At 44.4% G+C, this 72,089-nt stretch overlaps 1 protein-coding gene across 5 annotated transcripts; it reads right to left on the minus strand.

The window, feature by feature from the left end:
• Window positions 1–20,393: 20,393 nt before the first annotated feature.
• Window positions 20,394–40,351, minus strand: LOC129860517 (voltage-dependent L-type calcium channel subunit beta-4-like). 5 transcript variants are annotated; one of them, XM_055930962.1, is made up of 14 exons: window positions 39,569–40,351; window positions 34,328–34,447; window positions 33,427–33,549; window positions 33,054–33,175; window positions 32,645–32,694; window positions 32,300–32,319; window positions 31,512–31,592; window positions 27,272–27,330; window positions 27,011–27,111; window positions 26,587–26,738; window positions 26,232–26,327; window positions 24,381–24,551; window positions 24,099–24,160; window positions 20,394–23,839 (listed from the first exon to the last, which is right to left on the minus strand). In XM_055930962.1, exons 1-13 carry the CDS (start codon window positions 39,641–39,643, stop codon window positions 24,131–24,133), a joined length of 1,200 nt encoding a protein of 399 aa, XP_055786937.1. In that variant the 5' UTR covers window positions 39,644–40,351; the 3' UTR covers window positions 20,394–23,839; window positions 24,099–24,130. The 5 variants fall into 5 exon arrangements, with proteins under 5 accessions (XP_055786937.1, XP_055786936.1, XP_055786934.1 ...); XM_055930961.1 differs by having other exon boundaries at window positions 20,394–23,845; window positions 39,569–40,348; XM_055930959.1 differs by having other exon boundaries at window positions 20,394–23,842; window positions 39,569–40,347.
• Between the last annotated feature and the right edge of the window lie 31,738 nt (window positions 40,352–72,089).

A 72,089-nucleotide genomic window follows, 5' to 3' on the forward strand; every position in this document is an offset into this window, starting at 1 on the left:
TGGCTCTTTTATTCTACAACTAATTTTCAGGGATAGTTGAGAGCTACATTCATTTGTCGGTGTACTTTGTCTAGCATACTGGTGTGATGTTGTGTTTCTAGCCATTCCTACAGTGTCATGTGTCAAGGGTGTATGACTTAGCCACCTGAGGGAAAATAGGAAGAAATCCTGAGCCTTGTCTTTGTTATCTGTATCGAGTTTGATGATACTAGCCTGCCGTTGTGTCCCCCCTCAACCCCCCCTTACACCCAAACCCTGCACCCCCATCCCTTGCACCACCCCAACCCCCAACCCTGCCCCAAATCGCCTCAAAACCTGGCATCCCCAGCCCCCACCCTGAGCCCCACCCCTGGCACCTGAAGCACTACCCTGATCCCATACCTCACCCACACCGCTCCTCCACTGAGCCACACAGTCAGACATGATGAGCAATTGTTTAATGTTCCCTGTGGTTCCCTGTGACCCTGTGACCCTGTGAGAGCATCAAGTCATTCTTCTGGTTGGTTTTTACAGACTCAACAGAAATCACCTTGTTTCTAGGACACATCGCAACGTATTAAAGAGGACAGGGCCAACAACATGTCTGGGACGCAGTCAAGCAAGTTAGGAACATGCACGCCCATGCACGCACTCTCACATGCATGCACACACCTGGCTGAGTAATCATTGGTTTAGTTTAATACATTTTTTGTGCACATGAGGATGTATATTTACCTGTATGGTCCATTTCGATGAAAAAGCAATTTCACAAAAGTAATCTCTGGTGAATGACAATTCCAGACAAATAATTCACTGCAATCTGTTTACTAAAAATACCCCCCCCCCCCACACACACACGTACACACGCACACACACACACACACACACACACACACACACACACACACACACACACACACACACAGAGAGTATACATGCACACACTCCCCGCCTCTATTTGTGATCACCAGGCAACAGAACACAAAGGCCGAGGCATCTGATGTACATAATGTGAAAGAGTCTGAGAGAACAGGAGAGATCGCTGGGCTGCTTTGAACACACACACACACACACACACACACACACACACACACACACACACACAGACTCTTGCCCCGTGGATTTGGCTCCCATCCATGTCCTGTGTCTTCACAAGCCAAACAACAAGGAAGCCTCCAGCACAGACCCCTCAGCCTTTAGTGTGTGTGTCTGTGTGTGTGTGTTACACTCCTGCCAAGCCTCCTCTGAACTGCACTAATGGAGAGACTAGCAACTAGAAGAGCCGCTGCTCTCGCTGTCCCTCCTGCTCCTTGGTGCTGCTGTGCTGATTAATATGCTAAATTAGGTCAGCTGATTACATTGTGTAGTGCTGATTATTAGTCTGTATTGTGTGTGTTGTATTGTGTCTCTCTCCTGTCTTTGTCTCCCCGCCCTCCCACCCCTTATTATGTTAATTGGCACGTACAGACAGACTGTTATGATTGCTACTCCGCTAAAGCATTATCAAAATCAAATGTCACTACTTGAAAAGCCTAGATGAGGAATATATCTCCACCATGTCTATCAACAGGGATTCAGAACACAGTTAGCTTCATTATTTTAATAGCCTCTCGTCGAGGCACAATAAGCACAGACAACGTTCCAAATGTGATCTGGAGAGATCACACGTCACCGTTGGTGATCAATCTAATGTATGTGTATGTCTGTGTGTATACGGCCCCAGGGGCGGTGCAGAGAGGGGAGAGGAGAGTAGAAAGGGTAGTGAGGATGGGAGCAAAAGAGAGTGGGAGGGAGACAAAGGGGGAAGCAGGACACTGCAGACACCACTCTCTGCCTGTCTTTGTTCCTGTCACTTGATTGACTCCCCTATAGGAAACCATGGCTACAGGCCGGAGCATGTGCCTTAATGGGATGGGGGAGCGTGAGATGTGGGTTTAGCTTCCTGCCTCTTGAAGTGGAATGCATCTGTAAACTGCAAAGTGAGCAGTGATCAGGAGGAGGTATCTACCATGAGGGGGGGATCATGGTTGAAAGAGAAAAACTGTGTAGGCCTAAAATAGATACTGGTGGATCATGGTTGTCCTGCTATTGAGGAGTGACAAGGGACCTGTTCAGAGTAGCACTTAGAATACATCCACAGTCTGGAAGGAGTGGATGTTCTTAGAAAACATCAACAGTCTGGAAGGAGTGGATGTTCTTAGAAAACATCAACAGTCTGGAAGGAGTGGATGTTCTTAGAAAACATCCACAGTCTGGAAGAAGTGGATGTTCTTAGAAAACATCAACAGTCTGGAAGAAGTGGATGTTCTTAGAAAACATCAACAGTCTGGAAGAAGTGGATGTTCTTAGAAAACATCAACAGTCTGGAAGGAGTGGATGTTCTTAGAAAACAGGAAGAAAGGAAGGAAGCTAAAGAAAAACAAGGTAAGCAAATTGTGGCTTTAGACTTCTAGATAAATTATATTTGACTCAAAATGGTATTTAATCTTTCTTACTTTTGAAGTTAATTCACATTAAGTACAGACGGACTGTCCCCAATACAAGAAGCAGCCAGTGAATGTTGAGCGTGTTGTCATGACAACATCAGGTATGTATCTAAAGCGTGTATTTCCTTGCGGTTTTACATCATAGGGAGACATACCCACTTCAACTGCCCTACCAGATACTTTATCCAAGACTATACAAGCTTAGACATGACATTCACAGTCATAGTGGTAATGGCCTGTAGCCTAATGCCAATGAGGAGTGACAACACAGACCATGCCAACCCATGCCAACACCAAACCCTCCATGTATAGCAACTGGAGACACACTAGGTGACATTTACTTGCCCCTTGCTGGCTTCGTCGGCACAAGTTGAATAGGTCATGGCATTTGAGAAAGGTACTGTACAGTATGTGATGTACAGATGTAGGTTCTTAATTTGATCACTATTTTGTTGTTGAGAATTTGTAGGGTATTTGAGTTTTAAAAAGGCTTATAAAGTTTGTAATTTCCACTTTTAAATTGCAGACTTGATTTTCCCTAAAGAAAAATGTCAACCCCTCCAAAAATGTCCATTAATTATAATCCACATAATAATCCAAATGTCCTGTTGCAGCATGATTGTTTTCCTGCTGAAGCAAACTGGCTCAAATTAAGATCCTACATCTCTAGCTACAATCCTTCCACTGACGTCCCTCAACGTGTTTGGCCCAATTCTTGACTTACAGTGTTGCTCAGAGTTCAGTGGTGAAAGCATCCAGATGAAATGCTTAGGGTGTTGTGGATATTTGAGAGAGATTGGTGTGTGCTGGCAACAGTTCATATGACTGTAATCCTGTTTGATGTTGTTATTCCTATCTCACAGGAAAGGAATTCTTCACCAGTTTCTCCACACACAGTTCTCTCTCTTTCTCTTCTCACCCTCCTCCTCCTTCCTCGCTCATTAGGCTAAATACCTCTCAGACGTCTAATGGCAGTCATAAATAAAAGAGGGTTGTGGAGATGTGCAGTGCGTGTGTATGTGCGCGCATGTGTGTGTTTGTGTGCGTGCGCATGCGCACGTGTGTGCATCACCACACAACAAAAGGAATGGGATTAGAAGATAAAACAGACATTTTTTAATCAATGCCTGGCTGGGCCCAGGTAAGATACAGAAATACAGCCCTGTTACTATGCAACACTGTCTGCTGCACTAGCTGAAGAAATTCCTATGTAAGATTACTTCAGAGCTTCCTTCTCTCTGTCTTTCCTCACTTTCATTGCTCTCTCTCTTCATAAGTCTGGACTTTGATTGTTTGGAGGAAGCCAGTTGGTAAATCTGCATTTATTTTCCTGATTCTGTGCTTTTTGTTTTGATATGGAACAGTGGTGTGAACAGGAGAGCATTTCTGCCTGAACTCATCTAACAGTTGTGTTCATTGTATGCCAATGTCTTCCATTCCTAATTATTTTTATGTTTGTTCACAAGAGTGTTCAAAGAGGCAACGATAAAAATGCCAGTGATCAGCTAGAAAACGCCCATGGATGACTGAACAATGGAGCTTTCTCTGCCTGTCCAGAAAAAAAAAATGCACAGGTAAAATTCCAGGCCCATGACTTTCCATGGTGCCCAGTCAAATAACGTACTGTAAGACACCATTTTGTAAGGCTACGAGTCAGGATTAACTGAGTGTCAGTCACGTGTGCTAGTCCTCCTTTTGTCCTCGGATTTCCAAACAATGCAGTGTTGATCTTTACAAAGAGGCATCAGTGGATGAAAATCACCATCTTGCCAAACCCATTGACATGGAAAAACATCACAACTGAGTTCCAGACGTCATACGTGTCATAGAAAACCTGAGGCCAGGTTTGACTGAATGGAGAGAGGGAATAGGACACACAGGACAACACATGCTGCCTTTAACTAGGGTTTTGGGTTGGCTCAAGTGCCTTCGGATACAGCTCCCCCAGCACAACAAATCTTATCTCTCTATTGAGCTTTTCTTTTATTACAGTGCATTCGGAAAGTATACAGACCCCTTCCCTTTTTCCACATGTTGTTACATTACAGCCTTATTCTAAAATGGATTAAATTAATGTGTTTCCTCATCAATCTACACACAATACCCCACAATGACAAAGCGAAAACAGGTTTTTATACATTTTTGCAAATGTAGAGAGAGAGAGAGAGCCCTTTCCCACCTGGACAAAAGGAACACCTATGTGAGAATGCTGTTCATTGACTACAGCTCAGCTTTCAACACCATAGTGCCCACAAAGCTCATCACTAAGCTAAGGACCCTGGTACTAAACACTTCCCTCTGCAACTGGGTCCTGGACTTCCTGACGAGCCGCCCCCAGGTGGTAAGGGTAGGCAACAACACATCTGCCATGCTGATCCTCAACACTGGGCCCCTCAGGGGTGCGTGCTTAGTCCCCTCCTGTTCTCTTTGTTCACCCACGACTGCATGGCCAAACACGACTCCAACACCATCATTAAGTTTGCTGACGACACAACAGTGGCAGCCTGATTACCGACAATGATGAGTCAACCGATAGGGAGCAAGTCGGAGACCTGGCAGTGTGGTGCCAGGACAACAACCTCTGATTTGGCATGGGACCCCAGAGCCTCAAAAAGTTCTACAGCTGCACCATCGAGAGCATACTGATCGGTTGCATCACTGCCTGGTATGGCAATTCTTCGGCATCCTACCTTAAGGCGCTACAGAGAGTAGAGCATACAGCCCAGTACATCACTGGGGCAAAGCTTCCTGCCATCCAGGACCTATATACTAGCCGGTGTCAGAGGAAAGCCCAAAAAATGCACGGCATGCAGTACCGGAGCACCAAGTCAAGGACCAAAAGACTCCTTAACAGCTTCTACCCCCAAGCCATAAGACGGCTGAATAACTAATCAAATGGCCACTCACTGTTTATTATCTATGCATTGTTACTTTACCCCTACCTACATGTACAAATTACCTCAACTAACCTGTACCCCTGCACATTGACTCGGTACTGGTACACCCTGTATATGGCCTAGTTGTGTTACTTTTTTAAAAAGTAACACAAAAGTAATTTAGTGTTAAAGTAGTTTAACACTAAAAAGTAATTTAGTGTTAAAGTAGTTTAAAAGTAATTTTTTACTTTAGCTTATTTGGTAAATATTTCTTAATTCTTTCTTGAACTGCATTGTTGGTTAAGGGCTTGTAAGTAAGCATTTCACGGTAACGTCTACACTTGTTGTATTCGAATCATGTGACAAATAAAGTTTGATTTGATTTGACATCTCTGGAGAGACCTGAAAATAGCTGTGCAGCTACGTTCCCCATCCAACATGACAGAGCTTGAAAGGATCTGCAGAGAAGAATAGGAGAAACTCCCCAAATACAGGCGTGCCAAGCTTGTAGCGTAATACCCAAGAAGACTCAAGGCTGTAATCGCTGCCAAAGGTGCTTCAACAAAGTAGTGAGTAAAGGGTCTGAATACTTATGTAAATGTGATATTTCTGTTTAAAAAAAAAATTCTTAGATTTTTTTTAAACAAAAAACTGTTTTTGCTTTGTCATTATGGGGCATTATGTGTAGCTTGATGAGGAGGAAAAACAAGTTCATCCATTTTCGAATAAGGCTGTAACGTAAGAAAATGTGGAAAAAGCCAAGGGGTCTGAATACTTTCCAAATGCACTGTAAGTTCATATTTATTTGCCATATGTAATAAATACATTTGATTACCCACCAGAGATCTTGCATTAAAAACAGTAAGAAATAATTGTTTTACCCATCTGTAAATAGCCCATCCAACTACCTCATCCCCATACTGTATTTATTTATTTATTTATTTATCTTGCTCCTTTGCACCCCAGTATCTCTACTTGCACATTCATATATATATATATATATATATATATATATACACTGTACATCTACCATTCCAGTGTTTAATTGCTATATTGTAACTACTTCGCCACCATGGCCTATTTATTGCCTTACCTCCCTTATCCTACCTCATTTGCACATACTGTATATACACTTTTTCTACTGTATTATTGACTGTATGTTTGTTAATTCCATGTGTAACTCTGTGCTGTTGTTTGTGTCGAACTGCTTTGCTTTATCTTGTCCAGTTCGCAGTTGCAAATGAGAACTTGTTCTCAACTAGCCTACCCACCTGGTTAAATAAAGATGAAATAAAATAAAATACTTTGCATGAGAGACTATTCTATGAAAACTGTGTCTGAGGAGTTAAAAACCGTGAAGAGTTCCTGTGCCTTATGACATTTGTAATCATGTGTTGCATTTTTGATAGATAGAAAACCATATTTAGTTTCCATGACAGCAGCAGTGAAAAATTAAATGTCATGAGAATCGTGAAGCTTTACAGAGAAGAGGGACGGACAGACAGACAGACAGTCCGACAAAGCGCTTTTCACTCTGCGTGTATTGAGAGAGAGGAAGACAATCTATCGGGGCGGACATTGAGAACACTCACGACATGGATGAATGGGTAAACCCACAACATGGTACTTTAAAAATCTCCTTTAACTACAGCAATATCCCTGAATAGTTTCTAAAGCATATGATATTCAGAAACATTATTGTAGGTCTAAACTGCACAGTCTCTCGCTCGTTCGCTCTTTCCCCATCTATTTCCTTCCGTCCCTCTCTCTCCCTTTCTCTCACACAGACACACACACATTTGTTTTACTATCCTTGTGGGAACAAACATTTGATTCCCATTCAAAATCCTATTTTCCCTCACCCCAAACACTTAACCCTAACTCCTAACCCTAACCCTAGTTCTAATCATAAACCTAACCCCTAAGAGAGAGAGAGAAACAGAGAGCGAGAAACAGAGAGAGAGAGAGAAACAGAGCGAGAGAGAGGAAAGACTGATGTAGTGCTGCTATTCTCCCAATGTGGAGACGCTAGCTGTTGTTGTAAAGGAAGAACAGCTTGAGGAGAGCTTCCAATCTGTCTTGTGGAGGTCTAAGCCAAGACCCAATGCTTGTTGCCAGCAGCACATTAGCTCTGCTCTGCTCTGTGTGTGTGTGCCCTGTTGGTGAAGTAAGTCGGTAAATCTGTCAGCAGCATTACTAAGAAAAGAAGAGGGTCTGTTCTGCTAAATCAAGCAGACAAAAAGCCATGTAGCGTCGGCTATGAATCACAGAACAGAATGTGAGAAACAGCTTGGACAGATTCAAATCCAATCAAATTGTATTGGCCACATACACATGGTTAGCAGATGTTATTGCGAGTGTAGCGAAATGCTTGCGCTTCTAGTTCTGACAGTGCAGCAAGATCTAACATGTAATCTAACAATTCCACAACAACTACCTAATACACACAAATCTAAGAAAAGGGATGGAATAAGAATATTTACATATAAATATATGGCTGAGCAATGACAGAGGGGCATAGGCAAGATGCAATAGAAGGTATAAAATCCAGTATATACATACGAGATGAGTAATGCAAGATATTTTTAAAGTGTCATTATTAAAGTGACCAGTGATCCATTTATTAAAGTGGCCAATGATTTCAAGTCTGTATGTAGGCAGCAGGCTCTCTGTGTTAGTGATGGAAAACACAAACATACACACACTTAAGGCTGGTGTGCATGCACAGGTATGAACACATACAGTTGAAGTCAGAAGTTTACATACACTTAGGTTGGAGTCATTTAAACTCGTTTTTCAACCACCACACATTTCTTGTTAACAAACCATATTTTTGGCACGTCGGTTAGGACATCTACTTTGTGCATGACACAATACATTTTTCTAACAATTGTTTACAGACAGATTAATTCACTTATAATTCACAGTATCACAATTCCAGTGGGTCAGAAGTTTACATACACTAAGTTGCCATTAAACAACTTGGAAAATTCCAGAAAATTATGTCATGGTTTTAGGAGCTTCTGATAGGATAATTGACATAATTTGAGTCAATTGGAGGTGTATCTGGGGATGTATTTCAAGGCCTACCATCAAACTCAGTGCCTCTTTGCTTGACATCATGGCAAAATCAAAAGAAATCAGCCAAGACCTCATAAAAAAAAATGTTGACCTCCACAAGTCTGGTTCATCCTTGGGAGCAATTTCCAAACACCTGAAAGTACCACGTTCATCTGTACAAACAATAACGCACAAGTATAAACACCATGGGACCATGCAGCCGTCATAACGCTCAGGAAGGAGACGCATTCTGTCTCCTAGAGATGAATGTACTTTGGTGCGAAAAGTGCAAATCAATCCCAGAACAACAGCAAAGGACCTTGTGAAGATGCTGGAGGAAACAGGTACAAAGTATCTATATCCACAGTAAAACGAGTCTTATATCGACATAACCTGAAAGGCCGCTCAGCAAAGAAGAAGCCATTGCTCCAAAACCGCCATAAAAAAGCCAGACTACGGTTTGCAACTGCACATGGGGACAAAGATCGTACTTTTTGGAGAAATGTCCACTGGTCTGATGAAACAAAAATAGAACTGTTTGGCCATAATGACCATCATTATGTTTGGAGGAAAAAGTGGGAGGCTTTTTTCACCATGCCAACCGTGAAGCACGAGGGTGGCAGCATCATGTTGTGGGGGTGCTTTGCTGCAGTAGGGACTGGTGCACTTCACAAAATAGATGGCATCATTAGGAAAGAAAATTATGTGGATATATTGAAGCAACATCTCAAGACATCAGTCAGGAAGTTAAAGCTTGATCGCAAATGGGTCTTCCAAATGGACAATGACCCCCAAGCATACTTCCAAAGTTGTGGCAAAATGGCTTAAGGACAACGAAGTCAAGGTATTGGAATGGCCATCACAAAGCCCTAACCTCAATCCCATGGAAATTTGTGGGCAGAACTGAAAAAGCGTGTGTGAGCAAGGAGGCCTACAAACCTGACACAGTTACACCAGCTCTGTCAGGAGGAATGGACCAAAATTCACCCAACAGTTTAAAGGCAATGCTACCAAATACTATTTGAGTGTATGTAAACTTCTGACCCACTGGGAATGTCATGAAAGAAATGAACGCTGAAATAAATCATTCTCTCTACTATTATTCTGACATTTCATATTCTTAAAATAAAGTGGTGATTCTAACTGACCTAAGACAGGGAATTTTTACTAGGATTAAAATGTCAGGAATTGTATATAAACTTCCTGACTTCAAACTGTACATCGACAAAGACACGCACACCTTCATGTTCTGCTCTTAAGTAAGCAGACAGGGCCCAGTGAATAAAATAGTAAATCAGCGATGTCGGCTCACATTCTGTCACAGAGTGAAGAGAGGTAACAGAGGACTGACGGGGAGTACTGGGCACTGAGCTGCAATAGCCGAACATGCAAAGGACCCATTACAGTAAGTGGACATTTTGTTTGAGACCATTTACCTTAGCAGGCTAATCTGATCTCATGTAGATCAAACTCAAATACACACAATTTCACAGACACTTTTAACCAAAGCGACTTATAGTCATGAATGCATGCATTTCACGTATGGGTGGTCCCGGTTCCCACTATGCGGGCATCGCAAGTGCCATGCTCTACCAACTGAGCCACAGAGGACCATATTATGCATGACTCCAGAGGACACAGCGAGACAGTGGAAGGACAGGTGGCTGTGAATAATCAGGAGGCTTAAAGTGACACCTCCCAATATGGCCGACACAAAGGGAGATGAACTGTGACTGTTGGGAGGGCAGAGAGATGACACCTTGTAACCCCAGAGACTCTGAACAGTGTTGCTACAGTATTTGCAACCTAAACTCAGAAGCCTTCAAAATGTACCTTAAAACCTTTTAACATTTGAACCATTTAACCTTTTACTGCAAGGGGCTAAATCAGGGTCACACGGCGTGATTCTGGGTAGTCTTAAACACATTTGCTTTGAAACAAAAGTATACACCTCACATACATGGTTATGGGCTTAAAAAAATACACCTGACACCTGTACCCTGTCAGATATAGAGTTGAAATGTATAACATTTTGAGTTTGCGTCCCAATATTACACTTTGTATACATCACAGAAGACTAAAATATGGCAAAACTGTTTGACATAGAAACAATGGATTTTCATCAACAACAAAAAAGAATGATGAATTATGGAATGATGAAAAATATGAATAACATTCCAGCCATCAGGCCAAAGAGGGCGATTTTTGTCATTGACGGCAGGAAAGGGTTACACACCCTCAGAAGGTTTTGATTGGGACCCACATGAAAAGTTGTCATGATAAATCTAGCTGTATGATAGATTTAGAGTCCTCCTGCAGATATGAAATTCATTCCATTCAAGAAATTCACAGTGATTGATGTTTTCGACACAAACATGCAACTGAGTGACCCATCTTCAGTATTCATAAAGAAGCCTATGCATGAGGAAATCTAAGTCTATTCAGGAAGAGTATTGACGTTTTCTTCTTCTATTCTTCTAAGTGGTTTGTCTGTCTGTCCCAGTGAGTGATGAGTGAGTGAGGGGTGTACTGATGTTGAATAACTCTGTCAGAGAGAGATGGTGCCATGATGCCCAAAGAAGGAAAACGACGACAGATGGTAGAAATAGAGAAAGTCGAAATAAGCTTCCGATAGGAAATGGAGCATAAAGCAATGTGTTATAGAGGGCAGATTATGGAGACAGTGATGTTAATTTGGGATAGATAGCATGTAGCTCTACTAATCAACAACAGTGTGGGCTGATAAGGGAGGGAGGAAGAACTCCACCAGTGTCTCTTTTACTCATTTCAGACAGAAGATGTGGTATATTACATGTAATAAAACATATAAGGAAATATTTATATGACCCCCTTTCAAATATCCCCTTTTTTTACTACTTATGTGCAGGTAGACATACCCCTTTTATACAGATCAGTGGTTAACTGGCAAATTGGAAGGGGGCTGTTGTTAAAACATGGGGTCTGTTTGCATTTAAAATTAGGGAGGTGTTAAACAATGGAAGTGTTAATGAATTGACCTGCAAAAAAGCAGAGAATCATTCACACAGACTCAATAGCTGTACTTTGGTTACATGGTCTGTGAAAATGCAGGAATCATGAGTAGTTCTTTAGGTGGTTTTTAATTTGCCATGTTTCTCACCCACTACCCCTTTCAGATATAAAAAAAGGCTGGTATAAAAAAGCAGGCATGGTAAATTAGTACTGTATGTTCCAGTACCAAATTGCAACCTATTCCCTATATAGTGCACTACATTTGACATGGTAGTGCAATATGTAGAGAATAGAGTACCATTTGGGACGCAATGTAATGTATCCCAGTCCCACTGCCGGCAGGTCACATAACCACTGGCAGTGACAACCCTCACTAAGCCAAAGACACTGAATTAACGTACACTTCTAAATCTCTCTGACGTCACAGAGCCCTGTTATTGACGGCCAGCTGGACCTCCCTGACTTTTATATTTGTGATTCTTGAAAGTAGCCACCCTTTGCCTTAATGACAGCTTTGCACACTCTTGGCACACTCGTGGCATTCTCTCAACCAGCTTCATGAGGTAGTCACCTGGAATGCATTTCAATTAACAGCTGTACCTTGTTAAAAGGAGGAGGAGGAGGTGTGATGGTGTGGGGGAACTTTGCTGGTGACACTGTCAGTGATTTATTTAGAATTGAAGGCACACTTAACCAGCATGGTGTCACAACTTCCGCCGAGGTCGGTCCCTCTCCTTGTTCGGGCGGCGTTCGGCGGTCGACGTCACCGGTCTTCTAGCCATCGCCGATCCACCTTTCATTTTCCATTTGTTTTGTCTTCTTTTCCCGTACACCTGGTTTGCATTCCCTCATTGCTCATCTTGCATATAACCCTCTGTTTCCCCTGCATGTCTGTGTGTGGAATTGTTATGTGTAAATGTATGTGTACTCCAGGCTGGTTTGCGCCGGGTTATTGTAACCCGTGTGTGTTTAGTTTTCTGAGTGCCGTGTGTTGTTCGCCTCAATAAAGGGCTCCGTTTGCTACGCATTTCTGCTCTCCTGCGCCTGACTTCCCTGCAGCCATTTACGCACTCCTTTACACAAGTCTACCAAAGCATTCTGCAGTGATACGCCATCGCATCTGCTTTGACCTTAATTAATGGGACTATCTAATGCCGATTTTAGCATGTAAATCTTGGTGAAAAAAAAAAAAAAAAAAAAAGTGCCAGCAAACACACTACACAACACAACACTAAACAATGCATTAATTGCACTCTAACGATGAGCACCGATACATTTTATCTATAATTTCTCTTCGTTATTTCTCTTCATATGATTTTCCAATAGATTGTCAACTTGATTCATGATGATGACTGTCAGCTAAGATTTTGAAAGTATGATGTTGATATGATTAGTCCAATCAAAGCTGCTGTACATATAACGTGATTGGACTTAATTTTATCTGTGACCAATGTCCTTGAGTCTTCTTGGATGGACACTTCTAATGTAACTCTATGGCAGCACATAAGGGGCTAGAATTTCCAATGTCTACCCTTATACTTGGCGGTGACGTAGTGTCCCCATGAGAGAGAGAACACTGAGCCAATCACGGCGCAACACTCCGTATTTTCTGCTGGCTTGCCCCACCACTAGAGAAAGCGCTGAGCTAGGCTGAAACACCTGCATTTTGGAGCTGTCTTACTCAAGAAAACAAAAAGGAGACCATGTTTGCATGTGGGTTTATTAACTCAATGATATATATTTTTTTTACATTGCAAACCGACATGTGACACGGACTATTAATGCCAAAAATAACATGCAAAACAGGCAAGAAAAAAATGTGAGGCTCAAAACGCCCTGAGTGACGGGTCGCCACTGGGACTATCATTTGTTTTTCAACAGAAATCGACACTATTCTGTATACATCTGGCCCTTCTTTGGGCACTGTGCTAACAAACCTCCAAATGAGCATCAGCGGCATACAACACTCCTTCCGAGGCCTCCAACTGCTTTTAAATGCAAGTAAAACTAAGTGCATGCTCTTCAACCAATTGCTGCCCGCACCCTCCTGCCCGACTAGCATCACTACTCTGGACGGTTCTGACTTAGAATATGTGGACAACTACAAATACCTAGGTGTCTGGTTAGACTGTAAACTTTCCTTCCAGACTCACATTAAGCATCTCCAATCCAAAATTAAATCTAGAATCGGCTTCCTATTTCGCAACAAAGTCTCCTTCACTCATGCTACCAAACATACCCTCGTAAAACTGACTTTACTTCCAATCCTCGACTTCGGCGATGTCATTTACAAAATAGCCTCCAACACTCTACTCAGCAAACTGGATGTAGTCTATCACAGTGCCATCCGTTTTGTCACCAAAGCCCCATACACTACCCACCACTGCGCCCTGTATGCTCTTGTTGGCTGGCCCTCACTACATATTCGTCGCCAAACCCACTGGCTCCAGGTCATCTATAAGTCTTTGCTAGGTAATGCCCCACCTTATCTCAGCTCACTGGTCACCATAGCAACACCCACCCGTAGCACGCGCTCCAGCAGGTAAACTTCACTGGTCATCCCCAAAGCCAACACTTACTTTGGCCGCCTTTCCTTCCAGTTCTCTGCTGCCAATGACTGGAACGAATTGCAAAAATCACTGAAGCTGGAGTCTTATATCTCCCTCTCTAACTTTAAGCATCAGCTGCCAGAGCAGCTTACCGATCACTGTACCTGTACTCAGCCAATCTGTAAATAGCACACCCAACTACCTCATGCCCATATTATTACTTACCTTCTTGCTCTTTTGCACCCCAGTATCTTTACTTGCACATCTATCACTCCAGTGTTAATGCTAAATTGTAACTATTTTGCCTCTATGGCCTATTTATTGCCTTATCTCCCTACTCTTCTAGATTTGCACACACTGTACATAGACTTTTCTATTGTTATTGACTGTACGTTTGTTAATGTGTAACTCTGTGTTGCTTTTTTTGTTGTACTGCTTTGCTTTATCTTGTCCAGGTCGCAGTTGTAAATGAGAACTTGTTATCAACTGGCCTTCCTGATTAAATAAAGGTGAAAAAAAAAGAAGAAGTACTGAACAGTAGTTGCAAACAAAAACAGTGTGCCACCAGCAGACGGCGGTGTTGACCTAGTAAGTATGACTAGTCTAATACATTTGGCTGGGATTGAATTCTGTAGCTGTAGCAGATATGTCTCTCTCTCTCTTTCTAGCTCTCACTCTCTCTTTCTCTCGGTCGCTCTCTCTCTTCCCCTCTCTCTGCCATCCTCTCTCTAGTTGTATACCTGATGGTACGGCAACTGCACCGTCCCCAACCGCAGGGCTCTCCAGAGGGTGGTGCAGTCTGCCCAACGCATCACCGGGGGCACACTGCCCGCCCTCCAGGACATCTACAGCACCCGGTGTCACAGGAAGGCCAAGAAGATCATCAAGGTCCTCAGCCACCCGAGCCAAGGCCTGTTCACCCCACCACCATCTAGAAGGCGGAGACAGTACAGCTGCATCAAAGCTGGGACCGAGAGACTGAAAAACAGCTTCTATCTCAAGGCCATCAGACCACTTCCAACCAGTACCCTGCCCTGAACTTAGTCACTGTCACTAGCCGGCTACCACCCTCAACCCTGCACCTTAGAGGCTGCTGCCCTATGTACGTAGACATGGAACATTGATTACTTTAATAATGGAACACTGGTCACATTAATAATGTTTACATACTGTTTTATCCATTTCATATGTATATACTGTATTATAGTCAAGGCCATGCTACTCAACTATTGCTGTACATATACTATTCTATCCACATATTCTTCAGATATACTATACAGTATATACGTTTGGACACACCTACTCATTCAAGGGCTTGTCTTTATTTTTACTAGTTTCTACATTGTATAATAAAAGTGGAGATATCAAATCTATGAAATTACACATATGGAATAATGTAGTAACCAGAAAAGTGTTAAACAAATCAAAATATATTTTAGATTTTTCAAATGAGCCACCCTTTGCCTTGATGACAGCTTTGCACACTTTTGGCATTCTCTCAACTAGCTTCATGACGAATGCTTTTCCAACAGTCCTGAAGGAATTCCCACTCCTGCTGATGACTTGTTGACTGCTTTTCCATCACTCTGCAGTCCAACTCATCCCAAACCATCTCCATTGGGTTAAGGTTGGGTGATTGTGGAGGCCAGGTCATCTGATGCAGCACTCCATCACTCTCTTTCTTGGTCAAATAGCCCTTACACAGCCTGGAGGTGTGTTCTGGGTCATTGTCCTGTTTTTACAATTTTATTTCACCTTTATTTAACCAGGAAGGCCAGTTGAGAACAAGTTCTCATTTACAACTGCGACCTGGACAAGATAAAGCAAAGCAGTGCGACAGTAGACAACAACACATGGGATACGTGGGATAAACAAAAGTACAGTCAATAACACAATAGAAAAATGTACATACAATATGTGCAAATGGAGTAAGGAGGTGAGGCAATAAATAGGCCATAGTAGCGAAATAATTACAATTTAGAAAATGAACACTGGAGTGATAGATGTGCAGATGATGATGTGTAAGTGTCACGCACACCTCTAAGAAGAGGGAACGCAACGCCCTGCTACAACTCAACTCCCCGTGGAGTGAAAGAGGTATGGGACTGTAGGTGTGAGAAAGGACGACAAAGGCAGAATTGACCGCTTACTAGGATTTATTTCCTTTACACGGTAATATGGGGAAAAGGGGCTGGAAGGAACCAAAGCAAAGAAAGTAAATATCAAAGCTTCCCCTCTCCTATCTAACCTGCCTACCCACTACTTACCTAACTTAGCACCACCTGGTGCACTAACCAAAATACAGGGGGTGGTCCGCCCAGGTCTTACCGAGTGTGCCTAGACAGTGAATATACTACGGGTATATGTATGCCCGCAGGCCTCTTGCCTAAGCACTCCCTAGGTCCCTTCCCCCATGGGAACAAATGAAACAGAATATCAAACAATACTCAAACAAACTAATAAACAAAGGACATCAAATAAGCTCTAGCTGAACGACAATCTCACACGGAACATACCAAATACTCCCAGCAACAACTAACACAGTACATACCAACGACCAACATGCTATAACCCTCAGTCATCAGCTATCCTCTCTCAGCAATGATCTATATCACATTCAATCTCTTCAGCAACGATCTATATCACATTCAATCTCTCCAGCAATGATCTCAGCCTGCAATGATCTCCCTTCTGAACAACAGAACACTGGCTTTTATAGCTTCAGAAGGCATTGGTAATTAGACAGCTGCGTCTTGACGAGGGGGCGGGGTCAGCTCTCCAATCATCAATTGGGGCCGACCAATTAGCTGCTTGGGGAGAATTTCAGGAAGCCATCTCCTGAAACACACACACTCAAATACAAACTTAAACACAGAAACTGGGGAACGTAACAGCAAGTAGAAATACTGGTGTCCAAAAGAGCAATAAAAGTAAATAAAAACAATATGGGGATGAGGTAGGTAGTTGGATGGGCTATTTACAGATGGGCTGTGTACAGCTGCAGCGATCGGTGAGCTGCTGAGATAGCTGATGCTTAAAGTTAGTGAGGGAGATATAAGTCTACAACTATAGCGATTTTTGCAATTCGTTCCAGTCATTGGCAGCAGAGAACTGGAAGGAAAAGCTGCCAAAGTAGGTGTTGGCTTTGAGGATGACCAGTGGGCTATATCTGCTGGAGCGCGTGCTACGGGTGGGTGTTGCTATGGTCAGAACCGTCCAGAGTAGTGATGCTAGTCGGGCGGGCAGGTGTGGGCAGCGATCGGTTGACGAGCATGCATTTAGTTTTACTAGCGTTTAAGAGCAGTTGGAGGCCACTGAAGGAGTGTTGTATGGCATTGAAGCTCGTTTGGAGGTTTGATAACACAGTGTCCAAAGAAGGGCCAGATGTATAAAGAATGGTGTCGTCTGCGTAGAGGTGGATCAAGGAATCACCTGCAGCAAGAGCGACATCATTGATATATACAGAGAAAAGACTCGGCCCGAGAATTGAACCCTGTGGTACCCCCATAGAGACTACCAGAGGTCCAGACAACAGGCCCTCCAATTTGACACACTGAACTCTATCTGAGAAGTAGTTGGTGAACCAGGCGAGGCAGTCATTTGAGAAACCAAGGCTGTTGAGTCTGCCGATAAGAATACGGTGATTGACAGAGTCGAAAGCCTTGGCCAGGTTGATGAATATGGCTGCACAGGACTGTCTTTTATCGATGGCGGTTATGATATCTTTTAGTACCTTGAGTGTGGCTGAGGTACACCCGTGACCAGCTCGGAAACCGGATTGCACAGCGGAGAAGGTACTGTGGGATTTGAAATGGTCAGTGATCTGTTTATTAACTTGGCTATTGAAGACTTTAGAAAGGCAGGGCAGGATGGATATAGATCTGTAACAGTTTGGGTCTAGAGTGTCACCGCGGCAGCTTTCTAATCTTTAGGAATCTCGGACGATACGAAAGAGAGGTTGAACAGACTGGTAATAGGGGTTGCAACAATGGCGGCTGATAATTTTAGAAAGAGAGGGTCCAGATTGTCTAGCCAAGTTGATTTGTACGGGTCCAGGTTTTGCAGCTCTTTCAGAACATCTGCAATCTGGATTTGGGTGAAGGAGAAGCTGGGGAGGCTTGGGCAAGTAGCTGCAGGGGATGCGGAGCTGTTGGCCAGGGTTGGGGTAGCCAGGAGGAAAGCATGGCCAGCCGTAGCGAAATGCTTATTGAAATTATCGTGGATTTAACGGTGGTGACAGTGTTTCCTAGCCTCAGTGCAGTGCGCAGCAGGGAGGAGGTGCTCTTATTCTCCATGGACTTTACAGTGTCCCAAAACTTTTTGGAGTTAGAGCTACAGGATGCAAATTTCTGTTTGAAAAAGCTAGCCTTTGCCTTCCTAACTGACTGTGTGTATTGGTTCCTGACTTCCCCGAAAAGTTGCATATCGCGGGGACTATTCGATGCTAGTGCAGTCCGCCACAGGATGTTTTTGTGCTGTCAGGTCTGGAGTGAACCAAGGGATATATCTGTTCTTAGTTCTACATTTTTTGAAAGGGGCATGCTTATTTAACATGGTGAGGAAATTACTTTTAAAGAACAACCAGGCATCCTCTACTGACAGGATGAGGTTCGTATCCTTCCAGGATACCCGGGCCAGGTCGATTAGAAATGCCTGCTCGCAGAAGTGTTTTAGGGAGCGTTTGACAGTGATGAGGGGTGGTTATTTGACCTCGGACCCATAAAGGATGCAGGCAATGAGGCAGTGATCGCTGAGATCCTGATTGAAAACAGCAGAGGTGTATTTGGAAGGCAAGTTGATCTATGAGGGTGTCAATGTTTACGGATTTAGGGTTGTACCTGGTGGGTTCCTTGATAATTTGTGTGAGATTGAGGGCATCAAGCTTAGATAGTAGGATGGCCAGGGTGTTAAGCATGCCCCAGTTTAGGTCACCTAACAGAACAAACTCAGAAGATAGACGGGGGGCAACCAATTCACATATGGTTTCCAGGGCACAGCTGGGAAATGAGGAGGGTCTATAACAGGCTGCAACAGTGAGAGACTTATTTATGGAGAGATTCATTTTTAAAATTAGAAGCTCGAACTGCTTGGGTATAGACCTGGAAAGTATGACAGAACTTTGCAGGCTATCTCTGCAGTAGATTGCAACTCCTCCCCCTTTGGCAGTTCTATCTTGACGGAAAATGTTGTAGTTGGAGATGGAAATCTCAGACTTTTTGGTGGCCCACCCATGTCAGGATTCAGACATGGCAAGGACATCAGGGTTGGCGGAGTGTGCTAAAGCAGTGAGTAAAACAAACTTAGGGAGGAGGCGTCTGACGTTAACATGCATGAAACCAAGGCTTTTATGGTTACAGAAGTCGACAAATGGGAGCGCCTGGGGACACACAGGGCCTGGGTTAACCTCTACATCCCCCAAGGAACAGAGGAGGAGTAGGATGAGGGTACGGCTAAAGGCTATCAAAACTGGTTGTCTAGTGCGTTGGGGACAGAGAATAAAAGGCGCAGATTTCTGGGCGTGGTAGGATAGATTCATGGCACAATGTACAGACAGGGGTATGGTAGGGTGCGGGTACAGTGGAGATAAACCTAGGCATTGAGTGACGCTGAGAGAGTTTGCATCTCTGGAGGCACTAGTTATGCTAAGTGAGGTTACCACATGTGTGGGAGGTGGGACAAAAGAGGTATCTGAGGCATGTTGAGTGGGACTAGGGGCTCCGCAGTAAAATAAAACAATGATAACTACCCTAACAACAGTATATAAGGCATATTGACATTAGAGAGAGACATAAAGTGAGGCATAAAGCAATCACAGGTGTTGATTGGGAGAGCTAGCTAAGACAACAACTGGTAAGCCAACAACAGGTAATCAGCTAAGACTAAAACAACAGGTAAAATGGCGATGAATGGGCAGAGAGGGTCAGTAAACTACACACAGGGCCTGAGTTCAAGGCTGGGGCCGACAGATAAACAAAATAAACAAAATGGAGTACCGTGATTAATGAACAGTCCAGCAGGCATCAGCTATGTAGCCAAGTGATCATAGGGTCCAGTGAACAGCAATAGATGAAACAGGGAAGCTGTTAGGTAGTCGTTATTACGCTAGCAAGCGGAGACACGGCGTTCATAAAGTTAGCAGGCCGGGGCTAGTGTCTTCATCGACGTCCGGCAAAGGCCGGTTGAGGGCACAACGGACGGAATTACGTTGGCAGACCAGTCGTGATGGATCGACGGGGCTCCGTGTCGTCCAGGGTCCAGGCCAATTGGCAAAATAGGTATTGTAGCTGGAGTAATTTAATTTGCTACCCGGGAGATGCGCCTGGCTCGAGGCTAACTGGTGCTAGCTTCGGGACAAGGGCGTTAGCCACTATAGTCACTCGGTAGCAGGTCAAAATGGTTCCAAATAACTACTGTGGTTACTTGTTGTTTTCAGAAATAAAATAACCACATCGTTTGTAAGCATCAATAAAACGTTCAGTTTATTTATTTTGTTTCTTATTTTTCATGTGTTATTTAAATCAGATGCATTCTGTACATAATTAGGTACAGTAGTAGGACATTTCATTTGTTGACTTTTCTGAAGTCATAGACATGGGTTATCACACCAGACATCATACTCAGTATTGTAGGTGGTGGGTACAGAAGAGTTACATTTAGTGCATTTATAGCATTATAAATATAAAGCAGACATAAAATGAAAATAGTGCAATTCTTACCCCGTCTTAAACAGAAGAGAAGTCTTGATAGTCTCAGCTACTGTCTTGTCAATGCTAGAAGACTTTGTATTGCGTACAGAATTTAGGTATGTCTGGAAAAACTAAAGCAAAACAATAGACATTGATAATTGGGAAAAACTTGTGCCTTGGATATCCATCAATTTTACTTATATTATTATTTATATAAATTACCTGCATGAAAAATGTAATATTTGCAACTGGGATTGATGCTGATTGTTGTGTTTCAGTGGTGGAACTGTGCTTGGTTGGTGTGTATGTTTTGTAGTTCTCAAGTCTCAAGGTTGCGTTACAGTAGGTCTACCGACTGACTGTCTGAGGTCGCCATCTAGTGGTCTACAGACATATCCTTAGACCAAGTAGAAGTATAAGCCAGCCTTTATACAGTTTTGAGAAATTGTAACATGTTAGGTTAGGGATCGCTCAATGGAGGCAATGCTCGAGATGGTTCCAAATAACCACTGTGGTTGCATCTGAAACAGCATCTTATTCCCTATATATTGTACTATATAGGGAAAATGGCAAAAGGGAAAAGGGTGCCATTTTGGACAGATTCTGCATTTCATACTAAAAAGGGAGAAAATACACAATTTATGTATAAATGCATGCTTATGAGGCTTTGAAGACATGATCAAGTAGACCTACAGTACATTTTCCAGATGATTTTCTGTCAACAGTTTATAGATTTTGTGCACCTTGTTATCACTGAGAATGAATATTAATTATACAATACAAGTAAGTGACCTTAGAGTGCATACATCATGTAATTAATTGGCTATGCAAGTCATCAGTTCATTTTCTCTTTAGAATGAGATGTGAAAAGCTCCAGTGACTGACTATGATCCTGAAAAGCCCTTCTACTTGTAAAATAAATATGTCTTTCTACTAAAATAAATATGATATATCATGCACATACATTTGATTAAATAACTGTGGTAGTAATTCATATACAGTTTTGTAATGATATAGCAATAATGATCAATTAATGGCATGTGAGTGTTTTTCTATAGTGAGATGCATCCTGCTCTGTGATTTATGGTCTTGTTTGCTTGGGAAAGCTTCAGGTATGTATTACTACAATGCGAAAACGTACATGTAGCTCCTGTAAGGGTTGGAAGCTCATAAAAATAGTTTTTGATCTACATATTTGCGACATATCATCATTCTCCTTGTCCTCAAGCAGAGCAGTATCACTAGTGAATATATCTCTTTTATTCAGATACATGAGTTGACATTTGGGCGATGGTATTACGTTGGATGACATTCAGTAACGTGTTACTTCAGGTGTCATAACACAAGCCCAACACTAGAGGTCCCTCGCTCCCAACGAAAGAAAAACAGGAAGTGAAACGGACAATCTTTGATAACAGTAGAATAGGCGGATAGGTAGATTTACATCATAATTCATGAGAACTGAATTATTGTGGAAGCATAGTCTTTATAGGCTACTCATCATTGAAGCGCTGGGACTTTAACTAAACTTTTTTTATCAGAACTTAAACCGAACTTGTTATCAGAAGTGCTAATTAACTGCTTAAATTGAGTGTAATGTAGTGTCTGAGGAGAGAGCAGATTGGATCCTGACAGGTTGAACAGTGGGAGGAGAGATACAGTAAAGTCCTGTAATGTGGGCTGTATAGTGATAAGGCATGCAAGAATACATTAAGGAGAAACTGGAATTGGTTTTAGGGAGATTTTTCTGTGTGCCCTAAACGTTTTGAACTTACAGATGGTTAATGTATCTCCTCAAGTACTGATGATGTTTTTGGTTATAAAAATAACAAAAAAAGTACAAGCAAACGTGTGTGGTCTGACTCCTCCACCTGGGTCCTCGCCTGCGATCTGATTGGTGAATTTAATGGCGCAGCTACTCTGACCTTCTGTTGATACATTCTGTTGAAACATGATAAAGATACACAAGAGCTGTAGATGGCAATGTGCAAGTTTGTGCTTTGATAATGTGCTTTGATTCATGCATACTTCATTCCTCTGTGTCACTATATAAGGCCTACAACACCAGTCTGTTACGGGAACACAATACCAAACAGGCCATGAAAAAAACAAGCTATCAAGCAAGAGAACGCAAGCAATAAAGGAAGAGAACGGTTCTGGTCATTACATACGGTACTGACCAGGTGCCTGAACACATCGGAACACGGTGGTGCACTCTGCTACTGCCCAGTGTGCCCTTATTACAGCAAACAATTTGGTCCAATCTTTAAATCGCGACTCATAGAAAATGGCGGTGGCGGAAGCCATCCAGTAATATGGGAGATATGTCATTGTCTTTCATTGCCATGTTCCTCAGTACATCTTTAGAAAGCTTAAGAAACCTTAGAGCTTTAAAGAGAGGAGTTGTTGATTGTGGGGGGCTACTCTACTCTACCCTACTGTACTCTACCCTACTGTACTGTACTCTAAGCACATTCATAAATTCTGATTGGACAGTGATTTTAGGAAGAGACCTATGCCACACTATGCAACAGTCTAAGCATTATTAAGCATTAGATTACATTTGTTGTTTCAGAGTGTGAACCAGACGTGGACCAACCCATCTGTGTCTGGAAAGGCCTGCCCTTAGTGGAAACACATGGGCTGGTTCAGTGGTGAAAGTTTGGGTTTTACATAACTGTTTGGGTGCTATCGCTAAGTGGTTTTGAGTGCTAATAGTGCTGAGGGTTAGGGTGGGGGCGAAGAGTGAGGTTTGGGGATGTAAGGGGCGAGAGGGTTTGGTCTGGGTCAAGCTGGCGGTCCGGTCACTGCTCTGTTTTGTTTTCCCTTTGAGTGCTGTTGCAGTGCGTGGCCCTGAGAAGCATCATGTGGCTGTGGGATCAGTCAGGGGACTCTGGGAGGACTCTCCAGCAGGGGGCAGCGTGGAGGTGGGGGTCCGTCTTTTTCGGGGGGGGGGGGGGTGTTCTCCTCTTCCTCCTCCTCGTCATGCTCCTCTTACTGCTCCTCAACCGCCTTCTCCTGCTGTCTATCTCAGATGCAAGCTGCCCTGTCCCCCTGTCATCCACCTCCTTCTACCTCTCCAGGATTGAGAGGGGCAGGCCTGTGGAGATGGTGCCTATCCAGACAGGAACGAAGGCTGCCGACCCCTGGTCCCCCCGTGACCCCCAGTGACCTCGGACTTCTGACCCCTTACCTCTGAACCACAGCAGTGGCTGCTTCTTATAGAAGAAAACAGAGTAGAGCAGAATAAAGAAAAATGGTACACTCTTTGAAAAAGGGTTCTTCGGCCCGCCCCTTTTTGGTTCCAGGTATAAATAAATGGATCCCAAAAGGGTTCTACCTGAAACCAAAAAGGGTTATTCAAATGGTTCTCCAATGGGGACAGCCGAATAACCCTTTTAGGTTCTGGGGAACATTTTTTTTTCTAAGAGTGTAGGGAGGGATAGTGACTGTTGAGGTGGTCCTACTCACCCAGGTCTGAGTCTGTGGTAGCTAGGTAGTGATCATTCTATTAACTCTTGAGTCTCTGAGAACTGGAAACACAGAAAGACAAGGATGAAGGAGAGAATAGCAAGCAGCAAAATGATCACAGATTCAGGGCCAGATTATTTGGTGGCATACAAGGTCATATTTCTTTTTTCAGTCGTGCTGCACAATTTCAGGAACCGCATTAATAAAAATGCACAGCACAATTGCAAAAAAGACATGCATGGAACCTATTGGTCATCAAATATCATGCTGAGAGGAGCTTGCCTGTTGGCTGGAGTTAGCAGAGGGCGGGGTGACCACGCTCTGGTCCAATAGGGGGTTGAGGGGGGTGGAACAGGGCAGGTGAGTGGCGCGCCAGTAGATGTCCAGGTACTCTGCCAGGTGTTCACATGCATCCTCCAGCTGGTTCTCATCCAGGATCACATCAAACATCTCCTGAGAGATGAGATACAGTGCATTCGGAAAGTATTCAGACCGCTCTACTTTTTCCACATTTTGTTATGTTACAGCCTTATTCTAAAATGGATTAAATAGTTATTTTTCCTCATCAATTCAGACCCTTTCCTCAGTACTTTGTTGAAGCACCTTTGGAAGGGATTACAGCCTTAAGTCTTCTTGGGTATGACGCTACAAGCTTGGCACGCCTGTATTTGGGGTGTTTCTCCCATTCTTCTCTGCAGATCCTCTCATGCTCTGTCAAGTTGGATGGGGAGCGTCGCTGCGCAGCTATTTTCAGGTCTCTCCAGAGATGTGTAAACAGGTTCAAGTCCGGGCTCTGGCTGGGCCACTCAAGGACATTCAGAGACTTGTCTCAAAGCCACTACTGAGTTGTCTTGGCTATGTGCTTAGGGTCGTTGTCCTGTTGGAAGTGAACCTTCGCCCCGGTCTGAGGTCCTGAGCTTTCTGGATCAGGTTTTCATCAAGAATCACTCTGTACTTTGCTCCATTCATCTTTCCCTAAATTCTGACTTTTCTCCCAGTCCCTGACGCTGAAAAACATCCCCACAGCATGATCCTGCCACCACCATGCTTCACCGTAGGGATGGTGCCAGGTTTCCTCCAGACGTAACGCTTCAAGAGTTCAATCTTGGTTTCATCAGACCAGAGAATCTTGTTTCTCATGGTCTGAGAGTCCTTTAGGTGCCTTTTGGCACTCATAGCGGGCTGTCATGTGCCTTTTACTGAGGAATGGCTTCCACCTGGCCACTACCATAAAGGCCTGATTGGTGGAGTACTGCAGAGATGGTTGTCCTTCTGGAAGGTTCTTCCATCTCAACAGAGGAGCTCTGTTAGAGTGACCATTGGGTTCTTGGTCACCTCCTTGACCAAGGCCCTTCTCTCCCAATTGCTCAGTTTGGCTGGGCGGCCAGCTCTAGGAAGTGTCTTGGTGGTTCCAAACTTCTTCCATTTAAGAATGATGGAGGCCACTGTGTTCTTGGGGACCTTCAATGCTGCAGACATTTTTGGTTTTCTTCCCCAGATCTGTGCCTCGACACAATCCTGTCTCGGAGCTCTACGGACAATTCCTTCGACCTAGAGGCTTGTTTTTTGCTCTGACATGCACTGTCAACTGTGGGACCTTATAGAGACAGGGGTGTGCCAATCCAAATCATGTCCAATCAACTGAATTTACCACAGGTGGACTCCAATCAAGTTGTAGAAACATCTCAAGGATGATAAATGGAAACAGGATGCACCTGAGCTCAATTTCGCGTCTCATAGTAAAGGGTCTAAATACTTATGTAAATAAGGTATTTCTGTTTGTTACTTTTTATACATTTGCAAAAATTTCTTAAACCTGTTTTCGGTTCGTCATAATGGGGTATTGTGTGTAGATTGATGAGGAAAAACATTTATTTAATACATTTTAGAATAAGGCTGTAACGTAACAAAATGTGGAAGAAGAGGTCTGAATACTTTCCGAATGCACTGTAGATGGCAACGTCAAAAACCAAACTCAAATGAACACTTTATCTAAACGGTAAGCCTCAAGGGAATGCTGCTAACCCTAACTGGTGAGTGCACGCATTCCATTAGAGTGGAAAGACAGTACCGTACACTTTGGGATTGTTGTACAATGGAAATAAATGTATAAGTATTATTTTCATTACATACGGGTGGACACTGTGCTAGTTTGTCTCCTGCCATCATCTGTACGTTGAGGTGTTTACTTTGAGATTTCCCCCGAGATTTGATGAGCCTCTGAAGAACCTGGGAGAGGGGAGAAAAATATTAACTGACTGGCTGGCTTACTGGCTGGCTGGCAGACTGGCTGACTGTTTGGCTGACTAGCTGGCTGACTGGTTGACTAGCTGTCTGGCTGGCTGACTAGCTGGCTGACTGGCTTGTTGGCTGACTGTCTGGCTGACTAGCTGGCTAGCTGACTGATTTGGCGGGCGGGCTGGCTGATTGTCTCGCTGGCTCTTTTGCTGACTGACTGACAGTGTGCAGGTAGTGGATCAGTCCTTACCTTTGGAGAGGACACCTTAACATAAACGATGATAGGAGCCAGGGATGTTTTGAGGAGTTGTGTTGGGTGGTTGATGGTGTCTGCATCCAGAACTACAAGCTGTAGGGTCTTAGCCAGCTCAAAAATTCTCTCAATCTCACTCTGGACCTCAGCTACCACCCCAACACAGAGAGAATTACAGTCAGGTAGCACAGACCAACAGAACCACAGAAGGCCAAGTAAGTACAGAGAAGAGAGAAGAGAAAGTGTGTTGTCGGTCCTGAGTGATATAGTACAACCATCAACACAGCTGTCTAAACGATTTCCCACAGGACTGACTGAGGGCTATTCCAGACCCAGAATAAAGATGAACATTTGAAAGCTCCAGAATTTCTGTAATTAAAAAAGCTGATGAGGGATGCAGAAAAAGTCATCCTCCATTCACCTAGACTGGAGCGTGTGTTGGACCTCTCCATGATGGCCTTCTTGTTCAGTACAGACCTTTTGGCCAATGACAGATCAGCAGTCACCCGTGTGATAGAGATTCTGAAAAGATAGATACATTTAGATGAATAGATTCAATTTAATTGGACTATTTAAGAATACCATTCCTACCACACAAATGGGTACAATGCATTCAAAATCAGCAAGCATTTTCACAAAACAATTTGACAACTTATTCTGTAGTGGTTCTGGCTGTACCCACCTCCCATCAAACCTGTGTTTCAGGAAGTCAAACAGGGCCTTCTGCATCATGTCCGTTACCTGGAACACAGAGGGGAGGATGGTGATTGGTTAGGAGAGAGCACTGACCCCTGAATGTCATGGCCAGATTCATAGAGGTTTTAGAATGGACGTCATGTTAGTGTCCTTATTCGTGACATTTTGGTGGTATAACAATAGGAGACCGCCTCTGTCAATTTACCCCCCCCCTCCCCCCAAGGGCTTAGACTTTCTAAGTTCTCCTAACCTGCTACGAAAAGTCCATTCAGGTCAATTCTGACGTAAACTGTATACTATCTAGTCAAAACTATCGTTCACCACAACATGCTCCCTGGACAGAAGCTTCCTGCACACTGCTGTCCATATATGGAATAGTCTTCCAGAGCATGTTATAGGTGACATCACAGACACTGGTCTACAGGCCTTCAAATGCTGACACTTCCTGAACACACCACCCTCCCGATCACAACAACGCACTTACCACCCCCCACTGATCGCTGCGCTGCAGTGAACCTTATGATTGGTCAACTGGATACTTATTAAGCCACCCCCTCCCCCCCTTTTCAGGAGGACACATATTTTTTTGCCACATCTACATACATTTTACATACATGGTACTTTTCTATACAGCAGTCACATAACAATAATACATTACCATACATCAGCTCTTTAATCCCACCCCTCAGCCACTTTCAGCCCATCCCACCTATCCCCATAGACGACCCTCGTTTGGTTTCCATATGCCATATATTTTTCAATTGTGCTGTGATGTTTTACATGAATGTTTAACCTATCTAATCTCATAGTATCCACAGATTGTGAGCTCAAGATGAAAACATATACTACGAGTAATATTATATTATTGATTGATTGAATATGGATTTCTAAATTGCCCAACACTGCTATTTGTAAGGTTAATTTTAAGTGAATGTTGTGATTTTTTCTGTGACCAGAAACAAGCTACATAGGAGGAACAAATACTCTTCGCAGCAAAATCTACAGAGCTGAGATTGTTGTATGCCCCTTATATTGGCATCAGTGGAGGCCCATCCTCCTCGGTGAAATTTCATAAAAATAAAAATAGTGAAACATTCAAATTTTAGATTTTTAGATAAAGCTGTATTAAACATATTCATATGTCACCAGATAACTGTTTAAAATAAACTGTTTTGCAGTGAAGGTCTACAGTAACTTCAACAGCACTGTCTGGGGTAGCACCATTGTGTAGCCGGAGGACAGCTAGCTTCCGTCCTCCTTTGGCTACATTAACTTCATACATGGTAATTATGACCACTTCCGGAGGACGTCCTCCAACCAATCAAAAATGTTGCAGTATGAACTGACATCCAATCATAGAATTAGGATTAGAGAATGAACCTAGCGAGTTGTATTGGGATTATGCCACAGAGCATTATGGGGGTTCTATGTGTTGAGGAGTTTGGTGACATTGTTGGATAGAGATTAAGAGTGAAAAGTGATAGTTGACCAATATTATTCAATTCAAATCATTTTTTTCAATTACAGGACACGGAGGAAGTATATTATAAATTGTTTTATTGGTTTTAGAACTTTATTTTTGTGTCCAGCTAGTGCAATTTATTTAAATGTGCCTTGCTAACTTCAGTAGCACTAACAAACTAAAATTACCAGCGCGATTGTGCAGTTTTCTCCGCCAGAATGGTAGAATGGCCAACGCTGCCGAAAATGTTGTGGTCTTTTTGTTGAAGAACCTCTTTCATTCTCTGGGGTACACGGTGCGAATTAAAAGTGAGGGTCGACCTCTGCCTGAGATAAGTTTGATGAAGAAGGATGAACAGTTGAGGGCGTTCAATACCAACTGGTATCAAAAGTATAGCTGGTTAGCAAGGAGCCTTTCATCAAGCCGTCTGTATTGCTGGCCTTGCCCGCTCTTTGGAAAATCTGAGCCTTGGTCAAAAGGTGGGTACAGTGACCCGAAGAATATAGATCGTTTAGCAGGCAGCATATACATGCCCGCATCAGATTCAAGCTTCTAGGAAAAAGCTGCATCGATCATGACGAATGTCTGCGTATTCAAACTGCCAAACTGCGCGACACAACGAGAACGTTAGAAGAAACAGGGATGTTCTCAAGCGGCTTATCAACACCACTGCGTTTTTTGGGCATGCAAGAATATGCTTATAGAGGACAGTACGAGAGGGACAGTTCCTCCGACAAGGGAAACTACAATGAGCTCGCAGAGTTAATTCCACGTAACAATGCAGAACATATCGAACTTCCGACTGATTTCATAGCTTCCATCGCATCATCCATTTCACGTGCGCTCAAGTAGGCTTTCCACTTTCCTCCGGTATTTATTTAGATGAAAACACATAATCACTCCGGACAGACACAAGCAAAAACTCATGATATAAATGTTGCAGCAGCAGAGCCTACACCTAAACATTAGAGCTCTGACATGCTGTATGTGATGAAAACGAGACCATTTTTCAGTCTGATCAACTGTAGGCTACTAATAAGAGCAGATGCATACAGCCTATGTGCCCTGTCCATTTGTTCAGGGTAAACTAATTGGTAACGTTATGTATTTATAGTCCATTTGTGTATCAGGAGAAAATATGAATGTGATCAAATTTGGTTTATATTCAACATTGGGCTGGCTAGACTGCCAATACGTTTTCAATCCAAAATTATTAACTGGAATCAATCAATCAACATAATAGTGATGACAGATGTGAGTACATTTTTTACAAGGCCTACAGTTGCATAGAACTGCATGATGCAAACATTCAAGTAAACTGTGATAAGAGCAAAGAGTTAATTGCAAATTTTCTATTGAAATTGGTTGTGGTAAGAACATTTAGATTTTTTGAGATACTGTATGAATACCAAGTATGTCTACTTCACCATCCGCTCGTTGTATTGGTAAACTACCAATACGTAATATGGTACACTTGTCATACTTAGGTTTTAGTCCAGAGAGACTAGAAAAGTGATCAAAATCTTCAATGAGACTGTGCAGGGATCTAGATTGCGGACTTAAGAAAAAACTTGAGCCATCGGCAAACATTGACATTGGATTTCTAACCCCTTGATGTTCTTGTTGGATCTAGCATTTCGATGGCGATAACAAATAAATATGGAGATGGTCAACTGAATGTCACTTTGTATCTGATTTGGCCCTTGTTCACCAAAAAATCCTCTCTTTCGGCCTCCCCTTCTCCCTCCCACCCTCCCTCTCTGAAATACTTCGAAAGTCAAGGAACCAACATCTCTATATCCTTTATTAAATAAGGACAGATCTATGTGTGTGGTCTGTTTGTGTAACTATAGGAAGTAGACAACATGGGTCTAAGTGTTCCTTTCTTTCCATCTCACTAAAGACAATGTTAGTCTGACTGTGGCAGTGGAGCTTAGAGAGCGGTAATCTCTGTGGAGGAGCAGACAGAGAAACCTTTGCCTGGCCCAGCCTGTGTGTGTGTGTGTGTGTGTGAGAGGCGAGGCGTGGCCGTCTATAAAAAAATACAAATAAAAAGATGCCTTGTGAAATAGGGGATAAAACCAAGAACTCCTACTGCTGCAACTTCCCTGCTGTCTTGGAGAGGGAGAGAGGGGGGCGAGAGGGAGAGAAGGAGAAAGGGAGAGAGAGACAAAGAGAGTGAGAATGAGAGAAGAAGAGAAAGACAGAGCGAGGGAGGGATGGAGAAGGGGAGAGAGAAGGCTGACGTATGCCTCCGGAGCATCCCCAAAGCACATCACCAGAGAAATGCATAAATATTTCACAGACACACAAAACAAACGGCTTGGCTCTCAGCCTCTGCAGTCACACAGGAGAGAGAGAGAGAGAGAGAGAGTGAAAATGTTAAAGCAGAGAGAGATTTCATCTAATTATATGCCTTATAGTTGTGCAGAATTGTTTGTTTGTCAAGCTCATTACAGTAAAATGGCATGCAGTATCATCTTATATCCCTACACATCTATTGTAATCTGTATGGGGCATGTGCAGTATAAGACATAGGCTACTTGTTGATTTTCTATGTGATTGTGAGTGGGCAGCACATGATTCATAGAGTTACTGTATCATAATGTAGTGTAATTTGATCATAATAAGTTTATGGGGTTGGCCTAATGGGCTAATGGAATGGAAGTTTGTGTGTTTGCGTGTTTGCGTGCATATTTGTGTGTCTCTGTGAGGGTGTGTGTGCGTGCGTACTTGCATGTGTGTGTATCGACCAGCTTCTCACCTCATAGCCTTTCAGGGATGGCCCCACCAACACCACCGGCCTCATGGAGGGAACAACATCATAGGGTGGGAGATGCTCTGTCTGCACAGGAGACACACACACTGGGCTTGGAACAACTTATACTTTAAAGACCATAATAGAGCCATGAGTTTTTCCTGGTCAGATCATGTGGTCAGGGAAAAGTCTGGGCCCAAGCATAACCTAACCTCATACAACCATCCGGAAGTCTCGCAAGCTTACATTCCGTTCCACTTAGGGTTGCAAAATTCTGGGAACTTTTAATCAATTCCCTGGTTGTCTGCTCATTCCCTTCTTATTCTGGGAGACTCCAACCGGGATTTTGGGAAAATCAGGAAATGTATTGAAAATTCCCAAAATGTTGCTACACGGAGCGATAATCAGCCTGGTAATTACAAGGCTAAGCATAACCCCCCCCCCCCCAGTCATTGAGAAAAGGATCTACCAAAGTGTAATTAAATAAGAACAAAAGACTGTGGAGCAGAGTATTTTACACATCAAGAAATCAATCAATCAAATTGTATTTGTCACACGCGCCGAATACAACCTTATCATGAAATACTTACTTACAAGCCCTTAACCAACAATGCATTTTTAAGGAAAGTAAGAGTTAAGAAAATATTTACTAAATAAACTAAAGCAGCAACAAGAAAAGAAGTAGCAAAAAAAAAGTTACAGAATAAAATAACAATAAGGAGGCTATATACAGGGGGTACCATTTTTATTCCTAGATCTGACACACAGTAGAATAACCTGCATGACCAACATACCTGCTTTTGCTTCTGTTTGGCTTGTAAAAACAAGAGAAAACAGATTTAGCATTAAAGCAAAGACGCATGTCTATTTATGGAGAGCAGATGGTATAGTGTCTGAGAAGAGGATATCCTGTGGCTTCCTTTGATACCCATTCCTCCAGTAAAAAGCAGCAACACTGTCAGGGTTGGGATCTGAATTTCATTTAACTCAGGATACTGTGCACATGGTTGGTTCCAATGAATAAACAGGCTTTGCTACATAGCGCAGTATAGAATTGTGTTGTCCATCCATGATGGACATTTGTCTTTGCCATCACTTTACAGAAATCAGGTACGAGACAGAAGCGTGAGGTCAATCACCTGCAGATGGTGGTGTGGACCTCCAGCTGGACGATGTGTTCGCTGCTTTCCTGTAGGACAACAACATGGTGCGTGAGAACAGGTCGAGAACAATGTTATCTTTCCTTGAATCCTCTCCTTGCTTAACATAATAAATATACGCCAGTTAGCAGACTTACATCATGCGTGCATACATTATACGTAAGGGCAGAACCAGGAACTGAACCCACTATGCTGGTGTTGCAAGCACCACGCTCTACCAACTGAGCTGCCAACTGTGCTTCCGTCTGCCAGGCAAGGAATTCCTTGCTGACGTTTTGAGGAGGCAGGGAGAGGATGGTAGGGGAGGACACAAGGAATCAAGGAAAGACGACTGAGAAAGAGATTTGGAATGTAGCATGGGGATGTATGAGAGAGGATGAACCCTGACCTCTGTGCCTGTTTTTGTTCCTGTTTGATCCGCATGGCCTCCAGTTTCACCGGGCTGGGGATGAAGGTGATATCCGCCCCTTCCTTCACCAGCCGACCGATCCACCAGTCATTGCTGTATTTCTGCAGACAAAGAGACAAAATGTCAATACTGTTCCAACAATATGGCAGCAGTGGTTAATGTGGTTAATGTCTTAGTAACTGAAGTGAAAGAGATGCCTGTCAAAGTCATGGTCTTACATATTGTCAACGTGTAAGGACTATGTTACAATAGGCACTGGTTAAGCGAAATGTAATTAGAGTAGAGATAATATATGTGATCGTGATATGGTGACAGGGATTGTTGATGATGACACATACGGAACTCCACTCACCTCTTTTATGTGTAGAAAGTCTTTGGTTTCAAAGTTGATAGCAGCACCTTGGACAGGACAGTCCCCATCTAGAGCCCCACAGTAACTCACGTTGGTCTTCACTGCAAATGCTACCGGTTTCGACTGGGGAGGACAGAGAGAGACTCAACATATATGAAGTGTTTATGAAAGGATTCTGTTACCTGACGATATTCCATCCTATGGGGATCTCTCCTTGGCTCTCTGGGCCTGAATAACTCGGCTTCATTTTTTATATTCAACACTTAGTTGCCTGAGAACACATTCACATTTACGATCAGAGGAATAGTTGCAGGGGAGAAGAGAGCTTGAAGAAGGGTCACTCCCCTTAGCGCTCTCCAGCTGCAGTTGGGCCTGAATAAACTCCTATATAAACTCTACTGACTAAAGTTGAACTCTTACCATAGCTCAGTTGGGCCTGACGTTTGGTTTCAAGCTAATTCACTAACTAAACTCCTGACTCTGCTTACTAACTCTACTAATCTTGGCTCTCTGACTAGCGGGTGGAAGAGAGGTTGCTTATCTTGGCTCTCTGACTAGCGGGTGGATGAAAGGTTGCTTATCTTGGCTCTCTGACTAGTGGGTAGAGGAGAGTTTACCTACATTGGCTCTCTGACTAGCGGGTGGAGGAAAGGTTGCTTATCTTGGGTCTCTGACTAGCGGGTGGAGGAAAGGTTGCTTATCTTGGCTCTCTGACTAGCAGGTGGAGGAAAGGTTGCTTATCTTGGCTCTCTGACTAGCGGGTGGAGGAGAGGTTGCTTATCTTGGCTCTCTGACTAGCGGGTGGAGGAGAGGTTGCTTATCTTGGCTCTCTGACTAGCGGGTGGAGGAGAGTTTGCCTACCTTGGCTCTCTGACTAGCGGATGGAGGAGAGGTTTCTTACCTTGGCTCTCTCCAGCTGCAGTTGGGCCTGGCGCTCGGCTTCAAGCCGAGACGCCTCGGGGTCGTCCTCCAGGGACACGTCGGAATCCGAGGGTCTACTAGTGTAGGAATCAGCTGAACCCTAGAGAGAGGGAGGGAGAGACATAGAAAGAGAGAGAGAGAGAGAGAGGGAGAAGACAGAGACAGAGAGACATAGAAACAGAGAGGCAGAGAGAGGAAAAACGAGAGAGTCAGCCTACAGGAAGGGGAGAAACATAACACCACAGAGGAGCCCATTTCCTGTAAACTTACTTCGACTGTATTGCTGATAATGTTTCTATCATTCAAATCCAAGCTCTCAGTGTCACCCATTACTTCAGATCAGATGGCTTTATGTGGACTCCCTGCTCCAGTACCTGAGATGAGCACGTTCTGTCCCTTTACCTGCTGCAGGTACCTGTCTGGCCTGGCCCTGGCAGTGCACCCATGGGACCTGCCTAGCTGGGACTGGCAGTTCCAGTTCCTCTTCAGTTCCTGCTTTCCAAAGCAGTCCACTCTGGGGAGCATGTGTGTGAGGCAAGCACTACAACAACATGCAGTACATATGGTAGCGTTCCAATGTTTATTTACTAAAGTGAATGAAGGGAAACCTTGTCTTATATACAGTATGTCTACCGTCGATTGTGCTGCAATAGATGCTGCAACCACATTCAACCACAAAGGAGTACACACTATTCTGAACATACGTGTATCTTCTAATCTAAACAGTATTATCAAGTTCATATCGCCCACCATCAGTAAGTCACCACACAATCACAGCCATAACTTTGGAGACATGAAGAGCATAACCAGGGTAGGTATCCAGTTGTTAAAATATCTCAACACTTTCAGGAAAGAAACCTGGTTAAAGGAAGAGCAGTCCAAGACACTAATTGCCTCATCGTTTCAGCTCACTGTCAGACCAACCTGTCATGGGTAAAAACACATCTCCCCCTCCTCGGTCAGCCCTAAACCCAACATGCTCTACACTCACCGTCACTGCTTTCCAATCCCCGTCTCCTTTCAGTCCCAGCTGGCCCACACACACCAGAGGAAGACTGACTCCTCACATGCCAGGCTGATACACATAAACACCCACACACACCACTTCCAAATACAGCTCCAAATATAGCTCAATAACAACGGCACAGCAGCAGGCAGCCTTCTCTTTTTTCAACTGTCTCTCTCTCTTTTTTCTCCACCCCTCCCTCTTCCTCCCTCCCTCCCTTTCCCCTCTCCCAAGTCATTTCTGCAGGCTCGATCCAGAGCACAGCTTTTCTCTTTTTTTCCCTTTTTTTCCCCCTTGTCTTTCTCCACCCCCTGCTCCCCTTCTTCCCCTCTCTCTCCCCCATCCCAAAACATTTGGGGCTTGATCTATCTCTTTCTTTCTTTCACCTATCTCCTCCCCTCTCTCCCCATCCCCTCGTCCCAAAATAATTTGGGCACCAGGCTGGATTTAGCGATCCAGAGTACAGTGTGGGTATCATTTAAATATCAACGCATGCCGAGAGGGGCTTGCATCTAAAGATACTTCGACCATAGGACGAAACAAAGCAGAATTAACAAGAAAGACGCTAGTTCAGTTTGGTTAGTAGTGCTGCGGATGAGACTAATACATAATACCCTGAAAAATATATTGTGTGTGTTTTACCATATCATCTATGCTAACGCTCTATAACTTGTTATAAGCATCTATGAGCCTTTATAATGCCTTATAATAATGATTAGCAGTGCTGCGGATGGGAGTGACTAATACAGTAAACAGTGGCATGTGTTTCACATTAGATGTCTTTCTGCATGCAGGTGTAACCCCAACCGCCGTGTTCTTATGCTATCTGGGGGGCCCAATCAATGCCATATTACAACCTTTGTGTGGTGATAATTGCTTTGTTTGCACTGTAACCTGTTCATTCATATGCCCTGCGACCGTGATACATAGACCTAAAGGACGAGATAATAAGAAGACCCAGTGGCAGAATAAAATCACAAAACCGGACAGCAACCTCTGTCCAGTGAAGTCCACAAAGCATATTGCATGTACAGTAACAGACAGTTACATGACCTACAGCATGGTCAAGAAAGTTAATGTTTCCGACGTTTTCGGACCACTAAACAACTATCAATTTAGAACCAGGAGAGTTACCGCAAGTTACAAAGAAAACAGGGGCTGCCTCCACTATTATAGCACCATTTCAACTTCAACATGTCAGCATCATCAAATCACCTCTGCTTCGTCTAATACAGTGACAATTTAGTCCAATCAACATAAGCTCAATATGATGTGGCTGTCCATGGTTCTGATTTCTGTATGTGTGTGTGTGTGTGTGTTCGTGCAAGTAGAAAAAAATGTTGACTCACCCTACTTGTAGAGAAACGCCAATGCCATCCTTCTCTCGTTCATGTTGACGAAACAGTCTATCACTCTGTCATACAGTACACACTTTTAGTTTTTGGTGTCCTTGGCTACCTGGCTAAAATGCTTGCTCGCTAGCCTAACTTCCTTTCATGGGCAACGTTAGCTAGTTAACTTTGGCATTCTACATCTAGCTATATATTCAACTTCCATCCTCTCAGGCCAGGGGCACAAAAATGTATGAATTAATGGTTGGATCAGAATCGCCATTATTATCATTGGCTAGTACAGAGAATGAAGTAAAACCACAAGTACAAGTCCCTATCTCCATCCATGGCTAATTTAGGAAAGGGAAAATTTTAGCTAGCTGCTTTCCTCAGCTGCCTGCTGAGGAAAACAACACAAATCAAGTTTTTCTGTCAATGACGTATGCTATCAATGGGATTTTATAGGAGTGACGCCAAATCCAAGCTGGCTTCCCTTGACAATTTTTTTTGGTGCGCCAGGACCATTCATGGTTGAGCTCAACGCTGAATGGCCAGATGGGGAGGCCAGATGCTCACTGGCTTCGTTCGCCTTCAATGCTATAGGCGGCAACAATGTCATACTCGTTTGGACCAGACAGCATCAGATAGGTGTCCTACACATAGAGAGACAGAGGGGCGCTGTTTCGCTCGCTCGGATGCTTTCTCCTGTGAGATACATTCAGCCTCTTGCAAATTGAAGGAAAATTATGAAACATGGTCAATTCCCTTGGCATCCCATGAATACTGCTCTCTCATTGCTCTCTTTCCAGTAGCAGCAAGTTGGAACACCGGCTGGATTCTGTCAAGTTCCACCCAGTGCGTCCTCAGAGTAAAGTGTGAGAGACCGGAGGAGAGAGGAGGGGAGAGGAAAGAGGGTCGGAGAGCAGGGAAAAGGAGGGGAGAGGAAAGAGGGTCGGAGAGCAGGGAAAAGGAGGGGAGAGGAAAGAGGGTTGGAGAGCAGGGAAAAGGAGGGGAGAGGAAAGAGGGTTGGAGAGCAGGGAAAAGGAGGGGAGAGGAAAGAGGGTGGGAGAGCAGGGAAAAGGAGGGGAGAGGAAAGAGGGTTGGAGAGCAGGGAAAAGGAGGGGAGAGGAAAGAGTGCAGGGAAAAAGAGGGGAGAGGGGTAGAGCGGAAGAGACTCGATGGATATAAAGGCCCTCTCTCTCTGACACTGTCCTGATCTCACAGTCCCACACCATAGCTAGAGTATATCTCTTAGATTATTCCAATTTCCACTTCCCTGGCCTGTGAATCTGAGCAAAACCAAACCCGTTGTTCGCTTTTGCCAAGAACTTATTGTCAGACACCAGTTGAATTATATCATTTTCAAATGATGAGCCAGCTTGTTATTCTGAAGACGACTGTATCGCCTATAACAACAATCATTGCAACATCCACCATATATCATACCAGGGCTTTAAAAGATCACCCTAAGAAGTCACTGCCAACCACAAAACACTGAGACAGATCAATACAGCCATGTGATACTAGAAGAGACACAAGATCCTAGAAGGGGATGACATTCAGTTGGCGTGGCTGTAACATATGTGGTGTAGCGAGAGAGAGAGCGAGAGAGAGAGTGAGAGAGAGTGACAAAGGGAGCGAGAGACAGAGAGAGACAGAGAGAGAGACAGAGAGAGAGCGAGAGAGAGAAATAATGAGTAACAATAACTTGTCTGTATACATACCAGAACCGAGTAAATGTGCAGGGGTATTCCCTTGCACATTGCCGACAGTAGCTACCGCCCTCTCACAGACACACACATTTCACGTATTCCTCTCTGACAAGAAAATAAGAAAGCATTTTCTCAGCAAATAATACATGAGGTAGCAACAACATAGTTTGTCCAGGTGGTGGCACCCCACACACAGCAGTCAGTTGAGTCAGCATCTCTCAGTATTTAACTTGGCAAGTCAGTTAAGAACAAATTCTTATTTACAATAATGGCCTACACCGGCCAGACCCAATTGTACACCACCCTATGGGACTCTCAATCACAGCCAGTTGTGATACAGCCTGGATTTGAACCCGGGTGTCTGTAGTGAGGCCTCTAGCACTGAGATGCAGTGCCTTAGACCGCTGTGCCACTCAGGAGCCCCGTATAGATAATAATAATACCACTTTCCCCCCAATAACAGACAAACTCATGGACAATTTCCATTCAGCTGCCCAGATTCTGTTTTTGTAAACCCACGTTTTTGTTGATTGAGATAACACGATTTAGTTTGAATTTGTTTTATATAAAATCTCTTATGACATGTCATACTTGTTATACCATTCTATATCTTTTAACTGAATTGATCCCCTTTTATAATTTCCAAACTCGGTATTCAGCACAAATATCTCAGACAAGATAGCAACAGCAACATGCAAAGTACAAAGTGGAGCAGAGAAAGTCCAGAGAGGAGAGATGGAAAGACATGTGTTCCTGTATACCTGACGAGGAAGGGGAAAGGCAGAGGAAGAGTGGGGGTTATGCTTACAGAGTGAGTGAACAAGAACAGGCTTTCTACTGAGGTAGGTAGAGCACGTTGAAAACACGAGGAGGGGTAGAGCATGAAAGAGAGGAGAGAGGGAGCGGTACCAGAGGAGAGGAGCGGTAGGAGGAGAGTGAGGAGGAGAAGAGCATTAGAGCATTAGATTAGAAGAGAGGTACCAGATTGTGGAAACGGAGAGCAGATGGAAAGACAGACAGATGGCCTGATGCTGCAGAGAGAGAGAGAGAGAGACAGAGAGAGAGAGAGAGAGAGAGGGAGAGAGAGAGAGAGAGAGAGAGAGAGAGAGAGAGAGAGAGAGAGAGAGAGAGAGAGAGAGAAAGCAACAGAGAGCAACACAATACCTTATTACCGATGAGTCCTGTAGCGCTCGAGTCGGACATGCTTCTACCGCTGCCTTCGCTCTCTTCTTCTCCATCTCAAACATGCAGACCCCTCCCCTCCTCTGCTTCCCCAGCCTCCAAGCCCGTCGTTAGTTACAGGCAGAGAGAGAGGCAGTGCGCTGAGGCTCGGCCTAAGTGCTCCGTTCTGACATTAGTGCACTGCCTGCCTGCCTGACTTGGCTGGGCTGAATGCCTCAACAGCCATTTCCTATACAAAATGTATGCCCTAACTGCAGTACTGGAGCTTGGTGTGCCGTATACGCCCTCTCACTGGCCGGGTCGGTTCTGCTCGAGTCTCTCTCTCCCAAGCTTCAAACACTTTCTTTCTTCCTTCTTTTCCTTCCTTCTTTTTTTGTTATTTTATGCAAGAAGACCTTGATCCTTTCTTTCCTCTTCTCTCGATTCTTCTTCTTCTACACGCCTCTCCAGTTACCATGACACTGCTTATCCACTGTACTGTAGTGTACCCCTTCTCCCTTCTCTCTAGTCTGTAGAACACACGGACCTCATTTCTCCTGCCAGGTAAAATACATCCCTGTCCTCTGCAGGAAGGAGACTATATTTTTCTTCTCCTGCTTGTAACTGTATTTAGAACCCCTGTCTTTACATTACACATATACCCACTGTTTACAACACATCCCCCTCTATATGATCTCTGTGATAACTCTATGACAATCTCACTCTGTGATAACTTCTATGTGTGATAACCTCTATATGTGATAGCCTCTCTATGTGATAACGCTCTATGATAACCTCTCTGTGTGATAACTCTCTATGATAACCTTTCTATGTGATAACTATCTATGATAACCTCTCTATGTGATAACTATGATAACCTCTCTGTGTGATAACTATGATAACCTCTCTATGTGATAACTATGATAACCTCTCTGTGTGATAACTCTCTATGATAACCTTTCTATGTGATAACTATGATAACCTCTCTGTGTGATAACTATCTATGATAACCTCTCTGTGTGATAACCTCTATATGTGATAACCTCTCTATGTGATAACGCTCTATGATAACCTCTCTATGTGATAACTATCTATGATAACCTCTCTATGTGATAACGCTCTATGATAACCTCTCTATGTGATAACTATCTATGATAAACTCTCTATGTTATAACCTCGCTATGATAACCTCTCTATGTTATAACCTCTCTATGATAAACTCTCTATGTTATAACCTCGCTATGATAACCTCTCTATGTTATAACCTCTCTATGATAACCTCTCTATGTTATAACCTCTCTATGATAACCTCTCTATGTTATAACCTCTCTATGATAACCGCCCTATGTGATAACTCGCTATGATAAACTCTCTGTGGGATACCTCTCTATGATATACTCCCTCTATGATAACCTCTCTATGTTATAATCTCGCTATGATAACCTCTCTATGTTATAACCTCTCTATGATAACCGCCCTATGTGATAACTCGCTATGATAAACTCTCTGTGGGATACCTCTCTATGATATAACCTCGCTATGATAAACTCTCTATGTGATAACTCTCTATGTGATAACTCTCTATGTGATAACTATGATAACCTCTCTGTGTGATAACTATGATAACCTCTCTATGTGATAACTATGATAACCTCTCTGTGTGATAACTCTCTATGATAACCTTTCTATGTGATAACTATGATAACCTCTCTGTGTGATAACTATCTATGATAACCTCTCTGTGTGATAAACTCTCTATGTTATAACCTCTCTATGATAACCTCCCTATGTGATAACCCTCTATGTTATAATCTCTCTATGATAAACTCTCTATGTGATACCTCTCTATGTTAAACTCTCTATGTGATAACCTCTCTATGTGATAACCTCTCTATGTGATAACTCTCTATGATAAACTCTCTATGTGATAACTCTCTATGATAAACTCTCTATGTTAACCTCTCTATGTGATAACCTCTCTATGTGATAACTCCCTATGTGATAACTCTCTATGTGATAACTCTCTATGTTATAACCTCTCTATGTTATAACCTCTCTATGTGATACCTCTCTCTATGATAAACTCTCTATGTGATAACCTCTCTATGTGATACACTCTATATGTGATAACCTCTCTATGATACATTCTCTATGTGATAACCTCTCTATGTGATAACTCTCTATGTGATAACTCTCTATGATAAACTCTCTGTGGGATACCTCTCTATGTGATAACTCTCCATGATAAACTCTCTGTGGGATACCTCTCTATGATAAACTCTCTGTGGGATACCTCTCTATGATAACTCTCTATGATAAGCACTCTGTGGGATACCTCTCTATGATAAACTCTCTGTGGGATAACTCTCTATGATAACCTCTCTATGTTATAACCTCGCTATGATAAGCACTCTGTGGGATAACTCTCTATGATATTCTCTCTATGTGATATCTCTCTATGATAACCTCTCTATGTTATAATCTCGCTATGATAATCTCTCTATGTGATAACTCTCTATGATAACCTCCCTATGTGATAACCTCTCTATGTTATAATCTCGCTATGATAATCTCTCTATGTGATAACTCTCTATGATAACCTCCCTATGTGATAACCTCTCTGTGTTATAACCTCCCTATGTGATACCTCTCTATGTGATAACTCTCTATGTGATAACTCTCTATGTTATAACCTCTCTATGATAACCTCCCTATGTGATAACTCGCTATGATAAACTCTCTGTGGGATAACTCTCTATGATAACCTCCCTATGTTATAATCTCGCTATGATAAACTCTCTATGTTATAACCTCTCTATGTGATAACTCTCTATGTTATAACCTCGCTATGATAAACTCTCTGTGGGATAACTCTCTATGATAACCTCTCTATGTGATAACTCTCTATGTTATAACCTCCCTATGTGATAACTCTCTATGTTATAACCTCTCTATGATAAACTCTCTGTGGGATAACTCTCTATGATAACCTCTCTATGTTATAACCTCTCTATGATAAACTCTCTGTGGGATAACTCTCTATGATAACCTCTCTATGTTATAACCTCTCTATGATAAACTCTCTGTGGGATAACTCTCTATGATAACCTCTCTATGTTATAACCTTGCTATGATAACCTCTCTATGTTATAACCTCCCTATGTGATACCTCCCTATGTGATAACTCTCTATGTTATAACCTCGCTATGATAAACTCTCAGTGGGATAACTCTCTATGTTATAATCTCGCTATGATAAACTCTCTATGTTATAACCTCTCTATGATAAACTCTCTATGTTATAACCTCTCTATGATAAACTCTCTATGTTATAACCTCTCTATGATAAACTCTCTATGTTATAACCTCTCTATGATAAACTCTCTATGTTATAACCTCTCTATGATAAACTCTCTATGTTATAACCTCTCTATGATAAACTCTCTATGTTATAACCTCTCTATGATAACCTCCCTATGTTATAATCTCGCTATGATAAACTCTCTATGTTATAACCTTGCTATGATAACCTCTCTATGTTATAACCTTGCTATGATAACCTCCCTATGTGATACGCTCTATGATAAACTCTCTACGTGATAACTGTGATCATGAAGGATATATTTCACAAACTAACCAACACCACGGGCCAGTAGCAGAGAGTGGTCGGTAATCGTGGGGAAAAACACTGGCTGTGACTGACACAGCACCCTATTCATGAAAGGTGCATACCTTCTATACCGTACTGTAGTGTACTATATGAAATAAGATGCACTATCTAAGGAATAGGGTGTCATTTCTGATTGGCCCATCATCACTGTAGTCATCAGCCACCTCCATAAAGAAACTAAACAAAGAGATCTAGCTGTTATGTAACTGAACTCAGCAATAATAATGATACTACAGTAATAACCAATAGAGGGAGGGTTACGAAGACTATATAGTCCATAACTTAATACATCTACCTTATAACTTTGTCAATTAGCTGTGTGGTTTACCATCCTTCATCGGCAAAGTGCTGTGTTTACAATTTGAGTCCAGCGACTGCCTGGTCCCACCTCTATAGCTGCCATAGTTCACTAGCAGTGCTGAGACAATAGCTCGTTCTCAATTAGTATTTTTCTTGATCCCTTGCGTCCTCTCCCTTCGCGTCCTTCTCCTTGGACCTTCTCCTCCAATGGCCTTTGAGAAAGAAGTGAGGAGCGATGACATGAGAAAACGAGGAAAGACGAATCGAGAAAGAGAGAGAGAAGGGCAGGGTTATGTTAGACTGGCTAGCTAGCAGAGACAGAGTGAGCAGACCAGGGTTGGCTAACTAAGACAGAGACAGGGCATGGTAGGGTTGTGTCTGTCAAAGTGATTAACAAGCATTCCTAAGACAGAGAGACAGAGAGGAGGGTCTACCATAGCAGTCCTAAGATGGAGACAGAGACAGAGAGCAGGGAAGGGCAGGGAAGGGTGTGGCCGCTCAGTGCTGCTCAGTGCTGCTGTCAGAGAGGTGATGCATGGAGCTATAGAGATGCAGGGGGTGAGTCAGCATCAAGGAGTTATCTCCACTCCATATCCATCATATGTCTCTATACCGGCTAGTAGAGAGATATCCTATAGTGGGAAATGTACACACGCACACACACTAACAAATGCATTCAAGCACACACAGCAAGCAATAATTGTCTTTCTTTTCGGCATCAGACCTGCCTTATTCTAAGTTTAGACATAGTTTGTCTGTTTACTTTGTTAACATCTGACTCCAGAAGTATCTGTCCTTGCAATTTGTAGTCTATGATATTTCAGATTTAGATGACTATTTTTCAATAACTAGTTTGGATGTATTTAACTACTTTTTCAAAGTAGTAGTTCAGTAAACTATATTTTTCATAGGGGTAACTTTAGTGTAGCTTAACTTCTTCCAGTGTGAAGTAATTGACAGCTTGGTAAACTAGATTTTTAAAAGTAGCTTCCCCAACACTGCGCGCGCGCACACACACACACACACACACACACACACACACACACACACACACACACACACACACACACACACACACACACACACACACACACACACACACACACACACACACACACACACACACACACACACACACACACACACACACACACACACACACACACACACCAGCCCTATTGTTCCTGACCCAGGGTCTAATAAGACTGGGCCCTGCCTGCATGCTCTCCCACTCAGGCTACCTCAGGCACTAAGGACCCTACTTAAGATGGGCCATTAACCTGCTAGTATACACTCTCCCCACTCTCCCTCTCATTCAACTTTGGCTGCTAAAGAATAAAGTGCACCAACTGCTTTCAGCTGAAACGTCTAAGGGCTATGTTTTATGGATGTGTTGCCGTTTTTATTTCATTCAAGGCATTGCAAACAAACACGCACGCACACACGCACACACACACACACAATTACACACACACACACTCACGCGGACATGCACGTGGACACACACATGCTCACCCACACACACACACAGACACAAACAGAGAGACACACACGCACATACAAACAGAGCGACACACACACTTCAAAAGCCCTGGTCTTAGAACCGAGAAGATGGGATGACTATTTGCATCATTAGTGTTGTGCTGGAACAGCTACTGAGTCGCAGAGGAGTTCTAACTCACTCAGAGGGAGGGGAATGCAGATAGAGAGAGAAATGACAAAGAAAGAGTGAGGCGAAAACAGAGTGAAAGGGAAGGAGGGAGGTAGCAGAGAGAGTGGCGGGAAAAGAGAGAAAGAAGAGGAGCGAGACATTGAGAGAGAGAGAGAGAGAGAGGGAATGAAAGTGTGAGAGAGAAAAAAAGAGAGAATGTTAGTATCTCAGCAGACCAAGGACTAGAGATTGAAAACTGAATGTTTTTTTGCTGTGAGTTGGTCGTTCTAAATATAGCCTCCCTCCATTCTCCTCTCCTCCCTCTCCTACTTTCCTCACAGCCCTGGCACCGCACATCTCTGAACACCCGTGACAATCCTTGGAGGCTAGGTGGCTAGGAGGATAGGTGGGGGGGTGGAGGGATTCTAGGAGGACGGCTGGATGGGACTGGCGGTTGTCAAAGTTCACCGCGTATTGTTGAATTCCCTCGAGAGAGACTAAATCGAATTAGACAACTGCACACAACAATACTCAAATCCACTGAAGCCAGATATTTGATCAGACAGTGGACACTATAGCTACTGCATATAGAGATCCGATCCCACATAGTCATTAGAGCAGTTGCTCCAGTCCACAGCCCTGCCCTGGGTGTGATTTGACCTGTTCCTCTCCTGTGAGCTCATATCTTTGACCATTCAAATCCACTGAAGCCAGATATACCATCAGTTAACACTACACTGTATAGGGATTAGTCATTAGGCCAGTTGCCTCCACTCCAAAGACCTGAATGTGATTTGACATCTTCTATGAGCTCATTCCACTACTTCACAGTACTGAGTCAAGTCAATGCAAGCCAAGCATCCCTGTGCTGACCTGGTAACACATCCACCCTACTTGCTAAAAGCTTTCTCGAAAGGAAGAAAATATCAAAGCCAGTATGAAAACCGGTCCCTCTGTACAAGAGCAGGGGCAGTCCTGGTACCCAGTTCCAAGTGGGTCATGTAGGTTTTCCACATAACTAACAGCCGAGCAGAACATGTGATCTGGGATAGCTTTCTTAGCTAGTTTTCCAACAATTGGCGACAGATTTTTATGCGAATATTCTAAAATATGCATTAAAAAAACCAACACATTTTTCCACCAGAGGTGTTTCCATCAAACGGACTAAAAAGATGACTTAGTGCACATAAAAAACGGATGTTGTGAGGTTCACTGAACAACATCCGTTACAGGAGAGCTATGTCAAGTATTGTCACCCAGGTACCCACTACGATGTATGTTTTTGACACACCAACCAGAGCACCAGAGCATGTGAGCGAACAGAGATATAATTACAGACAGAGGACATTCAAACCCGGCCCAGACAGTCCCCTGACGACGCAATGGGATCAAGACATTGAGAGCAAGACCCGAGTCAATCAATATGAGAGACACACAGATTGATAATTTATCCTGTTCTATGCGACCAGCACCAGGACAGCGAGCCAGTCATCATCTCCTCTCCATGACCTCCCCTGATCTAGTTACAACACACTGCTTTCTTACTGCACTCTTGCCTATGTGTCTGTGTGTGTGTGTGTGTGTGTGTGTGTCTGTGTGTGTGTGTGTGTGTGTGTGTGTGTGTTTGTGTGTGTGTGTGTGTGTGTGTGTGTGTGTGTGTGTGTGTGTGTGTGTGTGTGTGTGTGTGTGTGTCTGTGTGTGTGTGTCTGTGCGTGTGTGTGCGTGTGCGTGTGCGTGTGCGTGTGCGTGTGTGTGTGTGTGTGTGTGTGTGTGTGTGTGTGTGTGTGTGTGTGTGTGTGTGTCTGTGTGTGTGTGTGTGTGTCTGTGTGTGTGTGTGTGTGTCTGTGTGTGTGTGCCTGTGTGTCTTTCAATCAACTACCACCACCATCGTTACACATCGTTACAACAACAATGCATCACTGCACCTTTCATCTCTCTCCAGCAGTGAGCTGTCGTAGCCTAGCTTCTCTGCTACCCCACCAAGGACACTCAGTTCTCACAGACAAGTGTTCTTCCCTCCTTCCCCCCGCGTGCACACACACACACACGCACACACACACCTGCCTGTATGCCCCCTGTTAAAAATAGGAGGTATCTCATCTCCAGTCACTGCTAGAAACACTGCCGATGCAATGAGGACACTGTAATGATATGAATCATCAGGAAGGAACAAACACTGACAGAGGCATAGACAGAGGCATCGGGTACGACAGGAGGAGCAGGAGGAGCAAGAGCTGGAGGCCAGGCTGAGGTGGGAATGTATGCCCAGGCCAGGGAGTGATCTCTATGGTTACCGCCAAAGTGGCATTTCCTAAATAACTGAAGTGTACTAAAAATGAGGAAAACCTTCCTAATATTGAATTGCCCCCCCCCCCCCCCCCCCCCCCCCCGTTGCCCTCAGAACAGCCTCAATTTGTCGAGGCATGGACTCTACAAGGTGTCGAAAGTGTTCCACAGGGATGCTGGCCCATGTTGACTCCAATGCTTCCCACGGTTGTTTCATGTTGGCTGGATGTCCTTTGACACTTCTCTGTTTTCTCAATGACATTCAAATCACCGTTGAAAAAAGGCGCAAGTTTTAAGTTTGTTCCACCTGAGCGAGTCTGACCATAAGTCAGAGACCACTATGACGACACACCAAAATATGTTTGATGGATAGCGGGAAAAGAGCAGGAACAGGCTTTTGTAGGCTACAGTCCAAGCTGCGTCTTCCAATGGTGTGACTGCTGTCGGCATCCAAACATTATCCACCTTGAATAAACGTATGGAGGTAAGGATGACAGCAGTGGTGTAGTCTACGGCGATATGGATATCACTTATTATTAATATCTATATCGCTCATTGATGTGAATCACACTGCTGCTCTCTCATTTAGCTATTGCCGCCTTACGGAATGTGGTTGTTGTGGATGGCTGTTCACAAATCTAAATGTGTATTTGAAGCCAATAATGGTTGAATTCAAGTTTAAGCTGCCTATCAATCATTGTTTTTGAAACCAGTGGACAGCCAGTGAAAAATGCTCTCCTGCAACAGCTGCATAGTGCCGATCCCAGCCTATGGAAGAAAAGTGGGGATTTTATTGCTCAATCTAATTCATGCTGATAAAAAAAAAGTCCATAGGCCTAATGGACACATGCTCAAACTTGCACACAGTAGTTGCTACATCAATTTTTTGACTTATATATATATATATATATATATATATATACATACACACACACATACAGTACCAGTCAAAAGTTTGGACACACCTACTCATTCAAGGGTTTTTCTTTATTTTTACTATTTTATACATTGTAGAATAATAATGAAGACATCAAAACTAAAAAAAACACATATGGAATCATGTAGTATCCAAAAAAGGGTTAAACGAATCAGAATATATTTGATAATATAGATTCTTCAAAGTAGCCACCCTTTGCCTTAATGCCATCTTTAAACACTCTTGGCATTCTCGGAATGTAATTACGTTACAGAGTTTGGGTAGTCTAAAAGTTACGTTACTGATGACAGTTTTGGACAGGTAACTAGTAACTGTAACAGATTACATTTAGAAAGTAACCTACCCAACCCTGAGTAAGTACACTACTTTTGACCAGGGTTTCCCTGTGTAGAGCACTTCTTTCGACCAGAGCCTATGGCCCTAGTCGAATGTTGTGCACTATTATAGTGACTAAGGTGCCATTTCTTTCATCAACTAGGCTGGCTGGCTGTGGGCTTGGCCTTGCATCGCTGTGCTGTTGCTGTGAATACTTAGTCTTTTATCCCCACAGGGACTCCTCAACCTGACTCCACCGAGCTGCTGCTTCAAAGTATCTCCACTGAGAAGCTACTGGAGCTAACCCATATACAGCCATCCTGTGTACCTACAGTACTGCGCTGCCTGCACCCTTCACATTTGAATTGCATCTTCATTCGACCCATAGAAGCCATGTACTGTACCTAGACCTGCGCACTGTGCTGCATGCCTCCTGTGTATTATACATCACCAAACACTACTTTACTCAGATAAATCTGGAGCTAATCCATATAGTACAGCCACCATGTACTGTACCTACTGTAGCACCGACAGTACTGTCCTGCGGGCATCCTGTAATGGCTGAATCCTTCTGGTTAGTGCATGTTATTTAGAATCTGGCCTAATTAGGCTATGCCAGGATTCAGCTTTGTACAATTGGTGTATCGTGATTATTGTATTGGTGAGAGGGATTTAGGAATGTCATATTCATTAAGGTATGAATATGCATATTGTTCCCCCCTTAAAGTCATTCAATTCGTATCATTTTGCCTTTTCTTTTTTATTCACACATCTGAAAAGAATACTGCTATTTATCTAAGACATTCTGTATGTTATGGATAAGGTTTATATTGAATGCATGGCACTCAGCTACTGTCGCCTATTTCAAATTCAATAATGAGTGAAAAGATGACAGCTGTCAGTACATGGAAGTTTTAGCCATAGGGAGATGTAGAGGACTAATCTTTGTCTCTGTCAAGATTCCTCTATGGTTCTAGTAATGGGGAACCTGGTTTTGTTCATTCGGGTTGGTGAATTGGTGTAAATATGGAGTTGTGAGGTGTCTTAGATAGGGCTTGCCTTGTAAACCAACGGGGTAATACAGGATAAGAATTGACTTAATGCCTGCACATATAATGCTTTATAACTTGTTATAAGCATGTATGAGCCTTTATAATGTTTTAAAATGAGGCATATAATGAGGAATTTATAAACAATTACAAGCATTTATAATGATTTATTCATGAAATTCTAAAGTGTAACCATCTGTATAGAGGGCACACATTTCCATTATATTTCCACTTGTATTCCAATAGAAAACGACCCGTAGAGTGACTAAAGAGTATTTTTCTTGAGACAGGAAGGAAGCAGAGAGAGACAGAAACTGAGTCTTCACCTCTCTAGACTGAGCTGGTTCATCAAATTTAATCAAAGCATTGCAATCTGACACGCCAGTGCAAAGGCACACACACACACACGCACACGCGGATACGCAAACATGAATGCACACACACACTCACACACCAACACACGCACACACACAAAAACGCACACACACACACACACACACACACAGAAAGCACACCTCTCCTCACAGGACAGGCTTTTAGTGCTCTGTCTCACGCAGTATTTAATTGACCCCACACAGGAAGCATAGCGGTCCCAAATGCACTCCTTCCCTCCACACATATACAGCACACACACCACACACACACACACACACACACACACACACACACACACACACACACACACACACACACACACACACACACACACACACACACACACACACACACACACACACACGCACACACACATAGCACAGCACAGAGAAAAGAGGATAAAGCATGAATGCCTGCCAGTATATGCACAGCTTCTTCCCCACCCCTGCCTCTCCTCAGCTACTGAACATAACCAGCTAGGTCACCCTTGATACAAGTCAGTATTCGACGTCCATCCATGTCTGAAGATGTGGAAACTGACCACTAGGGGCAACAGTGAGCGCTGTCACCTTGAAGTAGATTTCAGGTTTACTAGGGTGTTGTGGACAGGGATCGTGGATGGACGTAACACCTGCCTCTGATTCCAAAGGTAGCAAGTTCAAATACAACAATAAAAATATGTTTTTTGATATTTTTGTTTTAAGCCAATCCCAAACCTTAACTTAACCATAGTTAAAACCTTAAGAATTTGGAGTTAACGCCTGAACTTAACCCTAACTTTTAAAAATATGAGTTAATCCCTCAACTTAACCGCAAACACTTAGCATTTTGACGTTTGGAACAACTTTGAAATTTGACTTTTGAGAAACATGGATGAACGTCTAATTCTGACGGGAGACCGTGAGAGCTGGTTGAACATAACAGCAGTTCTGCAACTTATAACCCAGAATACACCAGAACCGTTCAGCAGCAGTGTCATCAATGGAGCAAGATTCATGTCACTGAACATCAAGTTTATTGGACATAAGACTGATAATACTGTAAGCTTGAGTGAAGGGACAATGAAAGATTAAATCAGATGTCGTATTTCTTAACATGCACAGTTGCCTGACGACTCAAACTGAGTTATTTCCACTGCTCTGTCGTTCGCTACATACTTCAAGTCTGAGACTGCCGTCGTTGAAGTCGTTTGTGGTGACGTCAAAATGAGGGGCGTTATACAAAAAAAGTCATCAGCGATTGGATCGTCTCTAACCAATCAGAGTATCTAAGCCAATGAGGAAGTTTCAAATCACCGCTATACCCATGTGTGTTCTGGTTCTGGACCAACCCACCCGTTTTTGGGACCAATCAGACGGCCCCGAGCGGGATTGCATTCGGGGTATGCTCGGGGAAGCACTCAGATCCAGACTCATTGGGAGAAGAAACTAACGTCCGTGGGCGTGGCGTAGCATTTGGCTAGAGCAAGGAGTCTGGGTAGCCAGGCAAAAAGCTGCTACCCATGAGAGTTGTCCCAGAGTGCGAAACATTTTAACAGAAGCAGTAGCTGTTGTATGAACTTGATAAGACTCTATTTTCAGCTCAAGGTACTGGAAGATCAACTCTTTTTTAGGTTTTGATTGATCTAATTTTGATCAAAGAAAATTCACCAAATTTAAATCTAGAAAACACATCAATAAGAAAATACAATACAAATGTTCTGTTCTCTGAAGAATGCCTATGCAGGCAGAGAGAATAGAATAGAACAGAAGCAGCTGAATAGTCTCGAGAAAGATAGAATGTACGGTGGGTACTTACTCTGTTGGAGGTAGGAAGAGAAAGCTCTCTCCCCCTCTCTGTCTATCTCTCTCTCTCGCTCTTTTGCTCTGCTACCAGTCGTGGTGTTCTCTCTCTCCAGGGTAGCGGTGAAGTGAACTGTAGAGTGCTTAGAAGCAGTCTATCCCTTTCTGTTTCACTCTACCCCCTCCTCCCTCTCCGATACACAACCATTTGCCACGTCATTAGGGCTCCTTTCTTTCTATCCTATCCGGCACTCTTTCTTTCCTTCACCCCCCTTTCTCTCCCTCTTCATTGTCATTCTTTTACCTCTATCACTACCTCCACTGTTCTTCTTAGTTACTCTCTTGGTTACTCTGTTACATTTAACTTTCATACAGCCATATCATATTGTGTGGGACTGATAGAAAGGAATTGTCAGTCTGATTCTGATTCTATCATTTCGTTATTCCATTTTTAAAAAATCTATATTTAGATAATTGTTACTGTAAGATAACCAGAGTTCATTACAGTGTTAATGCTATAAATGACTGTAAATGAAAGGGACATCTGTCATTGACTTCAGTTCCTTTGAACATCATGCTGTGTTTGTCACGCCTGCCCTTAGATATCTCTGTTTTTTTAAATATTTTGGTTAGGTCAGGGTGTGACTAGGGTGGGTATGCTAGTTTTTGTATTGTCTAGGGTTTTTTGTATGTCTGGGTTTTTTGTAGGTCTAGGTGATTTGTATGTCTATGGTGGCCTGATATGGTTCCCAATCAGAGGCAGCTGTTTATCGTTGTCTCTGATTGGGGATCATATTTAGGTAGCCATTGCCATTTTGTGCTTTGTGGGATCTTGACTATGTATAGTTGCCTGTGAGCACTATAGCAGCTTCACGTTTCGTTTTGCATTTATTGTTTTCTTTGAATTTCACTTCAAAATAAAGATGGAACCATACCACGCTGCGTCTTAGTCCACTCATTATAACGATCGTGACACCCCGAAATAAATAAATGATCTCACTACAATACATTTTAATAGAAAGTTAGCAAAAATAGATAAGATCTTGCTACCATCGAAAGGAAAATACCTGTCTATTTGTGGAAAAATCACCCTGATTAACTCTTTAGTCATATCCCAGTTGACCTATTTGCTTATGGCCTTGCCTACACCTAGCGACTTGTTTTTTAAATGGTATGAGCAGAGAATATTCCATTGTATTTGGAACGGTAAGCCAGACAAAATTAAACAGGCCTATTTATATAATGAATATGAATTTGGAGGGCAGAAATGATTAAATATTAAAGCATTTGTAACGGCGGTCCTCCTCCTCTTCGACCGAAAAGGAGGAGTATTGAGGGAACCAAGGCGCAGCGAAGTTTGAACACATATTTATTTAAACGAAAACACGAACTTGATTAAACTAACAAAACAACAAACGGTGTAGACAGACCTAAACGACGAACTTACATAAAACAAGTAGAACGCATGAATAGGACAATTAGACTACACAAACCGAACAAACCGTAACAGTCCCGTATGGTGCAAACAATTACACAGACACAGAAGACAATCACCCACAACGAACACTGTGACAACGCCTACCTAAATATGACTCTTAATTAGAGGAACGCCAAACACCTGCCTCTAATTAAGAACCATACCAGGCAACCCAAAACCAACACAGAAACAGAAAACATAGAATGCCCACCCAACCTCACGTCCTGACCAACTAACACACATAACAAACTAACATAAATAGGTCAGGAACGTGACAGCATTAGACTTCTCACTAAAGGCTTCAGTCATACAAAAGTAATATTTAAATCCAAACTGGTTCTCTAGCACAGTGGTTCCCAAACTTTTTATAGTCCCGTACCCCTTCAAACATTCAACCTCCAGCTGTGTACGCCCTCTAGTACCAGAGTCAGCACACTCTCAAATGTTGTTTTTTGCCATCATTGTAAGCCTGCCACACACACACACACACACACACACACACACACACACACACACACACACACACTATACGATACATTTCTTAAACATAAGAATGAGTGTACGTTTTTATCACAACCAGGCTCGTGGGAAGTGACAAAGAGCTCTTATAGGACCAGGGCACAAATAATAAAATAATAATAATAAATACTTTTACTCTTTATTTAGCAATCTTACAAATACAACTTTATTTGTTCATCGAAAATTGTGAATAACTCACCACAGGTCAATGGTGTGCTTGAAAGGATGCACATAACTCAGCAATGTTGGGTTGTATTGGAGAGAGTCTCAGTCTTAAATCATTTTCCACACACAGTCTGTGCCTGTATTTAGTTTTCATGTTAGTGAGGGCCGAGAATCCACTCTCACATAGGTACGTGGTTGCAAAGGGCATCAGTGTCTCAACAGCGCGATTTGCCAAGACAGGATACTCTGAGCGCAGCCCAATCCCGAAATCTGGCAGTGGCTTCCGATTAAATTAAATTTTCACAGAACCGCTTGTTGCAATTTCTATGAGGCTTTTTCATTTTTTTTCATTTTTCTTTTTTCTTTTTCTTTTTCAGATGTCGTCCGTTTCGGGAAAGCACCTGCTTAAATGCGCACCCAACTCACTCAGGTGCTTCGCTATATCACATTTGACATTGTCTGTAAACTTGAGTTCATTTGCACACAAAAAACCATACAATGATGGAAAGACCTGTGTGTTGTCCTTGTTAAAACTTCTTCAGGATCGGTGGGTCCCCTGCGGGACGGTTGAGCTAACGTAGGCTAATGCGATTAGCATGAGGTTGTAAGTAAAAAGAACATTTCCCAGGACATAGACATATCTGATATTGGCAGAAAGCTTACATTCTTGTTAATCCAACTGCATTACAGTGAAATAATACCATGCTATTGTTTGAGCAGAGTGCACAGTTTTGAACATTAACAATTATTAATAAACAAATTAGGCACATTTGGGCAGTCTTGATACTGTAACGATTGTCCTCCTCCTCTTCATCCGAAGAGGAGGAGTAGGGATTGGACCAAAGCGCAGCATGAAATTTTGACATAACGAATTTATTAAAGAAAAGACGAAACACGATAAACACTTGAAAGGATTATCAAAATAACAAAACGATGTAGACAGACCTGAACATGGAACTTACATAAATACACGAAGAACTCACGAACAGGAACAGACTACATACACGAACGACAAAACGAAACAGTCCCGTGTGGTGCACATACACAGACACAGGAGACAACCACCCACAAACAAACAGTGTGAACAGCCTACCTATATATGATTCTCAATCAGAGGAAACGTCAAACACCTGTCTCTGATTGAGAACCATATAAGGCTAATTACCAATGATCTAAACATAGAAACACAAAACATAGAATGCCCACCCCAACTCACGCCCTGACCATCTAAACACATACAAAAATAACAGACAACAGGTCAGGAACGTGACAGAACCCCCCCCCCCCCCCCCCCCCCCCTCAAGGTGCGAACTCCGGACGCACCACCAAAAGTCTACGGGAGGGTCTGGGTGGGCATCTGTCCACGGTGGCGGCTCAGGCTCTGGGCGTGGTCCCCATCCCACCATAATAAATCCCCGCTTTTTTAGCCTCCTCCCAATGACCACCCTCCAAATTAACCCCACTGGATTAAGGGGCAGCACAGGACTAAGGGGCAGCACAGGACTAAGGGGCAGCACCGGACTAAGGGGCAGCACCGGCGGACTAAGGGGCAGCACCGGCGGACTAAGGGGCAGCACCGGACTAAGGGGCAGCACCGGACTAAGGGGCAGCACCGGACTAAGGGGCAGCACCGGACTGAGGGGCAGCACCGGACTGAGGGGCAGCACCGGACTGAGGGGCAGCACCAGAATGAGGGGCAGCACCAGAATGAGGGGCAACACCAGAATGAGGGGCAACACCAGAATGACTGGCGGATCCTGGCTGGCTGGCTCTGGCGGATCCTGGCGGATCCTGGCTGGCTGGCTCTGGCGGATCCTGGCTGGCTGGCTCTGGCGGATCCTGGCTGGCTGGCTCTGGCGGATCCTGGCTGGATGGCGGCTCTGGCGGATCCTGGCTGGATGACGGCTCTGGCGGATCCTGGCTGGATGACGGCTCTGGCTGGTCATGGCTGGATGACGGCTCTGGCTGGTCATGGCTGGATGACGGCTCTGGCTGGTCATGGCTGGATGACGGCTCTGGCTGGTCATGGCTGGATGACGGCTCTGGCTGGTCATGGCTGGATGACGGCTCTGGCTGGTCATGGCTGGATGACGGCTCTGGCTGGTCATGGCTGGCGGAAGGTTCTGGCTGATCCTGTCTGGCGGAAGGCTCTGGCTGATCCTGTCTGGCGGAAGGCTCTGGCTGATCCTGTCTGGCGGAAGGCTCTGGCAGATCCTGTCTGGAGGAAGGCTCTGGCTGATCCTGTCTGGCGGAAGACTCTGGCTGATCCTGTCTGGCGGAAGGCTCTGGCTGATCCTGTCTGGCGGAAGGCTCTGGCTGATCCTGTCTGGCGGAAGGCTTTGGCTGCTCCTGTCTGGCGGAAGGCTCTAGCGGCTCCTGTCTGGCGGAAGGCTCTAGCGCACAGGTGTCAAACTCATTCCACGGGGGGCCGAGTGTCTGCGGGTTTTCGCTCCTCCCTTATACTTGATTGATGAATTAACATCACTAATTAGTTAGGAACTCCCCACACCTGGTTGTCTAGGGCTTTATTGAAAGGAAAAACCAAAAACCTGCAGACACTAGGCCCTCCGTGGAATGAGTTTGACACCCCTGCTCTAGCGGCTCCTGTCTGGCGGACGGCTCTGAAGGCTCATGGCAGACGGGCGGCTTTGCAGGCTCAGTACAGACGGGCGGCTTTGAAAGCTCAGTACAGACGGGCAGTTCATGCGGCGCTTGGCAGACGGACAGTTCAGACGGCGTTGGGCAGATGGGCAGTTCATGCGCCGTTGGGCAGACGGGCAGTTCAGACACCGTTGGGCAGACGGGCAGTTCATGCACCGTTGGGCAGACGGGCAGTTCAGGCACCGTTGGGCAGACGGGCAGTTCAGACGCCGTTGGGCAGACGGGCAGTTCAGGCACCGTTGGGCAGACGGGCAGTTCAGACACCGTTGGGCAGACGGGCAGTTCATGCACCGTTGGGCAGACGGGCAGTTCAGGCACCGTTGGGCAGACGGGCAGTTCAGGCACCGTTGGGCAGACGGGCAGTTCAAGCGCCGTTGGGCAGACGGGCAGTTCAGGCACCGTTGGGCAGACGGGCAGTTCAGGCACCGTTGGGCAGACGGGCAGTTCAGGTGACTATTTCATGAAGCTGGTTGAGAGAATGCCAAAAGTGTGCAAAGCTGTCATCAAGGCAAAGGGTGGCTACTTTGAAGAATGTCCAATATAAAATATATTTAGATTTGTTTAACACTTTTTTTTGGTTACTACATGATTCTATATCAAATCAAATGTTATTAGTCACACACACATGGTTAGCAGATGTTAATGCAAATGTAGCAAAATGCTTGTGCTTATAGTTCCGACAGAGCAGTAATATCTAACAAGTAATCTAACAATTCCCCAACAACTATTTTATACACACAAATCTAAAGGGATGGAATAAGTATATGGATATAATATATGGATGAGTGATTGCCGAGCGGCATAGGCAAGGTGCAATAGATTGTATAAGGTACAGTATATACATATGAGATGAGTAATGTAAGATATGTTAACATGATTAAAGTGGCATTGTTTAAAGTGACTAGTGATCCATTTGTTAAAGTGGCCAGTGATTTGAGTATCTATGTAGGCAGCAGCCTTTCTGAATTAGTGATTGCTGTTGAGCAGTCTGATGGTCTTAAGATAGAAGCTGTTTTTCAGTCTTTCGGTCCCAGCTTTGATGGACCTGTATTGACCTTGCCTTCTGGATGGTAGCAGGGTGAACAGGCAGTGGCTTGGGTGGTTGTTGTCCTTGATGATCTTTTTGGCCTTCCTGTGACATCGGTTGCTGTAGGTGTCTGGGAGGGCAGGTAGTTTGCCCTCGGTGATGTGTTGTGCAGACCGCACCACCCTCTGGAGAGCCTTACGGTTGAGGGTGGTGCAGTTGCCGTACCAGGCGGTGATACAGCCTGACAGGATGCTCTCGATTGTGCATCTGTAAAAGTTTGTCAGGGTTTTAGGTGACAAGCCAAATTACTTCACTCTTGAGGTTGAAGAGGCGCTGTTACGCCTTCTTCACCACACTGTCTGTGTGGGTGGACCGTTTCGTTTTGTCTGTGATGTGTACGCAGAGGAACTTTAAACTTTCCACCTTCTCCACTACTGTCCATTCGATGTGGATAGGGGGGTGCTCCCTATGCTGTTTCTTGAAGTCCACGATCTTCTCCTTTGTTTTGTTGACATTGAGTGAGAGGTTGTTTTCCTGACACCACACTCCGAGTGCCCTCACCTCCTCCATGTTGGCTGTCTTGTTGTTGTTGGTAATCAAGCCCACTACTGTAGTGTCATCTGCAAACTTGATGATTGAGTTGGAGGCATGCATGGCCACGCAGTCATGGGTGAACAGGGAGTACAGGAGGGGGCTGAGCACTCACCCTTAGGGGCTCCAGTATTGAGGGTCAGCGAAGTGGAGATGTTGTTTCCTAGCTTCAACACCTGGGGGCGGCCCATCAGAAAATCCAGGACCCAATTGCACAGGGAGGGGTTGAGATCCAGGGTCTCCAGCTTAATGATGAGCTTGAAGGGTACAATGGTGTTGAATGCTGAGCTGTAGTCAATGAACAGCATGAATACAAAAACAACGGAAAACAGGTCAGGAACGTGATAATTATAGAGTATTTTGTGTAGATAGTTGTCATAAAATTATAGTAAAATCCATTTTAATCCCACTTTGTAACACAACAACATTTGAAAAAAGTCAATGAGTGTGAATAGTTTCTGAAGGCACTGTATCCCCAAGGAATAATACAATCAAGTAAGAACATGGCGCCATAGTGGATGACTGCCGTTTTGCGAGCTCCGACCTTTGCTATTTTTTGATTATATTAGTTTACCTTCACTTCATTTTCACTAAATGTATACACTATAATTTCTTAGAAATGACAAGAACTTTTGAACAACAGATTGCCAATTACAATTCAGGCATCAACTTCGACTCATCAGCGTCTGTTTCTGAAATTCTGACCCAATTTTCGGGCTATGCAAGTGGAAATGCCAGTGTTACAGAGACAGGAGAGGGGGAGTCCTGGCAAGATTAAGGCGAAGGGTTTGCCTTTTCATCAATAACAAATGGTGTGCTGACTCGAGCGCAGTGGTATTCTCAATCCATTGTTCACCCATCTTGGAATACCTGATGGTCAAATGCTGACCATTCTACCTCCCGAAGGAGTTTTCAGCTGTTATCGTGACTGTTGTATATATTCCACAATGTTTACCAAGAAATAGAACAAGCTGGCACTCAACCTGTACGAGGAAAACGCACATCCGTAGGGTGCCTTTCTTGTTGCCGGCGATTTTAATTCCACGTCATTAAGACACGTGATGCCCAGCTTCCATTAGCGCGTCTCCTTCTCCACTCGAGGTGATAAAGTCCTAGACCACTGTTACTCTACCCACAAGCAAGCATACAAGGCCCTCCCTCGTACGCCATTCGTCAAATCAGATCATGACTCCATTCTTCTATTTCCTGTTTACAAGCAGAAGCTAAAACATTGCAATGTCATTGTAATGGCTTGTCATTGAAATGGCTTGAATGGAATAAATGGAACGGTATCAAACACATCAAACATATGGAAATCACATATTTGACTCTGTTCCATGAATTCCATTCCAGCCATTGCAATGAGCCTATCCTCCTACAGCTCCTCCCACCAGCCTCCACTGACACACACAGTCATAAAGAAGACGCGATAGCACCTCTTCCCCCTCAGGAAGTTGAAAAGGTTTTGCTTGGGCCCTTATACAGCTACACCATTGAGAGCATCTTGACTGGCTGCATCACCGCTTGGTATGGCAACAGCACCGCCCTCGATCGCATGGTGCTACAGATGGTGGTGCAGACAGCTCAGTACATCACTGGGGCCAAGCTCCCTGCCATCCAGGACCCCTATATCAAGTGCTGTGAATAGATGGCCTGGAAAATCGTTAAAGACTCCAGCCACCCAAGCCATGGACTATTCTCTCTGCTTTCGTACGGCAACCGGTACATCTGAGTTGACCCTTGTATTTTATTTTTGCACTGTTTCTATGCACACTCGCTGGACTCTATACATTCACACACACTGACACTAACACAAATCAAATGTATTTATATAGCCCTTCTTACATCAGCTGATATCTCAAAGTGCTGTACAGAAACCCAGCCTAAAACCCCAAACAGCAAGCAATGCAGGTGTAGAAGCACGGTGGCTAGGAAAAACTCGCTAGAAAGGCCAAAACCTAGGAATAAACCTAGAGAGGAATAAGGCTATGAGGGGTGGCCATCCCTCTTCTGGCTGTGCCGGGAGGGGGTTATAACAGAACATGGCCAAGATGTTCAAATGTTCATAAATGACCAGCACGGTCAAATAATAATAATCACAGTAGTTGTCGAGGGTGCAACAAGTCAGAACCTCAGGAGTAAATGTCAGTTGGCTTTTCATAGCCGATCATTGAGAGTATCTCTACCTCTCCTGCTGTCTCTAGAGAGTTGAAACAGCAGGTCTGGGACAGGTAGCACGTCCGGTGAACAGGTCAGGGTTCCATAGCTGCAGGCAGAACAGTTGAAACTGGAGCAGCAGCACGGCCAGGTGGACTGGGGACAGCAAGGAGTCATCATGCCAGGTAGTCCTGAGGCATGGTCCTAGGGCTCAGGTCCTCCGAGAGAGAGAAAGAAAGAGAGAAAGAGAGAATTAGAGAGAGCATACTTAAATTCACACAGGACACCGGATAAGACAGGAGAAGTACTCCAGATATAACAGACTAACCCTAGCCACCCGACACATAAACTACTGCAGCATAAATACTGGAGGCTGAGACAGGAGGGGTCAGGAGACACTGTGGCCCCATCTGATGATACCACCGGACAGGGCCAAACAGGCAGGATATAACCCCACCCACCCACTATAAGCCCCCACACCACTAGAGGGATATCTTCAACCACCAACTTACCATCCTGAGACAAGGCAGAGTATAGCCCACAAAGATCTCCGCCACGGCACAACACAAGGGGGGGCGCCAACCCAAACAGTACACACCTATACTGTAACATGCACAGACATTTAACACACACACTCATATACAATCATAATGTACACTGCTGCATATCCTGATGCCTTATCCCTGTACAGATCTACCTCTGTCACTCCAGTATCCCTGCACATTATCAATATGGTACTGGAACTGACCCTGGTTAAAACTTCTTACTTTCTTGTGTTCTACGTATTTGTAACGGCGTTCCTCTCTCTCTTCATAAGAAGAGGTGGAGTAGTGATCGAGCCAAGGCGCAGCGGGTTGTGAATACATGATGATTTATTAAATAAACAAAACAGACAAAGACGAAAACGAACTATACTTGATATAACTAACAAAATAACAAAACGATGTAGACAGACCTGAACAAACGAACTTACAAATACACGAAGCACGCTGACACAGGAACAGACTACATAAACGCACGAACAAACCGAAACATTCCCGTATGGTGTAACATCGACACAGACACAGGAGACAATCACCCACAAACAAACAGTGAGAACACCCTACCTAAATATGACTCTTAATTAGAGGAGAACGCAAAACACCTGCCTCTAATTAAGAGCCATACCAGGCAACCAAAACCAACATAGAAACAGATAACATAGACTGCCCACCCAAAACACATGCCCTGACCTAAACACATACAAAAACAACATAAAACAGGTCAGGACCGTTACAGAACCCCCCCCTCAAGGTGCGAACGCCGGGCGCACCAGCACAAAGTCCAGGGGAGGGTCTGGGTGGGCAGTTGACCACGGTGGTGGCTCCGGCTCTGGACGCTGTCCCCACACCACCATAGTCACCCAACGCTTCTGTCTACCCCTCCCAATGACCACCCTAAAACTCACATCCCCTAAATAAACGGCCAGCACCAGGAGAAGGGGCAGCACCGGGACAAGGGGCAGCACCGGGACAAGGGGCAGCACCGGGACAAGGGGCAGCACCGGGACAAGGGGCAGCACCAGGATAAAGACCAGCACCGGGATAAAGGGCAGCACCGGGACAAGGGGCAGCACCGGGACAAGGGGCAGCACCGGGACAAGGGGCAGCACCGGGACAAGGGGCAGCACCGGGACAAGGGGCAGCACCGGGACAAGGGGCAGCACCGGGACAAGGGCAACACCGGGACAAGGGGCAGGTCCCGGCTGATATACTCTGGCAGATCCTGGCTGAGGGACTCTGGCAGGTCTATGCAGGCTGACGGCTCTCGACCCTCATGGCAGGCTGACGGCTCTCGACGCTCATGGCAGGCTGACGGCTCTCGACGCTCATGGCAGGCTGACGGCTCTCGACGCTCATGGCAGGCTGACGGCTCTCGACGCTCATGGCAGGCTGACGGCTCTCGACGCTCATGGCAGGCTGACGGCTCTCGACGCTCATGGCTCTCTGACGGCTCTGGCAGATCCTGTCTGGTTGGCGGCTCTGGCAGATCCTGTCTGGTTGGCGGCTCTGGCAGATCCTGTCTGGTTGGCGGCTCTGGCAGATCCTGTCTGGTTGGCGGCTCTGGCAGATCCTGTCTGGTTGGCGGCTCTGGCAGATCCTGTCTGGTTGGCGGCTCTGGCAGATCCTGTCTGGCGGACGGCTCTAGCGGCTCCAGGCTGGCGGACGGCTCTAGCGGCTCCTGTCTGGCGGACGGCTCTGTAGGCTCATGGCAGACGGGCGGCTTTGCAGGCTCATGGCAGACGGGGCGGCTTTGCAGGCTCATGGCAGAAGGATGGCTCAGACGGCGCTGGGGAGACGGATGGCTCAGATGGCGCTGGGGAGACGGATGGCTCAGATGGCGCTGGGGAGACGGATGGCTCTGGCCGGATACGGCGCACTGTAGACCTGGTGCGTGGTGCCGGAACTGGAGGCACCATGCTAAGGATAAGCACCTTCCTACTAGTGCGGGGAGCAGGGACAGGGCACACTGTACTCTCAAAGCCTACTCTATCCCTGATGCGAGGTACCGGCACTGGTGACACCGGGCTGAGGACAAGCACATCAGGATTAGTAGGGGGAGAAGATACAGTGTGTTCAGGGCTCTGGAGACGCACAGGAGGCTTAGTGTGTGGTGCCGGAACTGGAGGCACCGAACTGGATACACGCACTACAGAGAGAGTGCGTGGAGGAGGAACTGGGCTCAGGAGACGCACTGATAGCCTAGTGCGTAGTGTAGGCACTGTAGGTACTAGGCTGGGGCGGGGAGATGGTGCCGGAAATACCGGACCGTGGAGGCGTACTGGCACTCTTGAGCATTGAGCCTGCCCAACCTTACCTGGTTGAATACTCCCGGTTGCCCGACCAGTGCGGGGAGGTGGAATAACCCGCACCGGGCTATGTAGGCGAACCGGGGAAACCATGCGTAAGGCAGGTGCCATGTATGCTGGCCCGAGGAGACGCACTGGAGACCAGACGCGTTGAGCCGGCCTCATGACACCTGGCTCAATACCCAATCTAGCCCTACCAGTGCGGGGAGGTGGAATAACCCGCACTGGGCTATGCACTCGTACAGGAGACACCGTGCGCTCTACTGCGTAACACGGCGCCTGCCCGTACTCCCGCTCTCCACGGTAAGCCTGGGAAGTGGGCGCAGGTCTCCTACCTGCCCTTGGCCCACTACCTCTTAGCCCCCCCCCAAGAAATTTTTGGGAGTTACTTACGGGCTTTTTGGGCTTCCGTGCCAGACGCGTTCCCTCATAGCTCCGGTTCCTCTCTCCGGTAGCCTCTGCTCTCCTCAGTGCCTCCAGCTGTTCCCATGGGAGGCGATCCCTACCAGCCAGGATCTCCTCCCATGTGTAGCAACCCTTTCCGTCCAATATATCGTCCCATGTCCATTGCTCCTTCTTTTCCTGTCCCTTACTCCATTTACTCCGCTGCTTGGCTCTGGAAGGGTGGGTGATTCTGTAACGGCGTTCCTCTCTCTCTTCATAAGAAGAGGTGGAGTAGTGATCGAGCCAAGGCGCAGCGGGTTGTGAATACATGATGATTTATTAAATAAACAAAACAGACAAAGACGAAAACGAACTATACTTGATATAACTAACAAAATAACAAAACGATGTAGACAGACCTGAACAAACGAACTTACAAATACACGAAGCACGCTGACACAGGAACAGACTACATAAACGCACGAACAAACCGAAACATTCCCGTATGGTGTAACATCGACACAGACACAGGAGACAATCACCCACAAACAAACAGTGAGAACACCCTACCTAAATATGACTCTTAATTAGAGGAGAACGCAAAACACCTGCCTCTAATTAAGAGCCATACCAGGCAACCAAAACCAACATAGAAACAGATAACATAGACTGCCCACCCAAAACACATGCCCTGACCTAAACACATACAAAAACAACATAAAACAGGTCAGGACCGTTACAGTATTTCTTATTTCTTGTGTGTTTTTGTTCTACCTTATGTTAGGTTTAGTGCTAAATTGATATTGATTACTGCATTGCTGGGTTTTGAGCTTGCAAGAAAGGCATTTCCCTGTACTTGTGCACGTGACATTAAAACTTGTGCACGTGACATTATGCACTGGGCCAGCCCTACCCTTCCATCACACTATGCATGAGTACCAGACACAAGAACTAAAGACACAAATTACCAACAAACCACCACCAAAGCCACGTCATAAAACTCTTATCACCACCCTCTCCTAACCACCACGGAGTTGAACATGTCAGAACAGCCAAACCTTGAAGAAAATAGCAAAACAGGAGACAGTGTGGTGGTGGTAGGGTGACATGGAGTCAGACATGTAGAAGGCTCCACAGTGTGATTGTGGGTGTGTGTGCTGTTCTTCGGATGTCACGGCTGGCTGTACACTGACAGGCCCTCCACTGCACTACCATGTCAGGGGCCCTTGTTGTGTGTGTTCTAGGGAACACTTCAACCGAGAACAGTCAATCCCTCAACTCAACTCTCCCGCTGATCCTGCTGGTGTTGGCACACTGCGATGCATCACACACACACATGCGCACACACACATTTTGAACATCTACACAATTCCATATAGTGTAAAATCCACAACAAAGGGGCGGCAGGTAGCCTAACGGTTAGAGCGTTGGGCCAGTAACCGAAAGATTGCTGGATCGAATCCCGAGCTGACAAGGTAAAAATCTGTCATTCTGCCCCTGAACAAGGCAGTTAACCCACTGTTCCCAGGAAGGCTGTCATTGTAAATAAGAATTTGTTCTTAATTAACTGACTTGCCTAGTTAAATAAAAACATTTTTTTTTATATATATATATATATATATTTTAAAAAGCTCATAGTGACGTATGCACCAAGACTGCACCATTTGACGTCATAGCCTACAATTAAGACTGAAGAAGTCTATGAGAAATTTCCAGTGAAGTTAAGATTCATAATTTATAGCACAGGTTGCGGGAAACAGTCAGCCTAAGGAGGAGAGAGGAGAGGGACATCAATTTGAATTCAGTATGAGCAGTATGAAGTGAATAAAACATGAAGAAAGGGCTTGAAAGCTAAACTCCATCCACAATGTTAGAGAGAGAGAGAGAGAGAGAGAGAGAGAGAGAGAGAGAGAGAGAGAGAGAGAGAGAGAGAGAGAGAGAGAGAGAGAGAGAGAGAGAGAGAGAGAGAGAGCAATAGCAATAGATGACTCCCTGTCTTGGGGTTGGCAGTGAAGCCCTGTCCTGTGAGCTGCACCCAAGCATTTCAGTGCAGATATCTGTCAGCAGACCTGGGATCAAATACTTTTTGATATCATCTCAAATTCTTAAACTAGGCTAGATTGGGCTTGCCTGGTGCAGCAGAACCAATAGAATAGTCACACAACTGCAAACCCTATTCATCTGGCACTCCAGACAGGCAAAAGCAAACACTATGTATCTGAAAGATTTCAAATAGTATTTGAACCCAGATCAAGTAGTCCCTTTGTGTCTGTCCCTGTTTGTCTGTCGGTCTGTCTATCTATCCCATGAACCGTGTGTGTGTGTGTGTGTGCCACGCACGCGTACTCGTACATGCTTGCATGTATATCAGTCCATCAGTCTGTCCCATGAACCACATCTGCAGAACTGGTACTAGTGCATTATGGATGAGACATCTATTTCAAGGCAGAGTCTAGGGTGGAGGGTTGAGGGTGCTGCGTTCTGACTTTTGAGGGTAGGGAGACGACACTGCTGGCTGGCTGCCAAGCTCCCTTCAGGATCAGGACGTCTAGTACAGTAGATTAGACTGAGACGTTATAGCAGGTACAGCCCTATGGGCCCTGGTCAACATTTGTGAACTACATTGGGAATAGGGTGCCATTTGGGATGCAGACTGAGATGTTACAAGACACGTACAGCTTGTGTTGGTGACTGTAGACTACAGTCAGTCACAGGGGAGTGGTGTGGCATGGAGTGGCAGGAGGAGAGCAACTGGGTGAATGAGTGGATGAGGGGAGAGGGAGGGAGGAGGGGAAAGGAGTGTGTGACAGAGAGCAGCCAGTTTTAGTGGGTGTGTTAGATTGTGTTCAGGTTAGATTAGACTAAAATAAATGATGAGATACCAGTGTAAACTGAATCAACCAGCCGGCATCAAAGGTCTGCATGGATTGAGCTTTATGGAGAAAATAATAAACTAATGGATCAATATGTCAATGTAAACACACACCAAGTATTAGATATAATATAGAATTTAATTGAATCTGTCAATCAAAGGATAGAAAAGGGCATTTGGCAAAAGAAAAACTTGTGACTTCAGTGCAATACATTGCACCTTCTCATGTTTATTACCTACATACTGTAGATCTGTGCAGGAACGACAACCAATGAACCAGGAAGACCGTGCTGCTTGTAAACATTCACCGGACAGTAAACAAACAAATCACTTCATATAGCTTCAAATGTGGTTTTACAAATATTTATCTGAAGTGAAATATATTTCTTTACTACCGCTATATCACAGACATTTAGGACTATGTGCAAGTGGAAGTGTTTCGTAACGCACCTTTTTAAGTTATTATTTGATATCTGAGAAATGTAGCTAATTGTTTGCACACAAATTGGCCATTTGAATTTATAGGATTCATATAATACTCAATAAATATAGTACCCGACATCTGATTTTGACCAAACCTCTTCTTAACAATGACTAAATCAAATCAAGCTTTTTTTATATAGCACATTTCAGACATGAATGCAACGCAATGCGCTTCACAGGAAAAAGTACAAATGGAAAACGATGAAAATAAAAACAGAAATATTTACTACGGGACAAACATAAGAGGATAAAAAACTGTAACGGCTGTCTATCTCTTCCTCCTCATCTGACGAGGAGAGGCGAGAAGGATCAGAGGACCAATACGCAGAGTGGTAAGTTTCCATGATTTAATATAATCCACGAAAACAAGACACAATACAAAATAACAAAAGAACTAACCGAAACAGTCCCGTGTGGCAACAAACACTGACACGGAAGACAAACACCCACAAACCAACAGTGAAAACAGGAAACCTAAATATGGCTCCCAATCAGAGACAAAAACACCTGCCTCTGATTGAGAACCATATCAGGCTAAATGAACAAACCTAAACATAGAAACAAATAACATAGACTGCCCACCCCAACTCACGTCCTGACCATACTAAATAAAGACAAAACAAGGGAAAATAAAGGTCAGAACGTGACAGTACCCCCCCCCCCCAAAGGTGCGGACTCCGACCGCAAAACCTAAACCTTTAGGGGAGGGTCTGGGTGGGCGTCTGTCCGCGGTGGCGGCTCTGGCGTGGGACGTAAACCCCACTTCACCATTGTTTATGTCCGCCTCCTTAAATCGCCCCCGTGGCCTCTTATGAGCGGCGATCCTCGCCGCCAACCTTGGCCTGGGAACCCTAGCCATGGGTCCCGAATGGACGGGAGATTCCGGCAGCACCGGAGTGAAGGACAACTCCGGCAGCTCCGGACAGGCGGGGAACTCCGGCAGCTCCGGAATGAAGGACGACTCTGTCAGGTCCTGGCTGACTAACGACTCTGGCAAGTCCTGGCTGACTGACGGCTCTGGCAGCTCCTGGCTGACTGACGGCTCTGGCATCTCCTGGCTGACTGACAGCTCTGGCAGCTCCTGGCTGACTGACGGCTCTCGCAGCTCCTGGCTGACTGACGGCTCTGGCAGCTCCTGGCTTGCTAGCGGCTCTGGCAGGTCCTGGCTGACTGGCGGCTCTGGCGGCTCCTGGCTGGCTGGCAGCTCCTGGCTGGCTGGCGGCTTCTGGCTGGCTGGCGGCTCCTGGCTGGCTGGCGGCTCCTGGCTGGCTGGCGGCTCCTGGCTGGCTGGCGGCTCCTGGCTGGCTGGCGGCTCCTGGCTGGCTGGCGGCTCCTGGCTGGCTGGCGTCTCTGGCGGCTCCTGGCTGGCTGGCAGCTCCTGGCTGACTGGCAGCTCAGACGGCGCTGGGCAGACGGGCAGCTCAGACGGCGCTGGGCAGACGGGCAGCTCAGACGGCGCTGGGCAGACATACTAAATAAAGACAAAACAAGGGAAAATAAAGGTCAGAACGTGACAAAAACAAAAGAATGATACAAAAAACTGAAAGTCTAAACAAGCACCCTAAGGAAAAGCAAAGCTAAAAAGCTTTTAAGATCTCTTTTAAATATGTCCACAGTTTCGGCCCCGCTCAGGTTCTCTTGCAGGCTATTCCAGAGGCAGGGGGCATAGTAACTCAAGGCTGACTTTCCATGCCTCTTGGTCCTAGGCTTTGACAGGAGAGCGTTACAGTAGTCAAGCTTGCTTGTAATAAAAGCATGGATGAGTCTCTCTGTATCAGCCTGTGATATAAACTGCAATGTTCCTCAGGTGGTAAAAAAGCTATTTTGGTCACATTCCTAATGTATGATTCGAAATTGAGTTCAGAATCTAAAATGACACATAGATTTTTACCTGATGTTTACCCTTTATTGAATTAAAATGTGCAGCCAGGTTCGCTCTGTGCCTTGGCTCCAATAATAAGTACCTCAGTCTTGTCTTGATAAAAGCTGGAGGAAGTTGTGAGCCATCCAAGTATTTTTTAAATCACTACACTTTAATCAGTGTGATAATTTATCTGTGGAGCAAAAATCCTCTGGTGACACAAAAATGTAAAGTTGTGTTTCGTCTGCAAAGCAGAGAAAATCAATGGCATGCTTTCTGATAACACTGCCAAGAGGTAACATACCAAAAGGTACGTGGACACCTGCTCATCAAACATCTCATTCCAAAATCATGGGCATTAATATGGAGTTGGTTCCCCATTTGCTGCTATAACAGCCTCCACTGTACTGGGAAGGTTTTCCACTAGATGTTGGAACATTGCTGCGGGGACTTGCTTCCATTCAGTCACAAGAGCATTAGTGAGGTCGGGCACTGATGTTGCGCGATTAGGCCTGGCTCGCAGTCGGCGATCCAATTCATCCCAAAGTCGTTCAATGTGGTTGAGGTAAGGGCTCTGTGCAGGCCAGTCAAGTTCTTCCACATTGATCTCGACAAACCATTTCTGTATGGACCTCGCTTTATGCACGGGGGCATTGTCATGCTGAAACAGGAAACGGCCTTCCCCAAACTGTTGCCACAAAGTTGGAAGCACAGATTCATCTAGAATATCATTGTATACTGTAGCGTTAAGATTTCCCTTAACTGGAAAACAGCCACAGACCATTATTCCTCCTCCAACAAACTTTACAGCTGGTACTATGCATGTGGAAGTTAACGTTCTGCTGGCAATCGCCAAACCCAGATTCGTCCATCGGACTGCCAGATGGTGAAGTGGCCATGGAAACCAATTTCATGAAGCTCCCCACGAACAGTTTTTGTGCTGACGTTGCTTCCAGAAGCCTTCTGGAGCTCGGAAGTGAGTGTTGCAACCAAGGACAGATGAGTTTTACTCGCTACGTGCTTCAGCATTCAAAGGTCCCGTTCTGTGACCTTGTGAGGCCTACCACTTAGCGGCTGAGCCATTATTGCTCGTAGACGTTTCCACTTCACAATAACAGCACTTACCGTTTACAGTGGCAGCTCTAACAGGGCAGAAATTTGACGAACTGAGTTGTTGGAAAGGTGGCATCCTATGATGGTACCAAGTTGAAAGTCAATGTAATGACCGAACGATCTCTCTGTTGGTGGCTTCTGGTACATTCTAATGCCTTTATTATTATTTCATGTTTTAATAACTTTTTACCTCCCAGATGGGGAAATGGGATCGCTAGTCAGTTGCACAACTACATTTATTCAACCGTTCAAAAGTTTGGGGTCACTTAGAAATGTCCTTGTTTCTGAAAGAAAAGCATTTTTTTGTCCTTTAAAATAACATAAAATTGCTCAGAAATACAGTGTAGACATTGTTAATGTTGTAAATGACTACTGTAGCTGTAAGTGGCTGATTTCTCAGTCTGGCCAATAAAAAGAAAATTCAAAAAAATGATGTCATGGCTTTAGAAGCTTCTGATAATTTACATCATTTGAGTCAATTGGAGGTGTACCTGTGGATGTATTTCAAGGCCTACCGTCAAACTCAGTGCCTCTTTGCTTGACATCAGGGGAAAGTTAAATGAAATCAGCCAGGACCTCCACAAGTCTGGTTCATCCTTGGGAGCAATTTCCAAAAGCATGAAGGTATCATGTTCATCTGTACAAACAAAAGTACGCAAGTATAAACACCATGGGCCACGCAGCCGTCATACCGCTTAGGAAGGAGACGTATTCTGTATCCTAGAGATGAACGTACTTTGGTGCGAAAAGTGCAAATCAAACCCAGAACAGCAAAGTACCTTGTGAAGATGCTGGAGGAAACAGCTACAAAAGTATCTTTATCCACAGTAAAATGAGTCCTATATCGACATAACCTGAAAGGTTGCTCAGCAAGGAAGAAGCCACTGCTCCAAAACCGCCAGAAAAAAGCTAGACTACGGTTTGCAACTGCACATGGGGACAAAGATCGTACTTTTTGGAGAAATGTCCTCTGGTCTGATGAAACAAAAATAGAACTTTTTGGCATAATGACCATTGTTATGTTTGGAGGAAAAAGGGGGCGGCTTGCTAGCCGAAAAACACCATCCCAACCGTGAAGCACAGGGTTGGCAGCATCATGTTGTGGGGGTGCATTGCTGCAGGAAGTACTGATGCACTTCACAAAATAGATGGCATCACGAGGAAGGAAAATTATGTGGATATATTGAAGCAACATCTCAAGACATCAGTCAGGAAGTTAAAGCTTGGTCGCAAATGGGTCTTCCAAATGTACAATGACCCCAAGCATACTTCCAAAGTTGTTGCAAAATGGCTTAAGGACAACAAAGTCAAGGTATTGGAGTGACCATCACAAAGCCCTGACCTCAATCCTATAGAAAATGTATGTGCAGAACTGAAAAAGCGTGTGTGAGCAAGGAGGCCTTCAAACCTGACTCAGTTACACCAGCTTATTTTTTGTATTTATTTAACAGTTGAGAACAAGTTTTCATTTACAACTGCGACCTTGCCAAGATAAAGAAAAGCAGTGCGACTGTAACTGTCACGATCGTGTGGCGGATTGACGGACCAAAATGCAGCAGTTGGAAAATAAGCCATCTTCTTTTATTTAACAACACGAAGATGAACACGACACTTAAACAAAATAACAAAACAAAACGACCGTGAAGCTACAAACGTTGTGCACATACATACAGGCTACAAACGTTCTACATAGACAATTACCCACAACCAATGAGAGCCTATGGCTACCCTAAATAAGGCTCCCAATCAGAGACAACCGAAATCAGCTGTCTCTAATTGGGAACTCATTCAGGTAACCATAGACTCTCCTAGATAACTAACCAACATAGACAACGCTAGACATCTACACTCAACACAAAACCATATACTACACCCCATAACCCCTTTACCATATAAACACCCAACACCAACAAAACATAAACATTCCCCATGTCACACCCTGACCTAACTAAAATAATAAAGAAAACAAAGAATACTAAGGCCAGGGCGTGACATAACCCCCCCCTTGAGG

The sequence above is a fragment of the Salvelinus fontinalis genome, chromosome 8 (genome assembly GCF_029448725.1).
Source record: "Salvelinus fontinalis isolate EN_2023a chromosome 8, ASM2944872v1, whole genome shotgun sequence".
NCBI lineage: Eukaryota > Metazoa > Chordata > Actinopteri > Salmoniformes > Salmonidae > Salvelinus > Salvelinus fontinalis.

Bases quoted from the DNA above. Each gene is read 5' to 3' on its own strand.
- LOC129860517 (XM_055930962.1), bottom strand. From the start codon at position 39,643: ATGTTTGAGATGGAGAAGAAGAGAGCGAAGGCAGCGGTAGAAGCATGT. The intron at 34,448-39,568 runs GTAATAAGGTAT...CCCTCTCTCTAG, and splicing joins GAGCGCTACAGGACTCATCG to GGTTCAGCTGATTCCTACAC. The intron at 33,550-34,327 runs GTAAGAAACCTC...TGTCCTCCCCAG, and splicing joins TGCAGCTGGAGAGAGCCAAG to TCGAAACCGGTAGCATTTGC.